General features: G+C 49.6%; 2 protein-coding genes across 2 annotated transcripts; one reads left to right on the plus strand and one right to left on the minus strand.

The window, feature by feature from the left end:
• The first annotated feature begins 5,829 nt into the window (after positions 1 to 5,829).
• LOC112609313 (chymosin-like) lies at positions 5,830 to 13,165 on the plus strand. Its single transcript, XM_025361877.1, is given in 7 exon segments — positions 5,830 to 5,891; positions 7,790 to 7,940; positions 8,880 to 9,079; positions 10,533 to 10,646; positions 11,435 to 11,579; positions 12,169 to 12,267; positions 13,028 to 13,165. Coding segments are annotated over 7 exon segments (909 nt in total).
• A 23,583-nt stretch (positions 13,166 to 36,748) lies between these two features.
• KCNA10 (potassium voltage-gated channel subfamily A member 10) lies at positions 36,749 to 38,697 on the minus strand. Its single transcript, XM_025358123.1, has one exon. It carries the CDS (start codon positions 38,311 to 38,313, stop codon positions 36,778 to 36,780), a length of 1,536 nt encoding a protein of 511 aa, XP_025213908.1. The 5' UTR covers positions 38,314 to 38,697; the 3' UTR covers positions 36,749 to 36,777.
• Between the last annotated feature and the right edge of the window lie 32,338 nt (positions 38,698 to 71,035).

The following is a 71,035-nucleotide window of genomic DNA, read 5'->3' on the forward strand; positions in this document are numbered from 1 at the left end:
TGGTTCTGTAACAGCCATTTACAGCCATAAGGAAAAGGCCAAATGAATTGTAGTGGTGTCCATTGAACCAATTCCATATTTTTCTGGACTTCTTGTTCTGTGAGAAAAATAAACTGCTATTTAAACCACCGTAGTCAGATTTTCAATTACTTGCAGCCAAACCTGTTCCTAATTGATCTCATAGGCGATATAAGAAAAGGCTTCACACAGGACATACCATTTTCTAAAATTATTTCTGTATTTATTTACAACAGAGATGGGGTCTCATTATGTTTCCCAGGCTGCTCTTGAACTCCTGGGCTCAAATGATCCTCCTGCCTCAGTCTCTCAAATTGTTGGGATTCCAGGCGTGAGCCACTGAGCCAATGCCCAGCCCATAGGATATATCTTTTGAGCAGAATCTTGAAGAAGTTGGGTAGGCAGAAAATAGAGAGAAGGGCATTAGAGCAGAGGTATAGCATAGGTAAAAGCACAGTGAGGAGAGAAGTTGCATGTCACATTGAAACGAATAAAAGAGTATTAGGTAAGTTTCTCCAAGATGGAGAGGAGGTGGGGAGGGTGTTCCAATCTCAATGAAGCACTGAGCAGAGTGTGGAGACAGGGTCATGCGTGTCATGATTGAGGCATGATGAGTGTTTGTGCCTGTTCCTGTCTGGGAAGCTGCAGAGATGAGGCTGGGAAAGTGGATAGGGCCAGACTCCTGGTGGTTAGGAGCTTGGTCTGCAGGTCTCTGCTGGTAAAAGCTCCTGAGATGGGATTGGCCTGATGAGGTGCTGGTTGACCAACCTATGGGCTTCTCTCTGCTGGGTGCCGCCCTCCCTGCCCAGAGACCTGCATGGTTCCCATTCAGGAACCAGGAATGGGTTTCACTATTGCTATTTCTCAGAACTAATAATATGCTCTTCCATGAGCAGGTGGGGCCCACGCCCCATTCTTTCTCCCAAGAGGACTTGGCAATTCCATGATGCATTGAGCAGAGGTTTCCAGGGCTCAGGCCACTTAATGCAGAACAAATAACTGTGCAGGTATGGAGGCTGGGAGTTATTCTCACCCAAATGTTCTGCTGACCTCAGCACGTGGACAGGCCATTACACCATGCACAGGGGCCATTTCACAAGGAGGAAGAAGAAGGGTGGGGATTTCTACAAATGTGCAGGGCGATGCTTGTTAGGTCTCCACCTCCTGGGGTCTCTTCCACTTGAGCCATTGCTCTCTCTTTGTCCTACAGTATGCCCCAGGGCCCCTTAGTCTCCTTCAGGCTCTGAGGCTTTTCAAGTGTGGACACGATTCAGTCATCTTTTGCTAATTGCAGAATTCTAAAAATTCTAACAAGTTTTTAGAAAAGCCACGGTAAGATTTCATCCCACTGGTTACCTGGTGCTGGAGGGGGATGACTCCCCTTGGTCTAGATTCCTTGAGCCTGGGGACTGACCCACAAAGTGGCTATAACAAATCGGTGCCCAGGGACACCCCGTTTTGTTCGCAGTGGTAGTTATCTGTACAGGTCTGCAGCAACCTCAATTCTTGCCTCCCCAGAAAAAAGAATTCAACTGAGGGGCGAAAGAACAGAAGGAGAGACCGAGGTAAGTTTTAGAGCAGGAGAGAAAGTTTACTAAAAAGCTTTAGTGCAGTAAGGAAAGGAAGGAAAGTACTCTTGGAAGAGGGCCAAACAGGCGACTTGAGACCAAATGCGTGGCTTGACCTCGTGACTTGGGGTTTTATACGTTGGCATACTTCCGGGATCTTGCATTATTTCTCCTGACTCCTGAGAGCTTATTGGGAAGCTGCTGATCACCAGTTCCAGGTGTTTTCTATCAACTAGGAGACTGCCTATTGCTGGTGCTGGCTGTGACCAATTATTACTTTAGAGAGACAGTTAACAACAGCCTGATGGTCACCAAACACTCCTGATGTGTGTATGGAGAGTCTTCTGCCGTACTCATACCCGGCTAGCCACCTACTGTAACACCTTGATCTCCACTTCTGATCTCCACTCAAATATGAGCGCCAATAAAGCCAATTCAAGTCAATTTCTTGAGCATCTTCTATGGATTTGCTATGGACACAGAGACTAAGGATCCCATAATTGGATGGGAGATGGAAGGATCTAATGCGTGACCCCACTGTGAAAAGCGGGGGAAGTCCAATGAGATGATGCCATGTGCTGCAGGGGACCAGGTGACAGGGAGTACAGCCCCTGGGAGTGCATGTGTGACCATCCTGGGCTCAAGTCCTCGGTCAACTACAAAGTGGTGTGACCTTGAGCAAGTTACTTCTAAGTGTCTCATTTTCCTCTTCCAAAGGCTCGAGGCAGAGATACTGAGAGGGTCATGTAAGGATCAAAGATAAGAGTATCAAGTGCTGGGCATGTGTTTGGCTTTCTGTAAATATGACTCACAAATGACTACAGTTGCGTGACTCTGAATGACTCACCTCAGTCTCCGGTCCTATTTCCTCATCTGTAAAATGTGAGAGTTACAAGCTCACGGCGCTAGTCCAAATCTCAGGTGTGTACAGAGCAGCAGGTCTTTTTGTCTTTTGTAAATCCATTGAATTTCCGCAGTGTGCCCCCATCTTCCAAATGCACGGAAAGGGGTGGCGGAGTCTGGCATCCAGGGCCATCGTCCAGGAGAGTTTGTTGCTGAGTCAGGCTGGTGGTGCATCCCTCCCTTCCTCCCCCACTGACCCTCCTGCCTATCCCTGCTTTCCTCCCCAAGGTTGAGAGGAAAATAAATCTTGGTCACTTTTGTCAATGCCCCATTGTTGTGTTTTGATCCAGGTGACTCTCCAGCATGCCAGGTCTTTGTTGTCCCTGCCCCAGCCCCCGTTGCTTCCATGCCCTGTCTGGGCCAACCCAATCTTCTGGAAGCTGCCTTAGTCATACTCCCCCAGACAGGCCACACAGCCGCTCTTCTCTGGGCTTTCCACTTCCCTGGGCTACCACCATGGAGCAGGGCTCAAGGCCCTGCCACTCAAGACCTGCCTGTCTCTCTTGCTTCTTCCTTCTGCATCCTCCAAGGAGCCTTGGGTTCTCACATGGGCTTAGGTTTCAGGCAACAGTGCCCTGAAAACCCTGCAGGTGACTTCTGCTTTCTGCTCTGCACACACCTTTTGTGAGGCAAAGAAAGGCAGAGCAGGCTTTTCCTTTCATGAGATAAAGAGAAAGCAGAAAACAGACTTTCTACATAAGGAAGACTCTCAGAATATTATTCAGCCCACTAAAAATCTATAATATTTATGGTATATTTACTTAGTGTCAGACACTCTGCATTTACTCCTTTAAAAAGCTCCATTTCACAGATGAGCAAACAGAAGTTTAGAATGCTTAACTACGTTTCCAAGTCACCCAGCTAATAAAAAGTGGAGCTGGAATATAAATTTGGGTCTCTTTGACTCTTCTTAATTCTATCACATGACCTTCCCTGCACCCTTAAAGTTGTTGCAGTTCTTGGCCTGCCGGGATAAGCTCTCCTAATGCTTTGTGCTCTCTGGGTCAGGGTTCTTAATAGTGTGCAACTGAATGCTGTTAGACTGATTCCAATCTTGTGAACAAACACAGAGCAACCAGTGCTAAGGGTCTTTGATTCTTGGCTTTGAGAGTCACCTTCCAGTGGAAGAGTTGGCTGAGCCTGATGTCCAGGGTCTTTGTTCAGGAGACTTTGTTGCTGGGTTCAGGTTGGGTCACTGGTGACATGAGGCAGAGTGGTGCAGCCCTTCTTCCTCCTGATCTTGCTAATCCCAGAGAACCCTAGCCCTAGATGCTGCAGACAGGGCCCATGGCACATGGATATTACTATCCTGAGGGGTTTCCAGAGGTGGGGAGGAGTGAGCTTGAAGCAGAGCTGCCTTCACACCTGATATTGTAAACACATTGAGCCTGTGGTGTAGTGTGCAGTGTGTTAGACTAGGAGTCTCAGGACAGTTCCAAGCTCTGTCTTCATTACAGGCCAACCCTTTGACCTCTCTGAGCCGCCATCTCCTTGTATGCAGGACATCATAAGGATGTCACCTGCTACTTCTCCGGCTGCTTCTCAAAAGTAGTGGCAAGGCCATGCACTCATTCATTTGCTTAACCAAACATTCCTTGAGCACCTACTATTCCTTGAGCACATCACATTTGGTGCTTGTGTGGCAGGAAGCACTGCTCAGAGGCAGGGCCATCAGTGTGGGGCATGCAGGCCTTGGCTTGGCAGGGCGGCCTCCTCAGGGAAGAAATCGGGAAGCAAGCTGTGCTATTTAGCGTTGACTTTGATCTCTGCTCCTGGCATCTGGGGAGGGTGGGTGCCACAAGACAGCTGGATGTGTTTGTGGTTACTTCCCAGGGCATGGGGAGCGGCAGTGTCCTGGCCTTCTGGGGACCTGGCCATCAGCTTTGTGAAGGGATGCGGCAGGGCGGGAGGCATTGCCATGGCGGGGATCAGGTCTCGCCGCATTCCTAATTCTGCTACAAAACATCAGTTCTGTTGACTGGCCTACTAAGTCTCCCTCCTGAGGCCCTTGCAAATCAAATGTATGCAACTGCAGAGCCTGTCCCTTTCCACATGCCAGCCTCTTTGGCTGCTCCTGCCTGCCCTTTCTTACGTCCCCACCAGGCCTCCCTCTCCACGTGGACATCTGTCCTGCCAGGCATTGGGCGGCTGGCATCGTGCTCTCCTACTCTCCCATGGACCTGAAGCCCTTGCCTTCCTATTTTGCCGACCTAACCCTTACACGGTCCTGATTTGCCAGCGTTAGCCTCCCCTGGTCCTTGGAACACGATCTTCTCCATCAGCTTCATGGCCACAGCCTTTGTTTTCCTTCTTATCCTGACTCTCTCTCTGGCTACAAGCCTCAGAGAATCTCTGGCCTAGACTCTAGGGGTCTCTACTCAACACACCCCTGCACATGTGCTTCTGAGGGGCTCTGTCTGCACACTCCAATGGGACTCAGAGGCTGAGTTTTGGCCTAAGCTGTTCCCTGCCCTATCACTGCCGTATTTCCCTTCTTCTATGCGGGGGCACTTGTCTGCCTTCCTGGTTCAGCCCTGCCCTGTTCTTCCAATGCCATTGTGATGTGGCATCGATTTACCCCTCCCCTCCTCAGCACCCTTCCACCGTGGAACAGGGCCTGTGTCCCTAGGGGTGCCTGTGCCTCGGGCCTGCCTTCTGTCTTAGACTGTGCTCTGTGGGAGTGGAGGCCACACCTGCTCTGTGCGCTAAACCCCAAGCTCCACTCACGGGGATGACAGAACGAACAATTCCTCTCTGCCACAGATGCCACTCTGGGGGAAGACCGAGTCCCCCTGCCACTGGAAAACTGGGCTGGGGGCAGATTCACGGATAGGGCCGGCTACCAGCTTCCGGTGGAGTCAGATCGCAGGAGGAGAGGCAGATAAGGCTGGAGTGGGATCTGCGGGGAACAGGCCTCTTACAGAGCATAAGGTGGAACATGGAACACATTTCTGGCAACGCCTCCCCTGTGTTGGCTCGAGAAGTCCCGTCTGCAAGTGGGGAGCAGGTCAGAGAGGCCTATGTTGACATTTCTCAGCCTGAAGACCAAGCATGTATATCTTTCAACTTTGAAGTCCCTGGAATACAGATATTCTCAGATAACACTCAGAATACCTAAGACCCATGCTGATAAGGGCCACAAATGGCCTGACTCAGTGTGAGTGGTCCTTATCAGCATGGTTCTTAGGTATCCTAAGCACTCTCTCACTGTATTTGTGGAGTGACCTATAGTCAGGAGCTATCTCTGAAGTCTGGGCTTCCAGCCACAGGACACCTGGCTCCCTCTATGAAGGCTGTGGATCGGGCTCTGGCTGGAGCAGTGGCCAGCCTGCGGGCCAGGATGAGGTGCCTTGTGGTGCTCCTTGCAGTCTTTGCTCTCTCCAAGGTCAATGCCATCACCAGGTGAACATCAGAGCCCAGGGGAGGGCAAGGGCATCTCGTCGTCCTCTCTGGGAGGTCTGTCCTTGGTCTTCCAGCCATTGGTCCCCCAGGGAGTCTTGGGAGAAGTGCTGCAAGTTCAACAGCTCCCTGTCAGTCTTGCCTTTGCATGCTGGGACCTTTGCTTCTGTTCACTCCAGCACTTCACAGTGTGGTGAAAAGAACAGGGAGCCAGATGGGCAACTGGGGGAATAGGGCCTGGCTCTGGAGTGAAACTGCCTGGGGTTTGATCCCCAGCTGCATCACTAACTTAACTCTCTATGCCTCAGTTTCCTCCTCTGTTCATAAAATTTGAATAATGGTAGTGTCCATCTCATAGGGATGTTGTGAGGAGAGTTAATATTTAAAAAAGGCTTCAAACAGTGCACACTGTAAGAGCTATATATGCATTTCTTAAACAAAATAAAGTTCTCTATTATACTAAGTCTTTGTGGGTGAAGATCCCAGGTTCTCCTCCCAAAATAATAACCGACATTGATTGAGCCATTTGCTCCTAGGTGCCAAGCACTCCACTAAGCCACAAATCCTCATGGATTAAGTAGATATTATCATTTGCATTTTATAGAGGAGACACTGTTGTTTAGGAAGGGTTTCTAAGGAGGGTCCCTGAGCTGTCTGAGGCTGCATGACTAGTAATGGAGGAGCTTGGACTCGGCCTCTGGTGGACTTGCACTCTCGCCATGACATCACACAGTAATCTGCAGGTGCTCAGGTTTGAGTCTGGTCAAATCCTGAGCACAGAGAAGCTCCGATCCCGCCCTGACAAATCTGGATCCCTGAAAAGGGGTCAGCGTGCCTTCAACTGGCCAGGAATCTTTGTGGCAGTCCTGAAAATACAGTTCCTCCAGGTCCCAGGGACGCTATCTGCCCCAGCACTTGGGAAGTGAACAGCTGCCATTGTATGGCTCTCAAAGCACATCTCAGCAGTCTCACAGAGGAGGACCACGCGATTCTTAGAGGTACACGGGACTGTGGGAATCACCAAGTTCTACTTCTATCTACAGGAGAGGAAACTAAGGACCAGAGAGGTTAAGCCACAGGGCTAGTCAAAGGCAGGGCCAGGAGAACGGCTAGAAAGGAAGGGGTTAACCTAAGGGAGCTGAAGCTCAGAGGGCTTTGGGGAGCCACCCAAGTTGACACAGATAGGGCAGCGCCAGGTCTAGAACCAGCTTCTGCATTTCCTCTCTTGATCTCTCCACTGTTGATCTGCCTCCATCATCTAAAACTCAAGCTTCCTCAGGAGGCCCCTGTGAGACCAGGCTCTGTGCTGAGAAACACTTTGAGAATTTTCCACTCATCTTAGGGTAAAAGCTATCCAGAGAGTGGAGAAAGGGGCTTGGCAGAGGGCAGGATTATTGTCTTAGCATTTGCCAGCATGTGGGAGACGTCGTTTTTTACTGCAGACAGTGCGCTTCCGGCGGGCAGAGATGGTGCCCTTTCCAATATTGTGTCCCCCATGCCCTGTGTAGTGTCTGGCACAGCAAGAATTTGGTGACTGAATGAGTGATAATGTGCTTAGTGCCTTTCAAACCATGGGTTTCGAAACTCATTAGTGGGTTGCAAAATACCTCTAATGGGTCTCCACCAGCATTAGAAAAAGAGAAAAGCCGTAGAAAATATGAGAGTGCACTGCAGTTAGTAAGGATAGGCAGTGATTTTTGAACTGATGTAAAATACATTTCTTACTTTGAGTTATGATTTTAAAAAATTTGAGAGCCATTGGCCTGGGGTCAGTGGGCCATTGATCGGAAAGCTGGCTGGGAACAGAGGGTAGGGAGTGGTTTATGGAGCCCACTTCTGGGAGGCTGGACAGCCTGCGGGAGATGCACACCCTCCTTACGAATTCTTCCCCATCTCCTCAGGGTTCCTCTGCACAAAGGGAAGTCGCTGAGGAGGACCCTGAAGGAGCACGGGCTCCTGGAGGACTTCCTGAGGAATCACCATTATGTGGTCAGCTGGAAGCACTCCAGCTCTGGGGTGGTGGCCAGCAAGTCTCTGACCAACTACCTGGATGTGAGTGGCTCTGCCAGCTTTTCCACTAACGAAGTGGAAAGCGTCCCTCTGCCTCTGCCTCGTCGTGGCTGTTCCTCTTCAAGAAATCTTGGAGCCTGTGGTAGAGGCAGTCTCCCTGCTCTCAGTCACCGCCACAAGAGGCTGGCAGACCCAGCAAAGGCAGTGCTCCTGTCTGCCAGCTCTGAATGCCACCACCACGAGGGTCTGAGCTCAGGCGGCTTCCTCACACAACATCCCCCAGGGTGCATGAACTGCCTCCCCCTTCCCCCAACCACCATCCCAACCTCGCACCCTCGCACCTGCCTTCCCGGCCCGGGGAAGCCCTGTCTTAGTCTGACTCAGCAGGTGTGGAGACAGCAGGTGCTATTCTGCAGCTGCCCAGGACGCGGCCACCAGCTTGCTCTTCCTCCCACCCAGGACCCAGGCAGGAGCACCCTCGGTGCCTGTTCTTTCCTGGAGTATGTCTTTCCCTCAGCTGTCACTCTTGCCAGTAAACAACCAGCTTTTTTTCTATTCTGTGCTCTCATTTCCTTATCTAGGTCACTTTTGCTGCCCGCCCCCAGCCTCTGCTCTGACAGTGGGGAGAGCTGGCAGGGAGGCGCGTGTGGCAGGGGCCACTTGGGCTGGGACTTGGGGCCTACACCTAGCTTATGCCCCACCTCTCTGTCCAGATTTCTTTTTGCCCTGGCAGGGGTGGCCCATGTCCCACCCGGGCAGGATTTTAGTTTAGGACCCAGGTCTGCTTCTGAAGCTGATTCCAGTAGTGGTTGCAGGGCTTGTGGGAGGATGAGGCCAAGTGTGGCTGGGGGTGGGAGCCAAGGTGAGGGTTGGAGGTCAAGAACCCTCTTCAGTATCCTCCCCCTCCTTCCATTTCTTCCCCCTTGAGGCACCCAGGCCTCTGAGAAGGAAGTTCAGGGCCTCCACATGATTCTCCTGCAGGTCTCTAACATTGTGGACTCCCACCAGACTGTGGGCCTGAGCACCCAGGAAGCTGGTGACATCTTCACCTACTCCGAGTTTGATGGGATCCTGGGGCTGGCCTGTCCCTCTCTTGCCTCTGAGTGGTCAGTGCCCATGTTTGACAACATGATGCAGAGGCACCTGGTGGCCCAAGACCTGTTCTCAGTCTACATGAGCAGGTAGGAGCTGTGCCCAGCTAGGGCCTAAGTTTGATGTCCTTGTAAGGACTGTCAGCTGAGGACAGTGTCCACCCCTCGGGGATGCTTCAACTCAAGGGTAGTCGCCAGCATCCAAGCAAACCTTCTCCTTTCCAGGCACATCCAACCTCTTGTCCAAAGGCCCATGATACACTGATTTATGCAGCCAGAGTTCACTGGACCAAAATTTGACTTTCCTTTCTGGCATTCAAAAAACAAAGCCCAATCCCACCTCTGCACAGGGGCTTTCAAGTTCTTTTTCACAAAGTGGCAGGGCCTCAATAACCATTTGCTGGTGTCATTGAGATGCACAGACTTTTACAGCTGACTCCAAAGGAGTCCAACCTACTCCTTTCACTAGGGAGGAAGCTGAGGCTTGGGGAGGGACCAACACCCTGAGTGGTGGTGGCCGAGCCAGGCCTGGAGCCTGGGGCTCCTGCTCCCAACCCTGTGCCTCCTACTCTACCTCCCTGCATCCTGTGATGATGCAGCTTGGCTCAGACAGAGGGGAGGATGGCAGGGAGGAGAGAAATGGACCCTCCCCAGGCGAAGCTGCTGGATGGCTGAGGCAGGGGAAGGCAGTTGGGAGCTAATTAGTGTATTCACTCATGCATTTATTCACTCAGAAGATACTTACCGGGCCCTTACTATGTGCAGGGGCTCTGCCAGAGATGGGGACACATCAGCAGATAAGACAAACTGGCAGTTAACATTCTAGCAGGAGAGGCAGACACCACACCGTTATACACGTTATCGTAATCAAACAGTTGTGATAAGGGCGCTGCAGGGGAGATTTGGGTGTGTCAGAGGCTGAATAACAGGGGAAGAAGCCCCAGCTGAGGGCAGCCAGGGCAGGCTTTGCTGAGGGAGGAGTGGGCGTTATCTGGGGAGAAAGCGTGCAGCAGAGCCGGGAGCTGGGATGGGCTGGATGAGTTCTAGGAGCCCAGGGCAGTGCTCCGGAAGTGAGTGGGTACAGTGTATGTTTCCCAGCCATGTGTGAGACACAGCCCCAGGAGGAACAGAGGGGATTTGCGTTCGGGTGGCAGTTTCCATCCAAAGTGTAGATTCCGTTGAAGATCCCCTTTCCTACTGGAGGCAGAAAGCCCTGGGTGGCAGCTGACAGGGAGTAGGGGCATAGGGAGACAGCTGGGCACACCCGAGGGTGGCTGGGGCACAGCCTGGCAGTTCCAGGACCTGTGGGGTGGGTTACTTCCTCTGGGGTCGGGCTGGGGGCTGCAGTGCTCAGAAGAAAGGGTGCTGCCGCTGACATCAGAGCAAGCCGGGAGCCAGAGGAGGCTGGAGACCTCATCCGAAGCATGGGTTAGGGGTGGGGCGGAGGAGGGTGGGCTGGGTCTCAGTGGTGTTGGCCCCGGGGTGGGGCTGGGCACCGCTTTTCCGAGCCTCGCTGAAACAGCATGCTGCACCTTGGTTTCAGGAATGACCAGGGGAGCCTGCTCACGCTGGGGGCCATTGACCCGTCCTACTACACAGGCTCCCTGCACTGGATACCCGTGCCTGTGCAAGAATACTGGCAGTTCACTGCGGACAGGTGGCTGAGCGGCCATCCTGTGTGGGCCTCAGCCAGAGGCTGATCCAGGTGTGGGCATGTGAGGGCCTGGGCGTCAGGCCACCACACTCTGAGGACTGCAGCACAGTAGCTCGTAAGACTACCCCTGAGAATCTGAACTAGACACTTCCAAGGTCGGTGACCTTTATCGGTGCCAGTGCCACACATTCACCTGCACTTTATGAACAAGACCAGCTGCCTTTCTGGGGCACCTACCGCCTGCTAGGCACTGTGCTGAATGATTATATGTCTCATTTATTCCTCACTGAGACCCCATGAGGTGGGTGCTACTATTAACCCCACTTTATAATGGACTGACATCGAGTTTGAACCTCAAGACCACCCCTTGAGGAAGTCAAGGAAGGGGTTATTAATGTACCCATTTTGTAGATGGGAAGCCTGAGTACACAAAGGTTGGGTAACTTGCTGGAGACACACAGCAAGTAAATGGCAGATCAAAAACTTGAAACCAGATCTCAGGCAATGAGTATAGTACTCGTTCTACCCCTTAATGTGGGTGAATTTGTTGTTTTATTGAAGTTTCTGCCCCATGAAAAGTGGGATGTCTTCAATTTAGCCACTGAATTGGAAGAAAATGGTTTTAGATCTTTTCTCTGGGCTCAGAAAGTACTGGGGCCTCCAGGAAGGGGCGCCAGGGAAGGGGCTGAGGGCTGGGGGCCTTCCCTTCCTACTTCGGATCCTGGCAGGGGAGGGTAGGAAGGACCTGGGGAGGGAGGGCTGGATGAGGCCGTCCTGCATACCCTCGGCAGTGTCACCATCGATGGTGTGGTGGTGGCCTGTGACGGTGGCTGTCAGGCCATCCTGGACACCGGCATCTTCCTGCTGGTGGGGCCGGGCAGTGACCTCCTCAACATCCAGCAGGCCATTGGAGCCACCGCGGGCCAGTACGATGAGGTGAGGCCAGGCCCCACCGCCCCACAAGGTTCCCTTGAAGTAGAGGCCCCTTCACACAAGCGAGAAGATGCAGAGGTGGTGAGGGAGCCCATTTCCCAGCTGAGGCTGGGGTTTCTCTGGAGGCCTCTGCTGGGGCCTTTGGCTTTGGCTGTATTGCTGTGGGAGCCCCCATGCCTCCTGGAGCGGTTGCCGTCTGACCTCCCGTTCCTCTGGGAGGGGTGCCCTCCCTGACACACTGGCCTGTGCTGTGCCCCTTCTTCCTCCTCCACCCTGAGCCTGTCCCTCTCCCCTCGACAGCCAAGTGCTCCCAGCGTCCCTGTGAGCTCTGGCTGGGCCTAGACACGGAGACACAGAGGCAACCCCCCTGGGTCCCAAGCTTGGGTCTGTCCCTGGGTTCATGACTGCGGTGGCTCTTTTGAGAACCATGTCTCGGGACCGGGCCTCACCCTGAGAGCCTCCCTGTGGTCCTAGGTGTAGGCAGGGCTCCCTCCCTGCCCCATGGATCATGGGATGGCAGGAGGGGTTCTGGGCCTCTTCCAGTCAGCTTCCACCCTCGCCGCTTGTAAGAGGACCTCCCTTGGTTCTTTAGTTTGACATCGACTGCAGGCGCCTGAGCAGCATGTCCACCGTTGTCTTCGAGATCCACGGCAAGAAGTACCCCCTGCCACCCTCCGCCTACACCAGCCAGGTATGAGTCTCAGAGGGGAAGCCCGGGCTCCTCCTGCCCCTTCTTCTTCACCAGCTGCCTCCCCCACCCCCTAGTCGGGCCCTGGTGAGGCAGTGGTGGTGGTGATAAGAAGTGGTATGGAGTCCCCAGAGAATGGAGGGGCATGCGTTTGGACCAACCGGCCCTTCTGAGTGGCCATGTTGTCCTGGGGCCTCATTTGTGGCCACTTCAGCCTCATCCTGGGAAAAATGGGGAACAGCAGGGGCGGTGCGCCAAGGTGTCAGGGAGGGTGGGGTAGGCAGGGCCACAGCTCCCCATGGGAACCGCCTTCTGCTGCTCAAACTTCTAAGTCCTGGGGCCTAGAGCTCTGTGCAGGGTTCACTTAGCCAGCCTGGGCTTTGTGGGACCCGGCCCTTGGCCCCACTGACCACTGACCTCCACCCCCAGGCCTGCTCTGGCTGGTCATCAGGGCAGTAGGTGCTGAGAGCAGGAGGCAGGGGCTGGGGAGGACGAGTGATGGGGAGTGGGGTCCAGTGCAGGGAACAGGACTCAGGATGCCAGGACCCTACCCGGTGATCCTGCATTATGTCATTTTAGTTTTTGAATCTCAATTTCTTCATCTGTTGAGACATGAATCCAATACTTGTTTATCTGGGAAGGTCATTTCAAGGATAAAATGAAGTCACAGAGGAGGAGGAGTTGTGGGTAGGGTATAAACGCCTATCTTTAGGCACAGCAAATGGGATTGGGACCAGCGTCATCTCCGCCTTGCCTTCCCCAGGACCAGGGCTTCTGAACCAATGGTTTCCAGGGTGACTATAGTTCCCAGCAGTGGATCCTGGGGGATGTCTTCATCCGGGAGTATTACAGCATCTTTGACAGGGCCAATAACCGTGTGGGGCTGGCCAAGGCTGTCTGATTGCATCACTGGCCACGGACCTCAATGTGACCAAACACACACACGCACATAGACGAGATGTGCAGGCAGATGGTTCCCAATAAACACCACATTTCTGCAAAGCCTGACTTCCCTTGTTGTCACCAGGGCTGAAACCCTGCGCCATTGTGGGGGTGGATGTGACTGCCAGGTGGTGTGTGGGCACAGCAGAAACTACGTAGTGGGAAGGGTTGGTGGGTGGAGACTACCTCGAGGGCAATGACTATTTCAAGCTCAGGTCAGGGAAGACCAAGGTGTGCCTTACCTACCTGTCCTTCACTCTAGAGCTTTCTGGGTAAAGGGCACAAGAGGGGAGACCCTCGCATGATAAGACTCGTTTGTTCCTGGGGAATGAGAGGTAAAGGGCATGGTGGTGTAGGGATGTATAGAGAACACTTGGCCCCTGGAGAGGAAGTCTCTAGCTGTATTAAGAGAGGGGCCTCAGTGCTGTTGGAAGAAGCCAGATGAACGAGTGAGCAGGGAGCATGGGGAAAGATCTGAGTCCTAGGCTGCCATCCACCCTGGGGGAGAGCCACAGTCCAGACTCCCATCCTCAGGCTCAGGGGCTCAGGCCCTGGCAGTGGTCAGAGCAGTGCCATTGCCGATGGTAAGTTCATGTTAACCTGGCTTTCAGAGGTCGATGTGTCAAAGCCAAATGCCAGTGTTCAGAGTTCCTGTGAGCGCCCAGGCTCACAGAGCCCTGTACATTCTGTTGGGGGAGAGCCACGCAGGAAATCCAAGTATTTCTGGGTCACACAAGGGGATTCAGGTGGCTTTAGGAAGTTTTTATCGGTGATGCTACTTTGAGGCCCGTCAGCTACCTTGGGAGGGAGGTGGGCAGCTCTTGGGTAGATCACAGCGCTTGGAGTCTGTTTGGCAGACTCCCTGGACTGTGCTCTGCTGGGAGCTGCAAGTGTCTGCTCTCCAGCCCTCCTCTCTTTTTCTTTGCACTCCCCGCTTTAGATAGTCTTTTTCCCATCCGGGGGAAGACAATCGAACAGGCCTTTGTTTTCTAAATCATAGCTAGTCCTGTCCCCTCTGCTTCACCTACCCCAAATATAGTGATCGGGCTTTGTCACACCTTTACAGTAGTTCAACCCTCAGAAGGCCTTGGAAAGGGGGTGGGGCTGTCTTGCTATCTAGCCCCCGGCCCTACCTCAGGCTGACCACAGGCCTGCTCTGCAAACAGCTGGAGCAGGTGAGTAACGCCCGTGTCTCCAGGAGCCGGAAGTTGCAAGTTTGGCAGTGACACTTCGCAAAGGAGACTGCCCTTCATGAGCAGTGAGGTGGGGGGCAGGAGCAGAGTGGGCTCTGACTTCTTTCTCCCAGTGGCAGCTGCTAACGGGATCTGGTTGACAAGCCATCTGGGGGCATCTCCTGGGGCCTTTCTTAGTGGTACCCAAGGACGAAAGAAATGAGGGGCCCAGGGCAGTGGAGATGCTGCCTGTGGTGCCTGTCTGGGTTTGCGGCTGTGCAGCCAGCTTGGCCACAGAGGCAGCCTGTGGCCTCCTGCAGGGAAGAGGCTGGGCTGTGGGGGTGAAATGGAGCAGGAAGGCTCAGGCTGCCATCCCTGGGTCAGCCGAGGAGCTGGGCATGGGATGGCGCAGAGGCCACAGGAGAGCATCCCAGGACTTCAAGGACAGAGGGTGGTGCCAGTAATGGGCAGGCCTTGGTGTTTGAATCTCACTGGGCCAGCGAGGTGAGCGAGCTGCCAAGGAGTCAGTCTGGCTTTGGGAAGCTTCTCGAAGCCTCGCTGTTCTTATCTAGGACCAATACTGCCTGTTTGCTAAGAACGAGACAGAATTGGGCCACTTTCATTATTTTTATACTTCTTGTATATTAAAAAAAATGCCAAATAGGCTTACAAAAATGGTTATAGATTTCAATGGTTTACATTTAGCAACTGTATTTTTAACACCCACATCCCAACTGGAGATAATGTAGAAAGTCTAAATATGATGACTTTCACAAATGTGAGGTTTGGACCAAATGGTTCGGTCTTACCCCCTGCCCAGTTGGCCGTGGTGGCGACCCCTGGGAGGGCAGTGAGGGCACAGCCAGGCTGGCATGGGGGGCAGCTCCCCACTGGAGCTAACTCGGTGTTGCAGCACAGCACCCCTGTGGCCTCAGCAATGTTCCTGGCTGCAGAGCACTCTCTGCCTGGAATGTTCTCTACTCTCCACCTCCTCTGACTTTCAATCAACCTTCAAACCTCAACTCAGTCCACATCTCTTCAGGATGCTCCTGGCCAGCCTGGGGGCTTAGTATCATACCACTTATTTCCCTGTTGGTCTTCCTCATGGCCTGTGGGCTCGCTGAGGACAGACATTGTGTACTTCTCATTTTTTTTTCTTTTTCTTTATTTCTTTCTTTTCTTTTCTTTTTTTTTTTTGAGACAGTGTCTGGCTCTGTTGCCCAGGCTAGAGTACAGTGATGCAATCTCCACTCACTGCAACCTCTACCTCCTGGGTTCAAGTAATTATCCTGCCTCAGCCTCCTGAGTAGCTATTATTAACAAGCATGTGCCACCACACCCAGCTAAGTATTTTTAGTAGAGATGGGGTTTCACCATGTTATGCAGGCTGGCCTTGAACTCCTGACCACAAGTGATCCGCTCACCTCAGCCTCCCAGGCATGAGCCTCCATGCCTGGCCTCACCTCTCATTTTGATATCTTAGGTGCCCAATTCATGGAATGTCCCATCAAGTGTTATAGGGTGAATGAAGGAATGAGTCACTCGGTGAGGTCCTCAAGAGTCACACTGCTTTCTGTGTCTCCTCTTTCCTCTTGGATCTTATATCCCCCCTTCCAAGCACACACTCAGGTCCACTCCCCATGTCTTCTCCCTCCTCTGGCTGACCTAGAACACGCCCCATTCCCTTGCTGTCCACCTGGAACTTCTCTGTGCATGTTGGAAGGACAAACTGCCACCAGGGCTTTAAGGTTCTGGGAAGGGGGCCACACTGGGCTCTGTGGTCAGGCCTTCTGGGGGCTGTGCCAGGTGGTGAATGAGGAGGTTTTGGGAAGTGGCCACCAGCACATCCGTGGTTTGCTTGTGAAGAGGGCCTACCTGGAGGCCAGGGAGGAGCTGCAAGGCTAGAGGGGTCCCTTTGCAGGGCGGGGCTGACTTGTTCCTGGATCTCCCGCCAGCCCTATCTGCCGGTAGGGTCCAGGCAGGGAGAGGGCAGCTGAGGAAGCCTTGGTGGCCATTCACGTCCACCCAGCAGGTGTTGCCTGCCGTCTCTCCTTCTGCCACAGCCACATCTAACACCTGCAGGGCTCGCCTCTGGGAGTTTGCGCCCCCTGTTCCCTTTGCCTGCTATGCCTTTCCACCTTCTCTAATCTGTGAAGTGCTCCTTCTCCTTCAAGGCCAGCCTAAATGTCACCTCCTCTAGGGTCCCCCCTCCTCCGCTTTCTCATTGCGTTTATTGTGTCATAGTTGTTCACGGACACATTTGTCCCTCTGACTGAATTGCTGACGAACAGTGCCTGCGTCCTTCCTCCCTGAATCCTCAGCGCCCAGCAGAGTTCCTAGAACGCTGCGGAGGCTCAGTCAGTGCCCGAGGGTGGCTTATGCTTTGCGATGCAGCACAAGTAATGAGTGCTGACAGATGCAGACTCACAAAGACAAGGTGTGGACGTGCGCACAAGCACACACACATGTACACACAAGTACACACATGCACACCCATGCCCTGCCCCTGAGTAGACACAGACCCAGGCCCCAGTTCTAGAGCCCTATTCCCAGCCCCTCTCCTCCCCTGTCACTCAATGCCTTGCCAGTTCTTATGCTAATGAGAGGAAGCGTTTGGGCAGAGAGAAGCTTGGAAAGGAAGTCTTTGAAATGGAAATGTTATGACAAAATGATGGATTGTTTTCCGAGCTGTGCAGTTTGTTTCTTTCTTGCAGCAGAAGGGAGAGTATAACAGAGACAGGAGTGGCAGAGGCTACCCATGTCAGCAAGCCCCAGATGGCAAGGAGTGTGGGTGAAACACCCCGGGAACATGGGGTGAGGGGAAACTGCAGAGCAGGCAGAGGGACACCGCCCAACTACTGTCCAGTAGCCCCGGTCATGGTTGGGGCCCAACTGGCCAGAGCATACAACAGCTGTCTGGAGGAGGTGGGGTCTGTGAAGACCAGGAGGGACATTGGACCCGTCCTTCTGCCAAGGCCGGTGTACTCAACACCCTGCAGGGCTCACCCCTGAGCCTCTATGCATGCTGTTCCTTTGCCTGATATTACTTTTTCTACCTTCTCTAACCTGCAAACTGTTTTCATCCTTCAAGACCAGCTGATGTGTTACCCGCTCTGAGAAGACTCCTACTGTACATGAGACCTGCTTCACCCAAACTCCCTAAAGCATAGGAGTACTCATTGGCTGATCCCTAGTTCCTCGATTTACTTGGGGCTAATTAGAATTGCTGCCTATCTTACTCATTAAAAATATGCATTGCATACTTGCTGTGTGCAAAATGCTGTTCAAGGCACTGCATACATTGGTGAACACAAACAGACCCTCCATCGTCATGGGACTTATGTCCTGGGGGGACACAAACAATGAGATCACAGATGCGTAAGTTACCTGGCTTCTGGGTGGTTATAACCACATGGGAAAAGTGGAGTGCTGAGGGAACACATTTTGCTTTGAAATGAGGTAGGAAGGGTAGGCTCAGTGAGAAGGTGACATTTGAACAAAGACATGAAAGATGGGTCAGCCATGCAGATATGGGGGCAGGGATGGTGTGTCAAGTCTAAACATATTAGCGTTTAATAAAGAGAAGCTACAGGTGGATACATATGGATACATTATTTTTTGCTTATGCCAGTTATCTTTCTAATGAAAAATAAGTTGCATCTAAATCGTTTTGTATCCTTTATAGCACTTAGTGTTTGACATGGAGTAACTGTTCAGTAGCGTATGTTGAATGAATAAACAAACTCCAGATTGTTTCCCTCTAAACCCCTTAGCCGTCGTGAGAGCTGCCCAGGAGTCAGCTCTTGTCCTGGAGCGCCCTCTAGTGACCAAATCTCAGATGTCAGTTTTGTACAGCTTGTTTACATCCTGCAACATTTCTCCTTCCCGCCCCAGGAGAACTTAGGGACAGTGGCCAACCAAGCAACAGAATTAACTAAGAGTCAGACAGGAGCGGTGCCTCACGCCTGTAATACCAGCATTTTGGGAGCCCGAGGCGTGCGGATCACGAGGTCAGGAGATCGAGACCATCCTGGCTAACATGGTGAAACCCCGTCTCTACTAAAAATACAAAAAAAAAAAAAAATTAGCCAGGGGTGGTGGCGGGCACCTGTAGTCCCAGCTACACGGGAGACTGAGCCAGGAAAATGGCATGAACTCGGGAGGCGGAGCTTGTAGTGAGCGGAGATGGTGCCACTGCACTCCAGCTTGAGCGACAGAGCAAGACCCCTTTTCAAAAACAAACAAACAACTAAGAGTCTCCTATGTGCAGGGCACAGTGGCAGCTTCTACACGAAGCATGCAGTCTCAGGATATGTGGCCCCTTCCCTCAAATCTCTCACTCACTGGACATCTCTCTGGTTGACCATTTCCTTCTCAATCTTCGCTCTCCGGTAATCCCCCCTTTCTGATCTTTCTGGATCATCTGTAACACTGGAATTGCATTTTGAGCTAGGGCTGGCTGGGTGAAGATGTGCATGCTGTGTGTGCCTGAGGGGCTTGGGAACGGCACTAGCTTTCCAGGTCAGCAGACTAGCCCATCACTCCGTAGTAGTGGAGGGGTCTTGGAAGCCAGCTAGAATCTGGTCCACTAGGTACTCCGTGGAGTTTCAGAGCTGAGGCTGATGCTGGCTGGATAACATGCAGCTTATCGCCCCATTCTGGCTGGTGGAATTGTGCCTTCTTTTTGACCCCGGCCACCTTCTCTGTGCTGGCGGCCGTGCTATCCTCAAAGCCAAAGCTGAAGCTCCATTCCTCGGCACTGAGCCTCCCCCACCTTTTGTCCTTATCCTCTCCTCTGACCCCATCCGTGAAACTTGAGAGCCCGTTTCTTTCCCAGGGCTCTGTTTAACATTGAGACCAGAATACCTGTGTCCTGGTAGCTTTATTTTTAGGGCCTGTAAGAGGGAGCAAGGAGTCTCTGGAGACAGGCATCCCATGTGTCAGGGAGGGTCCTGGGCCCACAGGTGCCAGCCACACCTCCTGCAGCTTTGGAAGTCCAGTGCCAAATCTCAGCCACACCCCCATATCCGCTCTCTGGGGTGCACATCTCTCATCGAGAACATAGCTCTTATACAATGAGGTGGATGTGGGCAAACTGGCTGTCCAGATGCTAGGCTTAAATCAGTGCCCTGGGACTTCCCAAGTTACGCTGGTGGCCAGTCTTTTAGCCTCAGCTCCTGAGTCAGGAAGGCAGGTGGCCTCAAGCTGAAGGGATGTTTTGGCCTGACTTCCACCACCTGGGCTCATGCCCCTTATAGAGTGGATAATACACAAAGAGTAGAGAATCTCCAAGTGCTTTCCTGAGTCCACACTTTTCCCGGGAGTCCCAGACACAGACCAGTCAGGGAGAGAGTGGACTGGGAATCCGAGCATCTTCAGAAATTATTCTTTGGCTTGAAAGTCTGATGCGTGAACTGATTACGGCTGGTGAAAAAGTGCCCTGTGGACACTCTGATCACTGGGTGGCAGCCTGGCTATGGATTTGGACTGGGTTTCAAAGATTTCATTTGGACCCAAGAGGGAGAAAAATGGCTTTCTGCATCCCACAGAGTGCTTCCTGGCAAAGGGCAGTGGGCACTTGTGCATATGTCTCCCAAGCCACCTTCTCTCCCCTGACCACCGAGATCCGGATCTTCCTTCCTGCCTTAAGCAGCGTCCTAGGAGTGGTGTCTTCTCTTCCTCTCTGTCATCCCCATGCTGCCCTGGTTCCCGTTAGGCCTTACCTTCCCCAGCCCATAAAAGTAGCTCTTTCCCAGAGCTGGAGTTGCCCTGGCCTGTTGGGAACACCCCAGCTTGGAGACTAGTCAGGCCCTAAGAGGTGCAGGTACTAGCTGGGGCCTGATGTGTCTCTCCAACAGGAGCAGACAGACACTGGAAAATCACTGGTCCCACTGGAGATTCCTGAGCTAGGAAGATGAAAGAGGATGATATAGGGGACAGTCTTTTTTTCTCACACAGCTGGCAGCCCTGGCTTGGGGTCAGAGAGACAAATGTGCTGGGCATTTGCCTTGTCAAATGAATTATCTTTCTTTTTCTCTCATCAAATAATTACCGAGCATCCCTATCACTGGGCGCTGAAGCCACGATGGTGAGTCAAACATGCTCTTCATCCTCATAGAGTTTTATGGAGGTAAGAGTTATTGGGAGTGTGGTCTTGGTGGGATTTATTGGGAGGGACCATATTTTGGATTTGGATTTTAAATGTTCTGTCCCACAGTTCCCTCAACTGATTGCAGTGTCCTAAAAAAGCTGGTAATCTTGAAATCACACTCCATCAGTCAGACTGTTACTTACGCCAGCAAGCATCACAAAAATCTTTTGTTAGGCCTCGCGTCCCAGTTTTTAGTCCAGAAGGTGTGATTCCCATTCAGCCGGGGCTTCCAAGCCCCTGACGTAGAGCAGGGATTTGAATGGAAGAAAGAGAAGCAGCTGCCGCCCCATGGCTGGAAAGCCCAAGTGTGCTCTCTGCCTGTTTGTGAAAGCCTCTCTTTCCCCAAGTCAAGGCAGGGCCTGTGACCCACTCCTTTGTCTACCGCCCCAGACAGGCCACCTGGACTTCTCCAGCCTCCTAACAGCCTACAAAAGCTCCCTGGATGATAGGATGTGACCTTTTTCATGTCAATGGGGTTTGCTGGAGGATGCCACAGCTGAAGCCAGAGGCAGTCTAGAGCTGTGATGTGATGGGAACTGGTAGGAAGGGGGATGTTATGGACTGAATTGTGTCCCGCCAAATTCACATGCTAAAGCCCCGACCCCAAAAGCAACTGTGTTTAGAGATGGGACTTTGAAAAAGGTAATTAAGGTTAACTGGGTCATATAGGTGGGCCCTCATCTGATGTGACTGGTGTCCTTACAAGGAGAGGAAGAGATGCCAGCGACGTGCATGCACAGAAGAAAGGTCATGGGAGGACGCAGTGGGAAGGTGGCCTTCTGCCAGCCAGGGAAAGAGGCCTCACCAGAAACCAACTCTGGTGGCACCTTGATCTTGGACTTCCAGCCTCCAGAACTGTCCTTTGAGCCACGTGGCCTCTGGCCTTCTGTCATGGCAGCCTGAGTGGACTGAGACAGGGGAGTCACTGCAGGCTGATGGGAACAGAGGCTTAGCAGGGCTCCCATCTGAAACTGGGCGAGGGAGGTGGGAGACAGTCACTGTCTCTGGGATTTGTTCTTGAAGGTTTTGGCAGCTCTGACCATCTCCTTAGGTTGATTGGTGGGCAGCCTCAATGTCTGCAGCCCTGAGGCCAAGGACTCTCCTATCAGACCTCCTGGCCATTGCAGAGGATGTCAGGTGGTGGTGGTGGTGGGGGCACCTAAAGGCCATGTCTTCTTTCCTTGATGACATAAGACCTGATCCTCCAGGGTGGGCAATGCTCAGAAGCTGTCTCACTGGACAGCAGAGGCTGAACCTCGCAGGCAGGTCATGTTCTCTTGGAGCGTCTCTGGTTCATCACTGCTGCCATCATCATGAGGTCCCTTGAGGGGTGCTGCTATCTTTAACTCTCTAACTCTCTGGTTCTAATGCGAGTGCACAACTCTTACTGTCACTCTTGAGTGCATGGGCTATGGATGACCCAAAGGGGAAAAAACATGTCCCCAGATGATCCCACTTAAGAGCTGTGGTGTTGATCCAGTCCGTCTCCTGGCTAATTTCTTTATGACAGACATCATCTGTATTAGTTTCCTATTGCTGCTGTAACAAATTACCACAAACTTAGTGGTTCAAAACACCACATATTTATTATCTTATGGTTCTGGAGGTTGGAAGTCCAAAATCAGTCTCACTGGACCAGAATGTACAAGGCTGCATTCCTTACAGAGCTCTAGGAGATGATCTGTTTCATTGCCTTTTCCAGTTTCTACAGGCCACCTGCATTCCTTGGCTTGTGGCCCCAACACTCGAACTCTGCTTCTGTGGTCATAGTTCCTGACTCTGTCCTCCCACCATCCTCTTATAAATACCCCTGTGGTTATAGAGGACCTATCCAGATAACCCAGGTTAACCTCCCCATCTCAAGGTTCTGGGGATTAGGATCTGGACATCTTTGGGGGGCAATATTCAGCCTTGTTATTCAGCATTAATGCACTTTGCCATAAAGCTTTTCTCCAGGTAGTTTACCTCTTTGAGATCTAGATCTGAGAGAGGGAGGTTCAGGTAGAGACAGGTGCTCCCCTCCATCTGCCCCGGGATCCTTTCCTTGGATGACTGACACCAAGCATCCATTTCATTCACAGCACCCACTTTCTTCATCCTCAGGGAATGCCCTTTCTCTGTGGCTGCTGTGGGACAAGTTCATTAGAATACCACCCAGTACCCCCATCATCAATACCCCAAACCACAGCAGGCTGATCTCCTCACAAAAGCCAGAGAGCCAAGGTCGGAAGCTAGGCCATCACAACTAGACACTTCTCCTCCCCACAAAATCCCATGCCCTGCCCGCCAAGCCTCACCATTTCCTTTACTGAGAATTGTTTGTACAAAGGGAGAGAGAAGATTTGGCTTTTAGATGTCCAAACCAGGGAGAGGGCAAGAGAAGGAAAGAGTCACCTTCAAAAACTGGAACTGTCCAAGCCGGGGATGGCCCTGGAGTCCAGCACTGACATCTGAGTCCACCCTGAGGGCTTGATTCCACATGGGCAGGGGGTGTCTGGTCATCAAAGCCAGTTGTCTGGGGAGGATGGCACTGCCTTGACACCAAGTTTTGGGCAAATAAGTAAAAATGCTTTGTCTTCACTGTATGGAAGTTTTGTCTGGATATAGTGGTAGTCTGGATGTAGAAATAAGTTTCTAAAAGTTGAGACAGGCTGGGCGCAGTGACTCATGCCTGTAATCCCAGCACTTTGGGAGGCCAAGGTAAGTGGATCACCTGAGGTCAGGAGTTTGAGACCAGCCTGGCCAACATGGCGAAATGCTGTCTCAACTAAAAATATAAAAATTAGCTGGGTGTGGTGTTGGGTGCCTGTAGTTCCAGCTACTCGGGAGGCTGAGGCAGGAGACTCTCTTGAACCACTCCAGCCTGGGTGACAGAGTGAGACTCTGTCTCAAAATAAATAAGTAGATAAATAAATAAAAGTTTAGATAAATTTCAGGATATCAAACTGGGTTCTATTCCAGCCCTGTCACTCATTAGGCCACGTGACCTTGGACTTTCTGGGTCTCAGTTTCCTCAACTTAAATTGGAATCACAAGAAGTTCCCCCAGAGGACTGTCACAAGGAGTGAGATAATGTGCGTGAAAGTGCTTTGTACAAGATATGCTACACAGGAGCAGTATTATTATTAGAGGAATGTAAGCGTGCTGAGAAACATTCAGCACCTAGGAGGCGGGGCCGGGGAGGACAATTGTGCCTCCCAACAGCCTGTACCTTGGTGATAGGAAACTAGGCTGCGTGGTCCAGGGGTTGACCCAGTGTGGGAGACCTTATATTTTCATGTGTGAAAAGGCTCACAGATCTGTTCCAATGTGTCCCTTTCATTTCACCCATGCCCTCTGCTGGTCCGGCTCCACACTGGCAAACTGAGATCACATCCTATAACATGCATTACCTCCTTTGGTTGACAACCTTCCAAAATGGCCTCCAGTAATCTCTGCTTCCTGGTCAGCATGCCCTTGTGTAACCCTCTCCCCTTGAGTGTAGGCTAGATTTTTGTGACTTGCTTGTAACAAATAGAAGACACCAAAGCAATGCGTTTGGTTTGCAAAGACTGTGGATTCTGTCTTGCTTGTACTCTCTCTTGCTTGCTCTAAGGAAGCAAGCTGCCATGTTGTGAGAGGCTCTATGAAGAGGTCCCTGTGGCAAGGACCTGAGGATGACTTTCAGCCAACAGCCAAAGAGGAATTTCGCCCGCCCCCAGTCCAATAGCCCAGGAGAGACCAAATCCTGCCAACAACCATGTGAGTGAGTTTAGAAGCTCCCCCCTCACACTGCAGTGGAGCCTTGAGGTGACAGAAACCCTACCCAACATTTTTTATTTATTTTTTTTTTTTTTTGTGATGGAGTCCTGCTCTGTCACCCAGGCTAGAGTGCAGTGGTGTGATCTCGGCTCACTGCAGGCTCTGCCTCCCAGGTTCACGCCATTCTCTTGCCTCGGTCTCCTGAGTAGCTGGTACTACAGGCGCCTGCCACCACACTTGGCTAATTTTTTTGTATTTTCAGTAGAGACGGGGTGTCACCCTGTTAGCCAGGATGGTCTCGATCTCCTGACCTCACGATCCGCCCGCCTCGGCCTCCCAAAGTGCTGGGATTACAGGCGTGAGCCACCGCGCCCGGCGCTACCCAACATTTTGATTGCAGAGAGGCTGAGAGCTCTAGGAACCAGCTAACCTATGCCTGCATTTATTCCTGATTCACAGAAACTGTGAGATGTACATGTGTGTTGTTTAAAGCTATTAAGTGTAGGAGTAATTTGTTACATGGTGATAGATAACTAATGCACACTGTAAAGTGTCACTTGACATTAAGGAACTGCAGCATCATTACAATCTCAGTTTGCTAAATACAACTGAATATCAGCTCTGCGCCAAGCACATGGTGCCTTGGGGTTCTGAAGTTGTGGTGATGAGCCAGGCAAGACCCCAGCCTCCAAGATCTCACAGGGGGCAGGCAGACACCAAATGGGCGAAGTGAAGAATGGAGGAAGCAGAGCAAGCCTCATGCAGGAAGGGGTGTTTGGGGTGTCTTGAGGGATGAATAGGATTTCAAAAGGCAGAAATAAGATGAAGGGTATTCTATGGGGGAAGAAATGTGGGCAGTGCAAAGCATTTTCAAACATGTGACACTGAGCTGATCACAGATGAGAAAAAGTTGGACAGATTCAGTTCCTCTTTTCTGCATGGGGTTAGCACTAGGCAAAGCTGGGAAGGTGCATCTTTACACAGCTTGCAAGCAATGGTGAAACAGAACTGAATGGTCAGGCTAGTGTGGGACCTGTGGCATATGGAGGTGGGGGGGCCATAGAAAGGAAGGGGGACCCCATAACCTTTACCTACCTGGGTAAAGTTACCTGGGCTCAACCATCCTGGCTCTCCTGAGACAGCACTGCTAGTGGAGGTGGCTGGGGGCAGAGGAGCATGGAGACCTGCAGCCAAAACCCTAGGTTCAAATCCTGGCTCTGCCAAGTTGCTAGTTGTAGCGTCTTGGGAAATTACTTTGACTGCTTTGTGACTCCATTGCCTCATCTGTGAAATGGAGTTAATTATAGATCCTGCCCCACAAGGTGTCATGAGACTAAGTTAGTTCATTTACATTAACTATTTTAGAATAGTGCATGGCATGCAATAAATATGTTACTGGTGTTTTTTCAAGGGGCACAATCTGATCTTCGTGTCATCCCTTTTTCTTTTTCTTCTTCCTTTCCTTCCTTTATTCCACAAATATTTGTTGAGCAGCAGACACCGTAATGGGATTATGCACCGGACACTGTGTCGGGATTATCACATTTAAGGGACACAACCATGACTCTCAAAGAGTTCACAGCCTTCCGGCGGGTTTTTATCCCAGGCTTTAGCCCCCTTTCACAGAGTGTGGGCTGAGCAGATGATCCATGGAAGGATCAGGCTAGCGTCTACCTGTGTTCTACTTTGCACAGCACTTTTTACAGTTTGCTAAGAAATATCGCGTATTATCTTATTTAATTCCCACAGTAATGTTGGGAGCTGGGTATTGTTTATTGTTACTATTAACAAAGGGAGGAGCCGAAGTCTAGAGTGATTAAAACAACTGTCCAAGGCCGTGAAGACTTTGGTGGCAAATTAGACACGAATATTTCCCACGATGTCAACAGTTCTTTTAAACAGGCTGAGGGTGAGACGTATACCTTGCGGAGGATTTGGGTCCATCAGGCAGGGAGGTCTGACGTCCCAAGTGAGTCCTCCTGGGGTGCTGGTGTCTGGCTGGGCTACCCGCTGGTTCTGGACTTGGAATTCAAACCATTTCAGAATTCTGAGGCATCAATAATCCATTTTAAAGTTAAACAAGATGCCACTGTAAGAAGATATTTTGAGTCTCAGACGGTGGCAATCTGACTTCCAGGTTCCAGTGAAGTCCTTTCTCTAGATGGACATGTTTGTCCAATCCTTGTGCATCGTCTCCCTGAATGGCAGAAGGCACCACAGGGCGTGGAGGAAGGGTGGAGGACGGGGAAGAGGGTGTGCATGTCATGTGGTGGGGATTTCGTTCTTGACTTCAGGGATCCTTTTCTGAGAGTGCAAGGTAGGAATCAGGACAGTAAGAAATTCTAAAAGGTGACTCAAGTAGTTGAATAAAAGCAGCTTCATTTTATAAATTACCAGTGGGAGCCATTCCAGAACCTACCCAGGCGCTCTCCTGATTGAAAACCAACCAGGTGGAAGAGGGGAGAGAGGGACGGGAGTAGACCCCAGTGCTGGGGACTTGTGAGGACTGCCCAACACCATCACCCCCACTCCGCTCTGCCCACCCCCCCTTGCCTGCCATGTTTCCTCTCTCTCCTCATTGCAGGGAGACGGGGGAGGTCAGGGAGGCCTCTGCTCCCCACTCTCACCCCGGCACAGTCATAGGACAGCTCTGTGGTGGGGCGCCCTCTATGCCCATGGGCGACGGTGGGTTCCACAGAGGCGTCGCTGCTGCTGAGCCAGGGAACATGATGTCGTGGGGCCCACACAGGCTCCGACAGTGCTGGTGGCTGCTGCTTTTCCTGGCTGCATGACCTCAGGCATATGACAAGTTCTCTGAGCCAGTTTCCTCGTTTGGAGAGGGAGGTCACTAATGCTGTGGGCTAAATTTGCACCCCATGCCCCCTCCAAAAAAGATGCACTGGAGTCCTAACCCCCAGTGCCTCAGAATGTGATCTCATTTGGAGACAGAGTCTTTACAGAGGTAATGAAGTTAAAATGAGGACATTATGGTGGGCCCTAATCCAATATGATTGGTGCTCTTATAAAAAGTAGAAATTTGTCACGGCTGTAATCCCAGCACTTTGGGAGGCCGAGGTGGGTGGGTCATGAGGTCAGGAGATCAAGACCATCTTGGCCAACATGGTGAAACTCCATCTTTACTAAAAATACAAAAAATTAGCCATGTGTGGTGGTGTGTACCTATTGTCCCAGCTACTCATGAGGCTGAGGCAGAAGAATCACTTGAACCTGGGAGGCAGAGGTTGCAGTGAACCAAGATCACGCCACTGTACTCTAGCCTGAGTGACAGAGCAAGACTCCATCTCAAAAAAAAAAAAAAAAAAAAAGAAAGAAAGAAAAGAAAAGAAAGAAAGAAAAAGAAAGAAAGAAAGAAAGAAAGGAAGAAAGAAATTTGGACACAGAAACAGACACATAGAGAGGGAAGATGGTGTGAAGAGATACAGGGAGAAGATGGCCATCTACAAAACAAGGAGCCAACCCTGCTGGCACCTTGATCTTGAACTTTCAGTTTCCAGAATTGGAGACAATACATTTCTACTGTTGAACCCACCCAGTCTGTGTTACTGTGTTTTGGCAGCTCTAGCAAACCAATACAGGAATACAGCATCCAGCCCACAGGAAAGGCTCATATTCCTTGGGGTGGCAGGGAGGGTCCCTTCTCCTGTCCTGCCCCCATTTTCTCAGTTTCTGAGAAGCTGTTCTTGGTCAGGTGCTGCTCAGAGGGAGGCAGCTGTGGTGACAGGGAGAGGCCTCAGGCTCGGGTCTCTGCTCCAGCACTGAGTAGGTGGTGAGCTGGGGCAGGCATTGACCTTTTCAGAATTTCTGTTTTATCAACTCTAACCTGGGACAAATATGAAACCTCCCTGAACAACTTGGAGGGTGGTTGAACAATAGGTGAGGGTGGGAGACATGGGAGATGAGAAGGAGATGGCAGAGCCGCCCCCTGAGTTCAGAAGAGCAGAAGATCCCATCTAAAATTCCCAGCGATGGTAGCCATTCTCTCCCCAGGCATCTGACTGGCACCTCAGTGATGGGAGTGAAATAGCATTTATTATCTGGTGACATTTCGCAGGCAGCTTTTTACCTCCGCTTCCCCTGAGATGTGATAACAAAAGATTCTCTGATCTTCCTTTTACCCATCTCCCCAGCTCCCTGCCACCCCCAGTTCCTTTTCATCCCTGAGTTTGAGGGCAACCGTTCTTCTGTCTCGAGGTTGTGCTGGCCACAGCAAACATAGCTTTCCCGGGGGACACCAGGCCATCTTTCTTCCTCTTACTTCAAAGGGCCTTTGGAACACTCCACCCCATGGGCTGAACAGAATGTATTTCATTTTTTAGGAGGCTGGAATCAGCTGGCGAGCAGGGCAGGGGCACCTTGGGCTCTCCTTCCCTTCCCCATCTCCAGGACCCAGTAAGGAGGGAGGGCACGAAATCTCAGGCTCCTGAGTGGGGCTGGGGAGGCTGGCCTTGTCACTGGTAGGAGGGGCCGCACTCCTTCCTCAGCAGCTGGTGGAGCTGGGCCTGAGCAGAACTTCCCTAAAGGACTGAGAAGGAAGCCTCCACTCTGTGGTTGCTCTCTGGGGAGGGGCCTGCTGAGGTGGGGAGGCCCAGCAGAGTCAGAGTATGATGGGGAGGGGCCTCCCCATTGATTGTCCAGAAGTGCTGCCTTGAAGGTTCAGTTGCTCCACTGGAACCGAGACAGGGCTTTCTGAGAGAACTTCGGAGCTGGGGTTTCATAGAGGAAGGCGTCCTGGGTCTCTTCGCCCTCCTGGAACACTGCCCACCAGGAAGAGCAGCCTGCGGGGAGGAAGGCAGGCAGCTTTCTCCTGAGTTGGAGAGGATCAGCCCTGAGGGCTTCTTCCCCTGTCAGAAACCCATCCCCCTCACTTCTCAGATGGACACTGGGGAGAAGACAGCAACAGACCAGATCTCAGCAGATCACTAAACAAATCAAAGCTCCTAATACAAAATCAGATTCTCCTCCCATCCCCATACATTCCCTGACCTCCCGGCAAGCTGGCAGGCCTCAGTGGGGGTTTGTCACCCCTAGCAGGGCAATGGTCACAAGCCCAGATGCCTTCTGGAGCTGGCAGACCAAGTGTCAAAGACACCAGAGGGAGGGCAAAGAGGTTGGTAACCTGGAGAGCAGCCTCTGCTATTGTGGTCATCCAGGTTGGCCAAATCTTCCGATTTTCCAAAGGAAGTCAGAAATATATTTTCCAAATTTCCTGTGATGAAATATTTCAAGCATACATAGAAGTGGAGAGAATAGTAAAGTGAGCCCCCATAGACCCCACTCTCTGGATTTGATGATTATCAAGATTTTACTGCCCTTGTTTCATCTGTCTTTTTAAAAAATAAGGTTTAAAAAACGAGAACTCTCCAGGCTTTTCAATGTTGGTTCAAAATTTTGGAAAGCACATGTGAGTTTCATCCTTGGGGCGGCTGTGGGCAACGCTGCTCAGGGGAGCTGGGTTTCTACTGTGGGCCAGGAGCATACGGGGGCCCTGGGCCAAGCCTCCCCCATGCCCCATCCCAGCTATGCCCCAGGCTCCAGAGCCCATGCCCATAAAGCCTCCAAGGGCCACTGCAGTCACACTTCTCTTGAAAGGGGAATAGGGATGGGAGACTAGGGGTGGGGCAGAGTGAAATCTTACTAGGCATATTGGTGGCTTAATGTTGTCTCTTTAGGGTGTGGGGAGGGAGAGCTTAGAGGCACTATTTTTTTTTAATTCAAAAGATATTTATTGAGCACCTACTATGAGCTATGACAGGTTCTGGAAATCTAGCAGTGGACAGACAAAAATCCCTCTCTTTGGGAGTTAACATTTTTATAAGAAATTATAGATAATTAGATACAAAAGTGATTGTGTGTGTGTGTGTGTGTTTATATATACCCACAGGTTGAGCATCCCAAATCCAAAAATCTGAAATCCAAAATCTTAAACTTTTTGATTCAGAATATGACACCACAAGAATAAAATTTCATACCTGACCCCATGTGACTGGTCACCATCAAAATGCAGGTGCATGACACACAGTGGATTCAGTGTTCTCAAAGCAAAAAAGACCCTTCAGCTGCAACACATCTTTTGTGCCCCTTTTCAGATGCAAGGATGCCCACAGGGTAATAAAATGGCACTTGCACAGGCCAGACATGCCAATGGCAGGTTGCTCACAATGCCCCACATGAGGCCAAGAGTTACGTGCATTACTCACTGTGTTGTTTTGCTTTTCCTCTACTTTGTGTAAAGATATTGTTGAAAATGTCAAAAAGGCTTGCATGATGCCCTTAGAATAATGCAAATATTCCAAAATCTGAAAAAAAAACAACCCCAAATCAGAAACATTTTGGTCCCAAGCATTTTGGATAAGGCATACCCAACCCGTAAATGTGTGTGTGTATGCGTATGTGTGTATATACACATTCCTGGTGCATGGAGGATGCCTGCCTCCAGGGGCACAAAGGCCGACCAGCAGAGGCAAGCTGAGGACAGTGCACAGAGGTGACAATGTGAGCTCTGAAGATAGAGTTTGGATCTCCAGACTCAGTGGACCCAGTATGGTGACTGGCTCTCCTGCATTTCTCAGTCACGTGAGCCAATAAGGTCCTCTCTTCTGTTTCAGTTTGAGTTGGATTTCTTTGACCTGCAACTGAATGCGTCCTCCCTAATATATTCTTGCACCAGTGTGTACATCCTCAGTGAGTGCCTGAGGGAGTGTGGGGAGGGAACTAACGCAAAGCAGAGTGAGGGCTATGCAAGCCCATCAGACCAGCTGCTGGCCAACCTGTGAGAGCAGCACAAGGCAACCTCGTGTGTGAGCAGCATTTTGGGCGGCCAAGGCTCCAGGCCACATTGCACTGGCAGGTCTGTGCCCACGAGATTGCCTCAGAGGTCCTGCAGAGCCTTCCATCTCAAGTGGCTTAACTCCTCTAAGTGGCCTCTGCATAGTGTGGGCCAGAAAAGGCTTATACAGTGAGGGGTGGCTCAAACCTCAGCCACTCTGCTGCCCCAGAACCTCAGGTAATGATGCTGGCCTGTTTTATGGTATCGGCACCTTTGGTTTGGCTGGGAGTGAAGGTGAATTGAGGGTGGCAATATAAAGGTCAGGTTCTTGACCAAGAAAGTAGGGCATACGACAATTAGGGTACCATCTATGTATAATCATCTCGATTTTGTGCCCCCTCCATTCGGGATTCCTAGGATGACCTCCCCACTGATATGGTTTGGCTGTGTCCCCACCCAAATCTTATCTTGAATTGTAGCTCCCATAATTCCCACGTGTCATGGGAGAGACCCTGTGGGAGGTAACTGAATCATGGGGGCGGGTTTTTCCCATGCTGTTCTCATGATAGTGAGTAAGTCTCACGAGATCTGATGGTTTTATGAAGGGGAGTTCTCCTGCACACACTCTCTTGCCTGCTGCCCCCTAAGACGTGACTTTGCTCCTTATTTGCCTTCCACCATGAATGTGAGTCCTCCCCAGTCATGTGGAACTGTGAGTTCATTAAACCTTTTTCCTTTATAAATTACCCAGTCTCTGGTATTAGCAGTGTGAGAACAGATTAATACACCCACAAGACGCCACAAAGAAATGTTACCTAACTTTTTGAAGCTTCGGTTTTGTCTGCCAATGGAAATAATGCTTTATAGTGGTTGTTAAGATGAAATGAAAAATGTGTAAAGCATTTATAATGTTATAACTGCTTATTAAATATGATGTTATCCTCTTCACTACTTCTGTCTATGCCCCACATTATTAATTCTTTTTTTTTTTGAGAAGGGGTTTCACTCTGTTGTCTAGACTGGAGTGCAGTGGTGCAGTCTTGGCTCATGGCGACTTCCGCTCAAGCAATCCTCCCACCTCAGCTTCCCGAGTAGCTGGAACTAAAGGTGTCCGCCACCATACCCGGCTAATTTTTGTATTTTTTGTAGAGACAGGTTTTCACCATGTTGCCCAGGTTGGTCTCAAACTTCTGAGCTCAAGCAATCTGCCCACCTTGGAAGTGCTGGGATTATAGGTGTGAGCCACTGTGCCCGGCCCACCTATGTTTATTAATTCCATATTTATGCTGTCTTTGAAATCAGCTGCCTTCTGCTTAAGGTCATTCCTTGACTCAGATTGCAAAGGTAAGCTCTATACTTGTTTGGGTAGTGTTAATTGGTCCACAGGAAAGCTTTTAAAGACTCATAGTTCCTTTCATTTTTGCAGTGCTTTACAGCCATAAATTACTTTTAGTAAAACTCCATCACTGAGTCCTCAGCCTGCGAGGCAGAAGTAATTTTGTCCGTGTTTCCAGATTTGGAAGTAAGCTTAAGGAGGTTGAACACAAGTATGAGAATCAGAGAAACAGGAAGTCCAGCAGAGGGTGGGCCCTGAGCAGCCACTCTGGTGGGCTGTGGAGGGCCTGTGATCCCTATTAGCCAGGTTGGGTGAGGGAGGACAACAGTGGGGACTCAGGGCCTGCTCCTTGCTGGGGTGGAGTGGGTGGGGAGAACGTGACCATGTTTGCTGCTAGTTAGGTATTTTTAAATCTCCATTTTCTACTTAAGGAAACTGAAGCTCATTGATGTCCAAGTCATACAATTAATACCAACTTAGCCAGGTGCTTCAACTCCAAGTTTAGAAGGTTTTACCCTTAAGTTTCAAAATGTTTTATGGTTTATACAACTTTTGAAAAGAGAATAATATGGCTGGGTGTGGTGGCTCAAGCCTGTTATCCCAGCACCTTGGGAGGCCGAGGCAGGCGGATCACGAGGTCAGGAGATCAAGACCATCCTGGCTAACGTGGTGAGACCCCGTCTCTACTAAAAATAAAAAAAATTAGCTGGGCGTGGTGGTGGGCGCCTGTAGTCCCAGCTACTCAGGAGAATGGCGTGAACCCAGGAGGCGGAGCTTGCAGTGAGCTGAGATCGCGCCACTGCACTCCAGCCTGGGCGACAGAGTGAGACTCCATCTCAAAAAAAAAAAAAGAGAATGATGAGCAGAGCACAATCATTAGTTCTAAATGGCACAGTTCTTTGCAAAGACAGCTGGTATATTATGATGGAAAAGAAAACACAAGTTTTGAAAACCCTTTGCTAATTGTATCACCCCTTGAAAATGTCTTGTTTCTCTCACGTTTTTTGCTTATTTTTACTGTAAAAGTTAAAAAGGGTCCTTTTCTTCTATCCAGCATCTTTATTCAGGGGCTATAAAGTGCCTGCCACACAGTAGGAGCTCAGTACATCTTAATTCACTGAATGAAGGCCTCAGGCCTTGCTCTGCTCCTTCTAAAAGCAGGGTTGTCCCAGCCTGGCTGCTGACAAGTCCTTTCTCCACATGTGTCGTGGGAACATCTTCCTCTCTGTGCTCCACACTGCCCCTCGCAGCCCCGCTCTGCCTTCCCCGCCTCTCTCCTTTTTGTTTGTCAGTGAGTCATCTGGGTGCTCCTCTACAGACAACAGATCTCACTGCAGACAGGAGGCTGGGCAGATGTATGGTGGGAGGGGCTCCCATAGCTCTTCTCCTGCCCTGGGTGGTTAAGAAAGAATCCGATGATCCAGTGTCGGTGCACAGATACTGTGACATCTGCCTCACTGGGAATGGAGGGCTTGCCTCTGCAGCTGCAGTCACTGGCACCAGCCTGAAGGCAGGGCCTGCTTCCTGGGTATCAGACTCTCATGATCGGGCCTTCTAAGGCTGTAAGGGTAACTAGATTAGCCAAAGAAAAAGTGGCTCCTCTCTGCCCTGCTCTGCCTATACTCTTTCTGGCAGGGCCTCAGGAAGAGAAAGCCTAGGGCTGCAGTCCCTGGGACTCCATTTGGCCTCTGGGGTCACTGGCCCAGCCTATCCTGGGGTCTGATTATTCCACTGTGTTTGCAACATGCAATGGTGTAGGGCCAGCATGTGGCCCTGCTGCTGAACACAGAGTCAGTGGGAGGGAGAAGGCAGAGGCCTCTGGAGAAGCAGCCTCCCTGGTCCCAGGAGAGCACCAAGCCTGTCTGCATGACCACAGCCACAGCTTGCTTGCCCCAGTGGAGACCGCTCTGGTTAGGAAGCATGAAGAGGCACATTTTGGCATCAAAGAGATCTAGGTTCGAATCCCTTCTCTGTTGCTTCCTGGCTGTGTGCCCTTAGATCTCTCTAAACCAGTTCCTCACATGGCAAAGTGGGGGTGTTGATATTTACCTGAGAGGGCTGATGTGAGGGGCACAGTGTCCCCACATAGTCCTCGTAGGGAAGATGTTTTGGTGTAAAGGATTGTGATGGCATGCCTGCCAGAGGCTTGAATGTGGGCATGTGGGCTCCCGTGTTAAGGTGCCCCCTCAGGTCCTTGAGGTCTTGGGCAAGTAGGTTTTGTAAGGATATTGTACAGATAAACATTTGCATCACCCTAAATCAAAATGTTATCATCATTCTGGCACCCAAGTTTGTGTGGCTCTGTAAACCGACCAGTGAGGACAATCTGCTCACCAGGCCACCATCCTGGAACCAGAGCCTGGCATAAGGCCTCAGAGGACTCCATAGTTATGAGGCCTGGAGCTCCATGGGGCATCTGGTCAGCCCTACTCACTTGGGTGAGAGGGGTGGGTGGGGAACTGGAGAGTGCCCTGAAAGGACACTGAAGGGGAGAAATGGGAAGGGAACTTAGAAAATTGTGGGGAAGACCCTCTGAAGTCTGGAATCCTCAGGCTCATGGGCTGGGACAGGAGCCTGTTTACCTGGGTCTCAGGGCAATAATGCCTTGTGTGAAGCCCAGGCTGGATCTTTGCATGACTGGTGCTTAATCAAAGCTTGGGGTTAAAGGGCAAGAAGGTATTTGAGATTATTAGGATAGAAAGGAGATGTAAAGATTACCGAATTCAACTTTTTAGGAGATAAAGACAAAAGAAAAAAGAAGCGGCTTTCTCCCACATCAGCCAGCTTACTATGAAGTGGAAGTTGTGTGGAGGCATCTGTGGTTGCAGTGCTGTGTCTTGCAGGATTGTGTGGAGCTGGGTGGCTGTCTGTGTGATGACTAATTTTATGTGTCAACTTGACTGGGCCACAGGGTGCCCAGATATTTGTCAAACATTATTCTGGGTGTGTTTGTGGGGGTGTTTCTGAATGAGATTAACCTTTAAATCAGTAGACTAAGTAAAGCAGACAGCCCTCCCTAACGTGTGTGGGCCCCATCCAATCAGTTGAAGGCCTGCATAGAACAAAAAGGCTGATTCCTTACCCCAAGCACTGGGCCATTCCTTCTTACTGACTACCTTTGAGCTGGGACATTGTTTTCTTCTTGCCTTCTCACTTGAAATGAAACATCGGCTCTTCCTGGGGCTTGAGCCTGCTGGCCTTCCTACCAGAACTGTACCGTGGTGCTCCTGAATCTCCAGCTTGCTGACTCACCCTGCGGACATGGGACTTTTCAGCCTTCATAATTGCAGGAGCCAGTTCCCTACAAGAAATCTCTCTCTCTCTCTGTGTATATATGTACACATATAAATACACACACACACACACACAGCCACACACACACACCCCCTATTGGTTCCATTTCTCTGGAGAACCCTGACAGACACAGCCAGGACTGTGTGTTGGGAGTTTTGTGGAGTGGAGCTGCAGTGGTCTGTGACCCAGAGGCATTGTTCTGGTGTTGAAATGTCTTTGAGTGGCCACGTGTTGGGTGCTGGGACTGAGGACAGCACAAGGCCTTCTTATTTGACCGGGTAGATGGGGGAGGGACAGAGTGGAGGTTTCTTTCCCTGTCCTTTGGGGAATCCCAATTCTACTCCCTTGTTCTGAGAGTTTGGTGGACTCTGTCACTGTTTCTGGGTGACCTTAGGTAAGTTGCTCTCCCCTGGTTTGTTCACCTATAACGTGGGAATAATAATCAAATTGAATAATAATCAAATCTGCTTTACTGATTATTCTAAGATACAGTGAGATAATGTAGGTGAAAGTGTTTTGGAAAATTTATGCAGTGCTACACAAGTACAAGGTATGATTATTATTGTAATTAAATAAGTCTGAGCTCTTCCTCTTTGCTTACAGCAACCCTTGGTTTTTTCATATGCTTCCTCGTAGGAAGACCAAAACCAGTGCTTTTTAATCTTTAATGTGCAAATGAATCACTTGGGATGTTGTTAAACTGCAGATTCTGATTCAGTAAGTCCGAGTAGGCCTAGATTCTGCATTTTCATGCTCCCAGGTGATACCAATATTTCTGGTCTGGGGACCTGAACTATCTCTTCATAGGAAAAGAGACCCAAATCTTTCTATAACGTATTGAAAATAAACAATTTAGAAAATACAGTAGAAGTATGGGCTTATTAAAATAGCTTGTAGTCAGAGATACTTATTGATCACAAAAGATACATTTTGGTCTTTGGAAAGATGAAGTGAGAGAAGGGAGTGGGAAAGAGGAAGGAATGAAGGGAGGAAGGGAAGGCAGAAGGAAGGGAGAGAAAGAAGAGGGGAAAAAGTGAGGGAGAGAGAAGAGAGAAGAGAGACAGGATGGACCCAAGAAGCCCTGGACTGATCACTTCCTGGACTTCTCTGTGGAACAGCCACCATTGGTCTTACTAAGAGAGTCTGTGCTGCCCATTCTTGAGCCTACACCGTTGAGGATTCTTTCAATTTCACTTGGGATGTTCTGCTTTTCCTCATTCTCAGTCTCCCGATGGTAGAAGTAATTGAAGTTGGAGACAATGACAGGCACAGGGAGGGCAATGGTGAGGACCCCTGCAATGGCGCACAGAGTGCCCACAATCTTCCCCCCTGGGGTGGTCGGGCACATGTCCCCATAACCTACAGTTGTCATGGTGACTACTGCCCACCAGAAGCCATCAGGAATGCTAGAGAAATGGGACTCTGGCTCATCCACCTCAGCAAAGTAGACTGCGCTGGAGAAGAGGATGACTCCAATGAAGAGGAAGAAGATGAGCAACCCCAACTCCCGCATGGACGCCTTCAGTGTTTGCCCAAGGATCTGCAGCCCCTTGGAGTGGCGGGAGAGCTTGAAGATGCGGAAGACCCTCACCAGGCGGATGATCCTCAGGATGGCCAGGGACATGCTCTGTTGGGCACTCGGCTCTGTCTCCTGGGCAAGCTCTGTGATGACAGTTGCAAAGTAGGGGATAATGGAAATAATGTCAATGATGTTCATGATGTTCCTGAAGAAGTCAGTCTTGCTGGGGCAGACCACAAACCGGAGCACCAGCTCAAAGGTGAACCACATGATGCAGGTAGACTCCACCATGAAGAAAGGGTCAGTGAACATGGTCTGGGAGAGGACTGTCTTGCTCATGTTGAGATTGGGTTCTCTGACCACCTTCAGCTCCCTATCCTCCCGGAACTCTGGCAGTGTCTCCAGGCAGAAGATGGTGATGGAGATGACCACAACCAACACTGAGACCACGGCCACACTACGGGCAGCACTGGAGCTCTCAGGGTATTCAAAGAGGAGCCAGAACTGACGGTGGATGTCATTGGTGGGTAGCAGTGTTTCAGGGTCTTTGATGAAGCCTTCATCCTCCCGGAACTGGTCCATGGCCTCACTACCCAGCTCATAGAAAGAGATTTCATCAGCAAAGATATCAATAGGAACATTGGCTGGGCGCCGAATTTTCCCACCAGATTGGTAATAATATAGGATTCCATCAAAACTGGGCCGGTTCCGATCAAAGAAATACTCATTTCTCATGGAGTCAAAGAACTGCATCCTTTTCTCCCGGTCTCCCAGGAGAGTCTCTGGGAATTGACTGAGGGTTCTGAGCTGGGTCTCAAATCTCAGCCCAGCAATGTTAATGATCACCCGCTGGTTTCCTTCATTCAGTACCACTGGCTCAGGCCCTGGGGGGTCAGCATAGTCTCCCGGAAGCTTGGAGAAGGCCGTCTCATGGTTGGTGCTGTCGCTGATGAGGATCTTCCAGTTGGAGAAGGAGCTGCCCCCAGGCCGGCCTTTTGGGCTGGTTGAGTCGAAGTCTGTGGCATAGCCTGGCTCTTCTTGGATTTCATCTGAGTTATCAAAATTGACCAGCGCAACCTCCATTTCTTTCCAGCCACACACATCCATTCTAGGGGAGCCAGGGAAGAAGCATGAAGATCCTCAGCCTTTGCTGCCTCCTGTGAGCTATGGAGAAGAAGAAGTTCATTATACAGGATCCAGGGCAGAATACAACTGGCCCTTGTTTATTGAGGTAAGGCATACCAGTGGGCTAATCAATGACTTATTTGTAGCTTGGGAAGGAACATCATGGTTATTTTGGCAACATGCTTCCCTTGAAATCATTTTGAACCTCTGAGTTTGCATAAACTAATAACTAGGAGAAATTGCCAAAAAAAAGGATCCTGGCAAAGAGGGAGAGATTCTCCCCAGCAAAGGATGGTCTTCATATGTGAAGGCAGAGGGGCCATGCTAAAAGAGGAAGTTAACATTCTTTAATAATAAAAAGTATGATCTTGTATTTGCATGAAGCCTTCTGTCTACCCAAACACGTCTCCATGCCCAATCTCATTCGTAATGCCTCTCTTCCTCTCACAGCAACAGCCAGTCCTTCACACATCCTTTTGGTCATGTCTGCAAGTCTTCAAAATATATCTGGAATTCAACCATTTTATGTCACCTTCACCCCTGCTCCTGGACCCAGTGGTGAAGGATGGAACCAGACCTGTGGACCCAGTGGGGATTCGTTTGGAAAGGAAAAACAAGAGGCTGGGCTGGCCAATCGACAGTGTCCTCTAAACGACCCCTCGCCTGGAAATACCTCCTAGAGTTGTTTTGAAGGTACCTCAAATGAGATAGCATGTGTAGAATGCTTGGTGGAAAGAAAGATCACTATATTATAGCTATTGTTGTTTTTCATCAACTTTCCCACATAACAAGCACTTTAGAAACTACCGGCAATTGGAAGTTTTTTAGCCTGGGCCCAAGGTGTCCATAGGGAGTAATTTCATTCTGAGAAATCATTTTAGGTGGGAAGGAAGTAAATAATTGTGTGTGTGTGTGTGTGTGTGTGTGTGCGCGCGCGCACACTGGAGCTGGGGTTAGGAAATCATGCCCAGTGGGCTTGGACATCTATACACATAGACTAATATTTCTTTCCTCAGGTTCATTCTAGCTTCAATTTCAACCGAAGCCAGGCAGGCTCGGGGTGGGAATGGGAGAGAAGTAAGAGACTTAGCTTCAGGCAAAATCTGTAGTGGTCGTAGCCTTGGAGAGGTTTGCTTTACAGGGACAAGGCTAACCTGCAGTGTAGTGTTGTAGTCTTCTCAAAGTGATTCCACATTCACTTACCTCATTAGATGACAATAATCATGGGAGGTTAGATGTTATCTCTGTTTTGCAGATGGGGAAAGCAAATCACAGGGACAAAGTGACTTCTCAAGGTCACATAACTAGTGCTACGGAGTCCTGACCTAAACCTGGCCACAGCCTTCTGGCCCAGGGCATTTCCCGACAGACCATGGAGTCCCTATATGGGAGCCGAGCCTTGTGGGGAGCTGTAGGCCAGGGCCACAGAATTGTCAGGGGCCCAGAGCTCTTTCCACCCCATGACCCCTTTTCTCAGTTCAGGTGCCATGTGTCGAGTGATGAGCTGAAGTCTGGTTGGTCAGCACTGGTGGAGTACCCATTCTACCTCTCAGGAGTGTATGGCTATTGCAAACAGCCTCATTTCATGGAGCTACTGCTTCCTCAGCTGTGGAATGAGGAAGGATGTGCCCACTGCCAAGCATGCCAGATGCCAGCCTGCTGTGCAAGGCTCAGCGAGCAATAGGATGGCTGGGAGGCAGGATGGAATCTGAGAATAGAATCAGTCCACCCAAGCTCAAATCCTGGTCTGTACATGGTAAGCCCTGGAGAAATGTAGCTATCCCTTCACAGTGATTCGCATGATGATTTGGGGGCCTTTCCTGAACTGCTTGGCAGCTGGATGGCTGTCAGTGGGGGACTCCAGCTCTGTGCTCATCTGTGTCTTTGGAGCACCATTTTCTCCCATGGGGTCTTGGATCGCAGGTGGTGCTCCCTGCTGATTATCTTCCAGGTGTGAATCAGTCCCGCTTTCTTAGCGGAACGAGTACCTTCAGTGAGCTTTGGGCAAGGTTTGGGAACCACTTCCATGGTTCTAGCCAAGGCTAGAGTTACCCTTATCAGGAAATTCTCTGGAGGTCAGCGGCAACAAGCTTGTGGGATTAGGGAGAGCTTCTCTGGCCAAATAATTAACTTCCTTTTCTGGGAGCCAGGCCATTTCCCTTCTCCCCGCCTCCTAGGTGCCTCTTTGTCATCTCCACCCCCAGGTCGAGTGACAGATAGGAGGGTGTTTGATGAGGGTCTGATGGTGTGGAGGTGGCAGACAGTGCCAAGGTCAAACAGCATATTCCGTGGTCTATAGAAATGTGCTGTGCAGGCGGCTCCACCTGCCCCATTAGTAGTAAACGTTAATCATTGAAACAAAGAGAAAGGAGAACTGTCTTGAGGATAAGGACCTGGTATGAGGCTCTGCCCCACCACTTAGGAGTGTATATTTTATAGCAAATAATTGGGTTTTATGACTCAACTTTCTAATCTATAAAGTGGGTAAAAATAATAGTAATTTCCATCTCAAAGATTATACTGAGAATGAAATAAGGTAATAACAGTGAAAGCACTTTGTAAATTGTAAACGTAAATTGTAAAATTACAAAAATCACCCTTTACACTTTCCTCCCATCTGCTCCACACATAGACCCAATATAACATGCTCGTAGAAAGTATGTTTCACGTGAAGAACTGCAGAAGGAATTCACAGCTCACTATTCTCCCCTTCTGCTCGGCCCAGTCCCGACTCCATGTCTTCATCCTTGTTTTGCTCCTGCTTCTCATATGCTTTCTACTCCCCTGCCCTCCCCCGACTATCTATTCCTCCCTGCCAATCTGGGGACTGTTCAGATCCTACCTTGTCCCAGGAGCCTGCCCTGGCCAGTGTCTGGGAGAGCCCTCTGTCTCCCTGTGCTGCTAGTCTGCTTGTGTAGATGCTCACTTTTGTCCTCAGTTTGGAGCACCAGCTTCCATGGGGTCAGCCTTCACTCTTCAGCTCTCTTGCAAGTTTTCAGGGTACATGATTGTGTTTTGCAGAGCTTTTCCTATCAGCCTGCTTGGTCTTGGAGGACATGATTCCCCTCTGATCCCACCTGCATCACCCCAGTGTCCAGCTCAAAGTTGCAGGTGGGAGGGTGGCTGATGAGGGGCAGGGTGGTGTTGGAGGTCGTGGGGCAGTGCCAATTTCAAACAGTGTATCCTGTGGATGTAGAGTGATTATTTGCTAAGCACTTGCTTGTTAAGTAGGTGAATGAATGAAGGAATGAAGAGTTGTAAGCTCATGAAGGCGGGGACCATGTCTGTCTTACGCACCACTTGGCTAGCCCACCTATGCATGCAATTCATCTCTGGTAAGTGAGTGAATGAATGAGTGATGAATGAATGAGGGGTGGTGGTTGGTGCATGGGCTCAGGGCCAGGACACCTGCATTGCCTCTACAGTTCTGTGATTACTGACTGCTTGCATTACCTCATCCAGACTCCATTTTTTCATCTGTAATAAGAAAATATGCAGAGTCAAAGGAGCTAGATAAAAAGGATACGCATATAGAATAATTCTATTTATATGAAATTCTAGAAAATGCAAACTAATCTAGAATGACAGGAAGCAGATCAGCAACTGCCTGGGGATGAGGATGGAGAGGGTGAGGGCAGAGTTACAAAGGGGCTCAAGACTGTAGGGGTGAAGTTTATGCTTCTTATTTTGATTTTGTGATGGTTTCACAAGTCTATTCACTAGTCAAAACTTATCAAGTAGCACACTCTAAGTTTAATGTGCGTCATTGTATTTCAACAAATCTGTAAAAAGGAAAAAAAAAGGCAATCACACAAACAAAAGAAATAAAAGTGCATGGTTTGCCAGTGATTCCTCAAGATTTTAGCAAGGACCAAAGGAGATGGTATGAGGATGCTCTGTAAACCGCATGGGTCGTGTGGAAAAAGGGGCTTACTCTTGCATAGTGCTCACCACGGTGCGCAGCACCGTGTCTGCTCATGTTGCAAGAGCTCAGCAAACTGTTTCGAAAAAGTGAATGTACCCTGAAGCCCAGGGCCAATCTTGGTGCCCAGAGACCACCCAGCAGTGCTACATCCCTGCAGATCAGGCTGTGGGTACTTTATCCTCTCTCAGAAATGTGCACAATGTCAAGGAAGCCCCCTGGCCATGGCAGGCTGGCTCTCTCAGCTAGGTGCTTGGCATTTTGTCTGTTTAGGGGTGTGAGAGAAGCCTCTATTTGCACTGGAAAATATCTGCTTCTGTGGAAGGGTTTCACTCTTTCGATAGGCTTTTGTACTATAATTACTATTTCATAACAGTCAAGATCAGAGTTGTTTCTGCCCCTTGGACTCACAGCCTGGGCTGCCCCCCTCTGCCCCACACTCTGGAAGGAGACGGATGCCTTGGTTGGGGTGAGTCACTTGGCGAGGCTGGAACTGCAGAGCTGTGGGTATTTGGGGGCTGGCTCCCATTGCAATGGGCAGGGGCCTGGAGTCTGCTCTGCGTGACCCCCTTTGAGTCTTAGATCTTTTGATCTGCCCAGTGATCCAGGGCCTCGATGGAATTGCCATCACTCCAGGCTGAGCTCTCACCCATAGCTGAAGTGATCATCACTTTCAAGAGTCGTCCATAACGTCCAATTTGACATGTAATCTCTGTGCTTGCCTGGCACAGTGCTGAGACAGTACACTGGGTTGAAACAGATCTCTTTTCCCTGCTGAACATACTTGTACTTTCCTCCCTTCTGGCCACCACGTGGGCAGGTCCTGCCACCTGCATACTTTACTTCTAACCTCACCTGAAGGTGACGCTTTCTCTAAGGACTCCAGGTGAAGGCACTCTTGCCCTTCTGAGCACCCCCTGGAATATGTCTGCATTTCCTTCTCGGCATTTTATTTGATTAATGTTTTATCTCCTAGAACTTTGTCATCTTTGGGTCCCTCGGCATCTGGCACGTGGGAACAGGCTGACCCCCTCACTATCCCGGAGACCCCTATGCTTTCCTATCTTCTGACCTCTGCTCATCGCCCTTCCCCAACAGCCAGACGGACTTGAGTTTGAATCCCATCTTTTTACCCACCAGGTATGTGACCTTAGGCACATCACCACCTCTGTGAACCTGCTTTCTTCCCCTCTAACTGGGTCTAATCACATCTTTCTTCTGGCTTCTTGGGGGGGAAAGAATGAGATAGTGTACAGCACTTTGGCTGGCATGCAGTAGGATGGGAACTGATCTTTTTTGGGAAGCTTCCCTGCCCACGTGACGCAGACCTCAGCCATCCCAGCTGCCCCTTCTATGCCCTGTAGCTCTTCATGTTGGCAGCCAGACTGAGGATGAGGCTTTGTGGTTCAGGTAACCTCTTCCCTGACTGGACCAGGCACTTCCTGCAGGCAGGGCATGGGGAGGGGCTCAGCCCTGTGCTTCTCCCAGAACAGACGTGTAGACATCTGTGGCTAATGCCAGGGCTGTGGACCTGGCTTTTCAAGGTCACAGAGCTATACCAAGCAGGCAGTGTCTAGAACCCATCCCATGGCCTTTCCCCATGGGTCAACTTTGGTTGCCTAGCAACTCCAACACCTCCTACACATTCAGGTGAGGCAGCAGCTGTTCCTTAGTCAGAGAATGGTTGAAATAAGTAATCATGCAAAGACAACTGTGTGTACTGCATCTCAGGGCCCCAAGGCCCCGGTGACAGGGAGCTCAGATGTCGCAGGGCTGGAAACAGGTAGGAGGATGAGGGGTTCAGCAGCTGGGCCTGGCTCTCCGGTCCTTGAGCAAGTGAGTGAAGGACTGAAGGAAGATGGGGTTGAAACACAAACCGTGGCACCGCTTGTGACTGGACAGAAGAGGGCGCTGCTGTCTTACTGGAAGCAATCCCTGGGCCACTCCGAGGACCCTTTACTTCCCTCTTCGATGCCGCTTTTCTTTCACCTTAGGGTCAGCCAGGTCTCAGGTCTTGCAGATTCTCCCCAGTGACTGGCTCTCAAACCCGCCCCTTTCTGGTCTCTGCCCCTCTTAGAGCCAAGCCCCACCTCTTCGGTTCATGCTGAACCACAGCCTGGCTGGAAGAGTGTGGATTCTGTTCTTCTCTGTCTCACGTGGTCGGGATTATGTTGCCTCACTCTCCAAGAGCCTCAGTTTCCCCAACCAGGGAAAGGTAAGATGGGGTCCTAGGCAAGACTCACTGGCTCTGCTGCTCACTGTAGCCCCTGTGGTCCCTCGAGTGCCCAGCTCCTCCAGCCTTTCTGAGTGGAAAGCAGAGGTGGCGATGTCAGCTTTAGGGACATGGAAAGGGTAGAGCTGGAAACCGAGAGCAGCGCCCATCAAGAGACCTGAATTCAGTGGGGAGGTCAGCAGGCTGGGTGTGGGGGCTGCCCCTCATCCGGCCTGAGGCAGGCTCTCCATCCTGGTCAGGAGTACAGGCTCTGGGGGCAGACAGGAGGGCCAGCTCCCAATCCTGGCTTGGCCACTTACTGTCTGTGTGACAGAGAACAAGTTACTTATGCTCCCTTCACTTAGGGTTCTTCATCTTTACAGTGGCCTTGCTAGCACCTCCCTGGAAAGGGTGTGGTGAGAAAATGATGTCACATAGAAAGCACACAGCATGCAGTAGGCACTCAGCAAATGCTGGCAGCTGCTATTAGTTGGGCCTGGTCAGGGACCATGGGGTGGGGATGGCCATTCCTCCTTTCCCTGTCCTGCCATCAGTAAAATGGGTGAGTTTCACCCTTACTAGTAGAGCAGCCAGGCCCTTTCAGAGGCTGTCCATGCTGATGCTGAGCCTGCTGGGACAGGCATGATGGTCAGTAAGGGGAAGGCCTCGGGGAGCGATGTTCCTGGGCCATCCGAGGCTGGGTAGAACTTGTATGGCCCATGCTCTAAGCCCCTCTGTCTGTGATGAAGCTGCTTCCTCCTGTTCTGCCGTGAGGGGTGAGGTGGTCACTTGGTTACCTACACTCCTGCTGACCACACGGTTCCACACAGGATGTGAGCCTCACGATGTGCCCTAAGAAATGTGGAGATTATTACCCCCATTTAGCAAGTAAGACAACTGAAGTCCAGAAAGCTGTATGATTGGCCCATAGTCCTTCAGTCACTATGTTATGAAGCTGTGTCTCAAACCCAAGTTTCTATCACAGTTCCACAATAGCAGATCTACTACCACATGTGGCCAAATGTCATTCAGCCAGGGGCAGTGTCCACACACTTACACAGAGACATGGACACACACATACAGCACAGACAAACAGACACACAAATATCCACAGCAGATACACTCAAGCACACACCAGCATGGCTATGTGTGTCTTCTCACACAGCCACGGACATATCCATGCTGCACATAGAATTACCAAGATACCTGAAGACGGAGATAGACATGTACTGGTGTAAATATGCAGGCACACATGAGAGGGTTCCCATGCACAAGTTTGCAGTCCCCAAAACCACCCACGTTGCACAGATGTTTCTGTTCCGGGTGTGCCCTGACACCCCCTTCTCCCATCTAGTCTCTCTGCCTCTCAGAACAGGAGAATGTTCTGTTACTTGCAGCAATTGAAAGAAGACAAGGAGGGCTGGAGGGGGCGCAGAAAGCTGGTCACGTGACTCTCTTCCTTGTCAGAGTGTCGATGGGCACAGCGTGGGCAGTCTGTCTCTCTCCCTATGCGGACTGCTCAAGGACAAAGCTAGCTTCCTAAAGGGATGAAATGATGCGGGCAAGAGTTCTTTCATTTAAAACCCGAGCAACAGCAGCGATGCTGAAAAGAACGATCACGGAATAATTCATTCCTGCGGGAATATAAGAGCTTACGATTTAACAGCTATGAACCATGGAGACTGGAACAGCTGTCTCCCAGCACTGGGTGAAATACTTTTGCTCTGGAAGCCAACTGGGAGGCAGGACTCCTGGGGTCTTTTTCCTGGACCTCTTGATTTTGTTCACCGTCAAGTCCCCATATTGCCTTCTTGTTTGCTCTGGAGAGAAGCGAGCATCTGCCTCTGATGGTAATGAGTGCAGTTTCTGGATACCAGGAGAGATCACAAAGAAGTAATGGGTCTGGAAACCTGAGGAACTTCCTGCAGGTTCTGCCTGTGCATGGTGGTAGCTGAGGAGCTGGTTTCATCAGTACCTGCACCTTCAGCAATGCAGCTTCTGCTCGAGTCTGTCATGGGTATTTACCCTTTGGACTTTGGGAAGTGGAAAGCTCATTGCAGTTTTGGGCTGGCCCTCTGCAGAGTTCTGGGTGTCAGCCTTACTAAGCAGGTCCCTGGGGAGGTGTGGAGCTAGGAGGGACACTGCAGAGAGCTGGGGCTGAGCCGAGCGCTCTCCGTACACTCACCATGCCCTGTCCTCTACTAGGTCCCAGTTTCAACCTCTCACCCGGTATCCAGCTGCTGCTCCCTGAGGGAACTTAGACAGAGCCCTACCAAGCTTCCTTCTTGACCAGCTCAGCTGAGCTGTGGGGTGTGAGATGGGGAAGGGCAGATTAGCAGTAGTGTGCTGGGGTTTTTGTTCCTGTGCAACGTCTCCTTCCCATCCCCCGAAATATGGGTCTGTTTTTACCCATTCCCAGAATATAAGAAGGAATGGTTTTAGATGAAATTGTAAGGTAGGGGACATTTCTATTTAACCCTCCACTCTTGCCACCTGGCTCTCAGCCACCAATTTTCATGAAGCCAGTTTATCGGCTGGAGAGCATGGGATGTGGAGTCTGTGGACATGAATTCAGGTTTGCCTCTGCGTCTCACCAGCTGTGTAGCTTTAGGGGAGTCACATTAGTTTGCTAAATCTTAGTTCCTTCATCTTTAAAACAGTCATGCAAACATCTGCCCTGCAGACTATCCCCTGATACTCTGTATGGAAGGTTCCTAACAACATCTGTATTGAATGAATAGGTCTGAAGCCCATGTGAGATAACAGATGTCAGAATGCTCGTGAAAACACAGGGGATAGATTCACCATCCCTGAGCCAGGTTTGCCCACCTGATGAGGAGCCTTTCTGAACTAAGGTGCTTCTCTGATTTTCTCAATAACATGCTGCAATTCACCATTGATGAATTTACCTAAAGTTGCCTCATCCCTTCCCCACATCCTCCTTTCATCCTCCCAGGAGGCAGTTTATTTAGTACGGTGTTTACAAGCATTGACTCTGGAGCCAGCAGGGTTTGCAATCTCAGCTCTGTAACCAACTAGTCCTGTGGCCTTGTGCAAGACACTTAATCTCTGTGCCTCAGTTTCTTCATTTGTAACATGAGAATACCTATATCATAGGGCTGTCAAGATAATTAAAGGGGTGAATGTAAAACACAACAGCATCAGACACATGACGAGCATGATGTCAAAGCTGGTTACAGTGTGTGCAGGAGCCCAGGCCTGGCTGCCCTGGGGAACAGCTGCCTTGCCTTGGCCAGGCTGTGAAAGCATAACTGGAGCCTTCCTTTGGCGCCCCTGTGATTGTCTGAGCTCACAGTGTCTTCTCCTGCCCCCAGAGTGTGCCCTGGTCTGGTTCTCTGCTCAGGTAAAGGCCTCTTTCTCTCAGACCTTTACACCCATTAGTTTCCAAAGCCTGTGGGATCTGCCTCCATGAGGTCCCATCTCTGCCCCACCTCTCCCCTTTCTCCGTCCCATTGCCAGCCATTGTTCAGATGTCACTCCTTGCCTGGATTGCTGCCATGGCCTCCTCAGTTCTTTCTGGCCTCCCAATGTGGTTACCAGGGTGCTCCTCCGCACAGCCAGGGTGGATCAAGTCACCCCTGCACAAGGCCTCCAGTGAATCCCTCCACACCCAGCCTGGCATACATCCTGTGTGTGCCTCTATCTCCCATGTTGTGGTGGGACCCTGGCCTCATCTACTCGCTGCAGCCAACTCTAGCGTCTGTGGACACATGTAGCATCCACCAGGGAACTGGAGGGGGGAGTGCTCTTGGCCCCTGCTCCACCTGGCTGTCGCCCACCATACCTTCTTCCTTGCCTTTCTTTCCCTGAACAGGCAGCCCAGGGCCAGGCAAGCAAACCCTGTGGGTAAGTGTTGACACTGACCAACAAAATGCCAAATGCCAGCCTCTCCTTTATTGTGAGCACCCCAATCCTGAGTTATTTTCTTGGGGTTACCTCCCTTAAGAACTACACTATAGCTACGTTCCAGCATTAATTAAGCTGCATGACCTTAAGCGTGCTACTTAACTTCTTTGTGTCTCAATTCCTCATCCATAAAGTGGAGGAAATAATAATGTGTACAGAGAGATTTGAGGGAAGGATTCATATCCTTGTATCACCCCAGTACCTAATATGTTGCCTTGCACATAGAAGAACCTCTGAAAATATTTGTTGAATAATTAATTGATTGGTGCACAAAGGCATGAGCTACAGAACAAAGCACCCGTGGTGGAATTGCAGGCATTTGCCTATGGTGGGTGGAGCGGGCAGTGAGGCTGCCTATGTGCCTGACGAAATACCACGGAGGTCATTCTCTATTCTCCTGGCTAAAGTTCTTCTGCTGCTGGCTTCTAGGCCTGTTCTTCTATTGACTCTTACGTGGGGCTTTGAGCGGAGGACTGATAGTGGGGCTCTGGGGCCTCCTTAAACCCCAAGAAGGCTCCAGAATTTCTGGAGCAGAAAGGGGCATGGTGCTTGGGGTTGTGGGGGCAGCTCTGCTTTCTTCTTGTGGAAAGACAAGGTCCAGACATAGGTGGGGAACTGAAACTGGTGTTCTTGGAGGGCTGAGGGCTAAATGAGCCAGGAACGTAGACCATAAGAATAATGTGTCTCCCTGAGAGCCTGCTGGGAGATGAACCGATCTGGCTAGCGTGTGCTTGTTGCCATGCATGCAACTGAATTTCCCCGGAATGCTCCAGGAACTCCAGGAGAAAGACACTTGGGGCCCTTAGATATGATAGTTAAGAACCAGGTGCAGAGATTGAAGTGTGGGGCAAAAGAATAAAATGTGTCCAAGAACTCACCAGCAGGAGCAGTAGAAGAGAAGGTGTGTCTTCTTCGGCCTGAGTGAGCCTTGGGTGCGCCGGCTGGGTCAGCTCTCCATGGGGGATCTGCTGTTCTCGAGGTGAAGAGGAAGATTGGCAAGAAGGAGCCTGCCCAACTGGTGCCTGGGATTCAGAAATCCTATCCTTCTGTGAAACAGGATCTCCCTGGCTATCTCTGTCTCTGGAGGAAGCTGGAGAGAGGATCCAGTCATGGTCAGTGGGCAGGGTACAGGGTGGCAGGGCTTCAGGGCCAAACTGGGCAAAGTGAACTCAGGAAAGTACAACCCTCCAATGTCAGGGCTGAAGATGCACAGATCAGATACTGATGCACTCAGGGTTTGAGTTAGCTACTGACTCAGGGTGTTTCCTAAAGCCAGTGATAACATGCAGGCAGCAGAGGGTGGTGGTGGTGGGCTTGTGTCTCCCAATCGTTACCCCCACTCATAGGATACCTTGCGTGACTGGCTGATCAAGTCAGGCATTGCTTTCCTAGTCTCCTCAGTGACTGGCCCCTGCCTGGCACTGAAGAGTTTAGGATGGGCCTCTGCCCACCTGCTGCGGGAAGGGTCAGGGTAGGGGATAAAGAAGGGTGCTTGGTTCAGTCCCATGGGACCTGAGGGCTGGAACCTTGGCCTGACTGAGCTGATATACAGAGCTTTCTCAAACTCTAGCCAGACCCCTGCCAGTTCCCTGGGAGGGCTGTGGCCTGGAGGAGAGACAATGATGGGAAGGGCCCCCTCCTCAGGGAGAGGACCCCTCCCCACCTTACTTCCTTTATAAAACTTTCTAGTCCTGTGTCCCAGATCCTTGGGGGTGGAGAGGAAGGACACTGCCCCAGCTCTCTGACCTTACCATCCTGAGGGGGTGTATTTGGGTAATAATATGACGGCGAGGCAGAGAGGTGGGATAAGACTGTATGAGAGCTAGAAGACCTGGCATTGAGTTTATAGCATTTAATTGCTGGTGACCTTGAGCACTTTCCTTAGTCTCTCTGTGGCAATACAGCACAATGGTTCAGCACATAGGCTCTGGAGGTGATTGCCTGGGTCCAAATTCAGGCTTAGCTACTAGCTGTGTGACCTTGGACAAATTACCTAACCTCTCTGAGCCTCCATTTTCTTATCTATAAATGGGAATGAGAATAATAGTATACCCCTCAAAGTGTTTTTGTGAGGTTTAACTGAATTAATACATATAAAACACTTAGAACAATGCCTGGCCTGGCGAAATCACTCAGTAAACATAGCTGTCATATTTTTGAGTCAATGACTTCTACATGTTCTCTGTCTACCTTCATAGTCAAGAGACCATTATTAGATAATGGACTTAAAGTGCTTTGTAAACTATAAAGTGCTGAGGAGATTTAGGAATAAATATTGCTATTAAAAAATAGGCAAAACTGTATTTGGGGAGCACAGGCTGCACCTTCAGGGCCTCCCCATGTGTTAAGAGCTCCCTGCTCCTCACTGGGTAGCTCTGGGCTCTTTCTCTGGTACTGTTCTATTATCAGGCCCCATCCCTTCCCCTTATTTCCTTTGTAAAACTATCCAGTCTGGCATCCCAGGGCCCTGCAGCTGCTGGGTGAGGATCAGCTGATCCCATGGAAATTGTGGGTTTTTTTTCGGGAACCTGGAGATGCCTTTTGTGCAGAAGGAGCTCTAATGGCAGGTGTTTGGGGCCATGTTGGGATGAGAAACCTTTGGCTGTTCCTCATGGAGGAACCTTTTGCTGTTCCCAGCTTATTTTCCTATGTACAGGGCAGCCTGTTGCCTTGTTCCTTTTGCTGTGGGCCTCCATCTTAGAGAAGGGGTGCTACCCCAGAAAGCCTGGTGGCCACCCCACCAATTCCTTGAGTTGAGATCTGAGTTCTGGCTCAGGAATTGTTTGTGGCCCACCATGATTGCTCAGGTCCCATCACAGTGCAGCTCCCCAGGCCAGGCAACAGGGCGGCACAAAGGCCTTTCCTATCAATAGCTGATGAGTCCATTAGTAAATGGTGCACTGTCTTCCCATGAGCAACGCCCTCCCTGCTCCCTTGGCCTTTCTCTTTTTTTTTTTTTTTTCCCCTCCTGTGACTCCTGTTTGCTGTTGCTTCCCCCTCAGGGTTACCTGGTTGGTCCTGTCCTATGAGGGGTGGATAAAAGACTAGACACCAGTGGGTGAGGGAGCCAGAACATCTGGCACACTGCCACCGCCCAGAGGCAGAAGGCTGTGCCCAGGGACTGTGCCTGTCTTCCTTGCCCCAGGGAGGCCCCTCTCAGCAGGGACACGTATGTGCCAGGGGAGAGAGAGTTCTGGCACTGATCTAGGTTACCTCTTCTCTTGGGACCAATATTGGGGTTCTCTGAGGAGTGAGCATCTGAAAGGGCTGCCAGCAGGAGAAGAAAGGAGGAAGAGGCAGTGGGTTGAGGAGCACTCTGCTCACAGTTCTGCTGAGGTAGTTACTATGGATCTGATTAATCATCCTAAAGCTGCGAGTGCTCTTCAGACATCTCAGTGGATGTGATCAAGCCAGGAGGAAAGGTTTCTCCTGGGCCAAATGAGTCAAACAGGACAATATCGACTTATTTACTAGGTTCAGCAACATTTGTTGTGCCCCTGTGCGCCTGGCACTGTGCTGGGTGCTGGGATACAGAGTGGAACCCATTGGCATAACTGAGGCTGTGCCCTGGACATAACTTTGCGATTGTTACTCCTACCTGATTTGTAGGAGTAACTTTACTTAGATATAATTGACATAGAATAAACTGTACATATTAAAAGTGTACAATTTGATAAGTTTTGACCCATGAAGCCACCACATCAATCAAGACAGTGAACATCCCTATCACCCTGAAAAGCTTCCTTAAGTCCTTTTATAATGCCTGCCACTTCTCCCTCATTCCAATTCCCAGTCACTACAGATCTGCTTTATACAGACTGGATAAAATTGTCTAGGATTTTGTATGAGTGGAATCATACAGCATGTATTTTTTTTTTGTCTGGTACCTTTCATTCAGAAGCAATATTTTATGATTCGTTAATGTTGTTGCATGTGTCAATAGCTCATTTCTTTTTATTGTTGTGTAGTATTCCACTGAATGGATATAACACAAGTTGTTTATCCTTTCATTTGCTGATGTACTTTTGGGTTGGTTACAGTTTTTGGCTGTTACAAATAAAGCTGCTGTGAACATTCATGCCTTAGTCTTTGTGTGGGCTTATGCTTTCATTTCCTTTGAGCAAATACGTAGGAGTGGAATGACTCCTACCAGTTTGATAGAGTTAAATGTCCAGCATCTGCAAAGAATCTCGGATTGGCCCAATCTTCCAGAATCCCTCCAGGATGCTCTTGGGTTCTTGGGAAGTTTTTTGTTTTGTTTTGTCGAGGAGAAAACAGGTGGACATGCACAGGTACCTTAGAGACAAACAGAAATTGGTGGGGGTGCTTTGTAAATAACCATAGCTAAAAATTGTTTGCCTTTGAGCCAGTGGTATATCATCGTTTGCAAGATAACTATCAAGGTGTATCAGCTAGTCATTAGCCTTGACCTCCAGGCTGCCATCTTGGAGCATAGCTGTGGCTAGAGAAAAGGCCTTGTCTAGCTTCCTGGGAACTAAGGGGTTTGTTTGGGCCTGGGAGAGATGTGAACACCTGGCCCACACCTGGCTCCAGATGCCAGGGCAGCTGAGCTGCCGCTGGTGGGCACTGTAGTGTCAGTTCCAGCTGTGAATAAACACAGGGAGCAAACAGTCCTCACCACTCTAACCGAGGCTCCTGACAGACTTTGTACATCATTCCATTTGGTGCCTGGGTACCCTTCCTTTCCCCCAGCTCCGAGTCCTGGTACAGGAGTGGCTCACCTCGGGTACTCAGGGTACCTCCTTTTCATCCGGGTAGTTGAGCTCAACCTGGGGCTCAGCTGCTCTTATCTTGGAGGCTCTGAGAAGTAGCCTCCAGAGACCTGAATCCAAGAGAAATGAGGAGGAGGGGCCCATGGGCTTCTCAGCACCTCCAGTGACTTATTAATTGGTTAATTTTCCTATTAATCAACAACCAGTTTTTGGGCAAAGAAACTGCTAGGTGCTTGGGTTATAGGGGGAACAAATGCAGATGCCTTTGAGGTACTTATGGTCCAGAAGGCAGCCCAACAAGAAGGCAACGAACAACGGCACGTTCACCATGAGGAGATTTGTGCTATGACACATGCAGACAAGCTCCAGGGACCGCAGGGTAGGGGGACCTAACCGCATCCTGCTGTGTGCAGGAGGATGGCTAGGGTGCTCTCAGAGAGGACTGTGCTCCCTCACCAAAGATGGCAGGCACCGGTGGGGATCACAGCTTAATATCACAGTGCCATAAGGCTGGGTGAGAAGGCTTTCTGTGGTTAGAAAAAATCCCCACTTTTCTCCTTTCTTTTCCTCTTCCTGACGTTGCTTCTCTTCTCTACTCTTATTGCCACAGGAACCTGCCATTCTTGTCAGAAGTGTTGACTGAGAAGAAAATGCCAATGCATTTGAGCTGTGTGTGCGAAAGTCATGACAGGGAAAAGGGGCAGGAAACAGAGCCCAAAATTGGTTACCAAAATTCACTGAATAACAATATTCATAGCAGCTAACATTTTTTTGAGCATATAAAATATGCCAGGTACAGAGCCTAGTGCTTTACTTACATGACCTCATTTAATCTCCCCAACAATAGGAGTTGGTATTATGATGATCCCAGTTTTGCAGATGGGGAAACTGAGTCACCAGGGAAGTTTGTTTGCTCAAGGTCAGGGAGCTCCTGAGATGGCAGTGCCAAAATGTGAATCTAAACTGTGTTAAAAGTGTGTACCATGTGCAGGGCAGCAGTGAGTATAGTGGGTTGGGGGCTAACTCTGCCTAAGGGTCAGTGAGAGCTTCCCCAGGATGTGGCATTTGAGCTGAAGGACAAGTACTTGAGGCTAAGGAAAAGGGTGGAGGCGATGAAGGCATTCGAGGAGAGGAAGTTTTTTTTTTTTTTTTTTCAAAGTCAACATTCTAGGCTTAAGAGAGGAGGATTTTTGAGTGCAATGGCATGTAGGCCAGAGGAGCGAGTCTCTTATGACTGGAGTGTGAGGTTTTCAGCAAGAGAGGTTAGGTAGCGTCTATACAGGCCACAACAGGGTGAAGATTGATAGTGTGGTCTGTTCACTGACTGGGGTGCCCGCTGCTAGCTTCCTCATCTGGCTCAGCCTGAGGCTGGGTGACCAAGGATGAAAAAGGAGCTGAGGTTTGAGACCCAGGGCATTTACAATCCAAGGCAGGGGAAGTTCTTATCATCATCATCATCACCATCATCATTATTCTTCTTTATTCAAAGGAAATTTTGCATGAAAATCTGAAATAAAACTAACAAAAGAGATGCTGCTCTGCTTGAATTAGGGGTGGGGTGGGGGCCTGAACCCTGACTGCTAGGTCCCTTTATTCCCTACTCCTTCGACCTCCCTAGCTCCCCACAACAGTCTGGAACCTAGTGGCTATAGTTATTAGTTTCCAATGCTGCCTAATAGAGGTCCAGTTGCTCTGACTCCACCTGGATATCTCTTCTGGCCCCCTTCTCTCCAGCATGCAGGCCAAGTGACACAGCCCAATTTGGTCCCTGCTCGAGAAACTGATCTCCTTGCTCTCTACTCTGACCTCTGGGTTTTTTACCAACATCAGCTCTGGAGCAGGGCCAAAGGCCCAGGGCCTCTACCTGACCAATTGGACACTAAGTCATGAAAAACGAACTCCCCTATCAGATCCCGGGGCCTCTCATGCTTCGGTCTAGGCTTGCCCTTCTGACCCAAGCTCCTGTCCTCCAGTTTCTGGGGCAAAAGGAGGAACAGGGCTGTGTACACCTCAGGGACCCTTCGATCACCCCAACAGTGCACGCTGGGACCAGACTTGGAAGGGAGAGAGAGACGCCACCCAAAAGCAGGGGGAGAGTGAGTCAAAAGGGGCAGGTGAACAAGGAGCTGTTTTCTGCAAGGTCAGGAAACAAACTGCCATCAGGCCTGAATGCTCAGGGTCACAGATTCATTTTCACTGCCCCAGGCCAGCGTGGACCCACTCCATGTTGTCTCCCGGCACCTGAAGACATTAGTGGTGCAAGCAGGTTCTCCTTATATGAGCACATGATTGCTAGTGTATACTCCAGCACTGTGCTCAGTGTTGAAGACAGAGATGTAGTTGGGAGAGAGGGGAACAAAAAGCAAAAAGACATGTAGATCCAGGACTGTCAGATGGAAACATCAAGAGCCACTTCATAGAATGCTGAGAGGACTGGATGAATATTGCATGTATATGCACCTAACTCTAAGCCTACTGCCTGGCAGGCTTTCAATAAACAGAGCTGTGAAATAAACAGGAAACTAATAGAAGTATTTGCTATGGGATCACAGAGGAAGGTGCACTTCAATTGGGGTGGAGGATGGAGCTAAGCAAAGGGAAGAGGGGAAGATCTTACCTCTCGGGAGCAGCTGGAGCTGAGTCATATAGAATAAACGGAATCTCCCAAAGCAGAGAAGAGATTTGTTTGTAGAGTGGAAGAAGAATATGGAGAAGAGCCTTCCAGGCACATGCAAAAGAAGGCAGGGATGTGCGTGTTAGCCAGGTTTATCTGGCAAACTCCAAGCTTGAAGGATCTGGCCTACACGACATCAGGATCCCTTCAACACAACATTGTATAATGAAGAGTTGCTTTAGACTCAGACAGACCAAGGTTCTGTGTCCCTGGTGCATTTCTTAACCTTTCTGAGTCTCAATTCCTCAACTTGAAAGGGGAGTTTGCTGTCTACTTTGCTAGACTGTTGTGATGCAAGAGTGAAATGAACCCATGCAGTCAGGAAATGGCCCATGGCACTTTGCTCCTGCCTCTTCTATGAGGAACAGAATCTGAGACTTGGAATTCTGGAAAGGAGGTGTCGGGAGTAGTTGACTCCAGTCCCCTCTCAATGCGGAAGTCCCTGTACAGCAGTGCTTCCAGTTGATTCTCCAGCCTCTGTGCACCATTTCAGGCTTGTGCAAAGGTTGCTGGACCATTATAACCTTGACATCAGTCATTTATGGCATCCCACTCTCACTACGTCCTAGGGGAGAGGTAAAAGGGGGTAGAGAGCAATTAGGAATAGTGACCACTGGCCCATGAATGCAGAGTCTTAGTAGGGCCTCAGAAGCTGCTGATCCTACTCCTGACTTGTACAGGTGCAGAGGACTGTGATTTGCCCAAGGTCACCCAAGTGAGTTACTGGCAGGTCTTCTGATTTCCCTTGGCAGGGTTGTTATACAGCAGCCTTTGGCTTAGCTGACTCTAGCCTAGTGACATCACAGGGGAATTGGCCAATCCCTGCAGGCTCTACTCCTGGGATGTAGGGCTTTGTCCTTGGAGAGTCCTCCACTGTGTGTCACTCCTATCATCATTACTAACCTGGAATTCTGGAGATGTGGGATGGACTAGGCTGAACTGAGTGCTGTGACTGAGGCCTTATCCCTGTATGACCAGGGAGACTGGGGCAGAAGGGGTAGACTGGAACAGGCTGGTGGGACTAAACCCACTGATGGGGTTGGGATAGGCTGGCAGTAGTTTTAGGAAGGGTATCACACTGAGGAACCTGAAAGGTGTGCAGCTTCAGCTAAGAAGGCAGTGCTGGAGGCTGGGCACAGGTAGCGAGGTATTCCCACAGGGCAGAGCCCAGAGACCCGATGGAGTCTCAGCATAATGGAGCCAGCAGGCATCAACACTGGGGTATGTCTCATACTAGATCCTGAGGGGCAAGCACTGGCAAGAGCAAAGCACAGCCCTAAGCCTCCTGCAGGAGGAACCAGCCACTGGCTGGCTTTCCAGATGTGGGCTCAGGCCCTGGGAACCAGGGAATGGTTAGTTGTGCCTGGCTGAGGTGCTACTAGGGTCAGGCAGTCCAGCTATGGGGAAAGGAAGCTACAGATTCTGGGAATCATGCAGACCATAGGCAGGCTGAGACGGAAGGGGCAGGGCCTCCTGATCCCAGCCCCTCTGTCTCAGATTGACTCATTCAGTCCAGCAGGGCCCTATTGGGCAGAGATCACAGTTCACAGCAGAATTAGATGAGAGGTGAGACCTTGGAGTACTGGAGTGCATCCTGGACCAGTTATACTACTCAACTCGCTGGGTAACCTCTGGTAATTCTTTTAGCCTCTCTGAGCCTTGATTTTCCATCTGTAAACTGGGGGATCATACCCTGCTATGCCCTCCACACAGGTGGAGGTTTGTGGGTTAAAAAGAAAGGTATGCAGCTTCACAATGAAGTGATGAGCTGCCTCCCATCTCATTATGAGTCGTCCATCTGTGAGTCCCCTGGAGCAAGGACTCTGGCTTCCCCTGTGTCTCCCACAGTGTCTAGGATGGGGCTGTGTCCCACTGTGCGGACCGACTGAGAGGTCCACAGCTGAGGCCAGCCTGCAGGGCCCTGGCAGCCGGCAAGGTTGCTGACGAGGGAACAGCCTGGTGATGGATGACGCTGCCAGCCTTTGCCCATCTGGCAGCCTGAGCAATTTGCATAAAAACAAAGACAGCTCCAGCGGCATGAAATATTGATGCCCTGAGACTTTCCAGAGTGGCGTCTCGGTCTCACTCAGCAAGGGCCCGGCTCCTGGCCCCGTGGTAATGGCGCCTCCTGCCTGTTGAGTTTCTTTCCAAAGGGCTGCAGGGAGGGAGAGTTGTCCTGGCCGAGAGGGCCACCTGGGAGTCCTTGTCGACATATATTAGTCTTGGGTTTCAGGTGATACTGACTTTAATCAAACTGGGTTGGAAAAAAACACGTTGGATCAGGTTCTGAATGGCTCAGTTTCTAGTCTGATGAAGGCAGATGGGAGCTTAGTCCTCTCAGCAGGCCCAGGCCTCCCTCTCCGACCCTCACAGAGAAACCCACTGACCACATGGTAACCTGTCAAGAGTGACAGTATGGGGAGGGGGAGACCCATCCCTGAGGAAGCTGTAAGATGGGGAGGGGTGTAATCATGGGGGTGTATTCGCATCAGCATCCTGAAGGAGTCTACTAATGAAAAATCCCCACACAGTCCAGCAGTCATGCAGGGCAAACCCTTGCCTCCATCATTTGCAGATCCCTCTTCTAACAATGGAGCAGTGAGCAAGGTTGGAGGCAGCCCCCTCCCTCCCTCCCGCCCCTGAGTCCTAGGGTGGAAAGCGGAGGGTGTTTTAGGTATAGGCAGATTTTGGGTCTTTGTCCTCAGGGCAGGGCCAGGACTCTATTTCTGTTTGGCTTCTCCCAGGAGGTGGGGGTGGTCACATAAAATCTGAGCTCCCTTCTCAGCTCTGTCGCTGCAGGCGTTCCCTTCTGGCCCAGACCCTTCCATCTCCATCTGCCAGAAGAGTGTGAACGTTCAGCTCCAGCCAGATTCCTACCGCCAGAGCAGGCCAGTCCTAATAGGTCTCTCCGTGTGAGCTCCTCCAGGATGCCGGCCAAGGCTTAGTCATCTTTGTATCCTCAGCTCCTGGTGCGCAGGAGCCACCTGAACAATGTTGGATGAAATTAACAGAATTTTGGAGTGTGGGGTGGGTCAGGGCCCCAGGCTGACCAATAGGAGGAAGGGAACATCCACAGGCCAGTGGCAAAGACTGTCAGCTCCCGTTGGACAGGTTTAGTAGGGGGAGCGGGGTTTCTCCTCTAAATCTGAAAGCTCCCTGCAGTGGTTGGTTGATGAGCCTTAGTAATCTTCCTCTCTGGTCAGGGGTCCACCTTTCCATCAGAGCTGCATCAGGCCAGTATTTTGGGTCTTTTGTTTTTTATTTTCCTCCTATCTAAAAAGAAACACACAGTTACAATAGAAAAATTGCAAAAAAAAACCAAAACAAACAAACAAACAAAAAAACCAGAAGAGTATTTAAAAAAACAACCACAGTGTTCTCAACAACTTGAGTCATTTCTTAACATTTATTTTAAATATGGCTGACTTGGCTGGGTTGGGGGTTGGACAAGTCCCCACTCCCCATTCTGTGAGCAAGTGATGCCAACCCTACACCCACCTGCCCACCCCTTGACCCACAAAGCAAACCCCTTGATCCAGTATTTCCCGTCCCAAAGATGGCCCTAGGTAGACACTGGTTCAATATGAGAACTGCTTGCCTGTTCTGGGTGGGCCCTGCAAGGTCTTTGTGAATAGGCAGAAGAACCCAGATCCATCTGGGTCACTCTCTTTACTTTGTTAGCTAACCCGGCACTGGCAGTGCCCCACTTGAGCAGGGCCAGGACACTGATTCCTTACTCAAACTGGAGTCTAGGGGAGGGGAGAGGGGAGAGGGGAGAAGAACGATGGCTACATAGAAGGTCATCCTGCCCTGTAGGAAAGACTGTTAATTTAGGGTCTTTTCTGAGGCCCAAGATTTAGTACTCAATTTCAATCTTTTCTCCATACAGCAGCCCATGGGGTTATTCCAGTATCCAAATCAGATCTGTCACTCCCCTCCTCAAAATTCTTCAATGACTCACCATCTGCTATAGGGCAAAACCGAAATTTCCTTCATGGTATATGTGACTTGTTGTCCCTAAGTATTGGTTCTCCTTTCTTTCTTATTAGCATAATTTTTGGGCCTGTAATCCCAGTACTTTGGGAGGCTGAGGCAAGAGGATTGCCTGAACCCAGGAGTTTGAGACCAGCCTCGGCAACAAAGTGAGATTCCTTCTCTACAAAAATCCACAAAAACATAGCTGGGCAGAGTGGTGCATGCCTGTAGTCCCAGATACCCAGGAGACTTGAACCCAGGAGTTTGAGGCTGCAGTGAGCTATGATTGCGCTGCTGCACCCAAATCCAGCCTTTGTGACAGCGATGCCCTGTCTCTGGGAAAAAAAAAAAAATCTAACAGGACAAAGCAACGCAAAAAACCCCATAACTTTTGGTTAGGCATAAAGTTGCAAGAAGAAAGACCATATTTCTCAACCTTCCTTGTAGCATAGATCAGCTGACTCCCAGCAGACTTTCAGATAGAGGAGAAAACCTGGCCAACATCAGCTGCCCTACAGGTGCATGAAAAATAAATGATTGTGGTTTCAACCACTGACTTTGGGGGTGGTCTGTAACGTTACAATATCTAACTGATATAATATCTGTCCTCTAATTCCCAAACTTGGCAAGAAGGTAATAGTCAAGCTACATGATTAATATACGATGGATCAGAGCAGAGACACAAAGGTAAAAGAAAGGGAATGTGAACAAGACCAAAAACACTCAATGGTAAATGAATAGAGGGTTTACACATACATAAAGACTGTACCAGTCAGAAGAGAAATTCATTGGAAATTGAAGCAGAAGAAAGGAGAATTAGTCAGGTAAAATCAGCTGAGCCTATCACTCCTGTCTGGGTGGAGCTCATCTGGCAAATGTTAGGAGGAGCCCGTCTGTTGATGAGTAAGCCCTAACATGAGCATGGCAGCTAGAAAAGCCCAATAGCGTTAAGCAATCAAATACTTTATTTAACTCATCTTGGTCAATTCTTCAATGTTTCTATGATGTGGCTCCCATGGAGAGATTGTGATCAGCTTGAATAAGTTTCCAATCCATTTGACAGTTATATTTCTCTTTGTGATTTAATTGACATTCTGGTCTTATTTATTGGTCTTCATCGCAGCTTTGTTAGTGTGCATCAGTATTCCTAAATCTGATCAAATTTGATTCGCGATCCTGATAGAGTTTGAGTTTATTAGTCTGCAAGGATGAGAGCTAAAACCTTGTTGGCAACGAGCTCATCAGAATAAAAGCTGCTTTCTGATGTCCAGCCAGCTGGCCTCATGTAGCCTCTGAATTAATATCCACCTTTTTCTGCATTTCTATAGTTAACGTTGTTATCCAGGCATATGCAAGCCTTGGGTGAGATCAGGTGAGTGACTGCTCATGGTTAGTAAAAAAAATTGGAGAGGGGAGGCACTAAGCTTTACCCACATATTCAAAGACATGCTATCTAATGGTACCTTTCCAGTCTTCTATATCTCACTTAGAAAGACAATCTTAGGATGTTGTTTCAAAAAGCGTCTTTCAAGACCATCTACTCCAACCTTCTTACCTTATAGATATGGACACTCAGGCTTAGAGAGTTTGTGTAAGTTGTCCAAACTCACATAGCCCCTGAATCCTCCATACAGGAGAGCCACAGATTCATTCTCACTGTGGAATGGCCAATGGCCTCAGTACATCCTCAGGGCAAGTGCCATGCCTGTACTTAGCACCAAGAGCCTGGTGCTGTGTATGCCCATTGGGGTCTCAGCATGTGCTGCTGGCTGATATTTGGGGTTGGGGAATGGTCTTTAAACCCTGTTCCTCTGTCCTGGGTTTGGCTGGTTGGGGCTTCCCTTCTGCCATCCATTCTCTCAAGCTGTGATCTTGGCAGGAGAAATCCACTTATTTGTGCTTCATTACCTGTACTCTCTTTCCAACTGGTCACACTCCCAGAATGTGATAAGAAAAGCTTTCCTGACGGGGGAGCCATGGAGATTCCTTTGTATTTTCTACCTCTCTCCCTTCTCCAAAATATGTTCACTCTTTGCACCTAATGTTGAATGAGTCCTGACAGCTCTGGGAAGCTTTAGGGGCAACGGAATGATCTCGATGTGATTCCAGGTGTCAGTATGGTACAGAGAAAGAGTGCAAGGCTGGGAGCTAGAAGGCCTGAGTTCTAGTGCCCTGGCTCTGGGATGTTAAATAGCCCATTTGATTTCTTTGGGACCCAGATTCTTTATCTGCAAAATGAAAATGTTGAGCTATTCATTTGCCCCTAGCACTAATACTCTGTGGTTTCATTTTGAATTTACAAAAATTTATTGACGGCTGGGTGTGGTGGCTCACACCTGTAATCCTAGCATTTTGGGAGGCTGAAGAGGGTAGATAACCTAAGGTCAGAAGTTTGAGACCAGTCTGGCCAAAATGGTGAAACCTCGTCATTACTGAAAATTCAAAAATTAGCCAAGCATGGTGGTGGGCACCTGTAATCCCAGCTATTTGGGAGGCTGAGGCAAGAGAATCGCTAGAACCCTGGGGGCAGAGTCTGCAGTGAGCTGAGATTGCACCACTGCACTCCAGCCTGGGTGATAGAGCGAGACTCTGTCTCAAAACAAAAAAACAAAAACAAAACAAAAAAACAAAAACAAAACAAAAAAACAAAAACAAAACAAAAACTTCTTGACTGCAGAGTTGAGAAACTGGACATCACTTTCTGATTAACTGAGCTCTGTCCTTGGTGCTGAGATGTTGGGTGTTGCCTCATTGTCCACTGGTTAGCTTCAGGAAAGAAGAATCAGTGTCACAGAATGGGATGCCATTGAATTTTTGGACAATTTGTAGGACTTAGGTCCAAAAGTAATGCTCTAATAATCAGTCTATTGACTTAGGGTTGAAGATATTTCATAAACCTATTGTTAAAAATTTTGAGCTATAACTCCAGGCCAGCAGGATGATTTGGCAAAATGTCTTTCATGAATAGTCTGTGTTTTGATGGCATGACCATATATATTCTGGATTTATGGGTACCGTTCCAATTTCAAATATGCTATCACATGTTTCCATAAATCACTGTAATGTCCATTGTATCATCTATACTGTGTCATTTATATTACATCCCCAGGGTGTGTCTTGGTTTTGGAAGTAGTTTAAAAATCTTTTTTCCAACCATGTGTCTAGGTTTTGGTTGTGAGAATATGGCTTTGGTATAGGTGTAGTCTGTTTGATATGCCTTGTGTTGAGATTATAAAGCCTCTGGATGAAGCTGTACAATTTTCCAGGACTCTTCCTTTCTCATTAAAACAAAAACGTTCCTGACTAGAGGGCATGCCTAGGTTATGATATGAACTCCCAATATTTCGGACAAGAAAGCAAGAGTATTTCTGCATGGGACATGCCTTCTCAACATCACAGAAGATTTAAAATGGATAAAACATAAGATAAGTGAGATTTGTTTGTCTCCACAGCACTGAGGGCCCAGGTGATCATTCCCCCAACCCCAACACACTTACTTGGCCCGTCTCGTTGTCGACACAATACCACTGTGTTGACACAATAGTGGTGACAGAATGGGGGTTGTCACACAGTTAATGAATCAATCTTCTGATGCTGGCAGGAGACCAGTGATGGCCCAAGAGCAACCTGTGGCTCTATTTCAGTGTTCCTCAAAGCCATGTGGAAAAGGGTCCCCACCTTAGCATTCCTCTGTACTCATCAATGGCTTTGGTTCAAACTTTTGGGATCGAGCTTCCTCACTCTCCATGTTGGAGAATCCAATTCAAGTTGATCCCAGATATTTAATTCAGAAAGTGTTTGTTGAGCATCTATTATGTGCCTATCATTGTGCCTTGATCATGAGGTATGTAGGAACTGAGGGCTTACTGGCAGTAAGGGCTTCAGTGGGCAGGAGTGGCCATAAAGAAGGTGGTGGAGCATGGCTGGGAGAGAACAGGAGGATGATTGCCTGGAAACTCCAACAAAGGAGGCAGTTGTAAAGATTATGAGTATGTGCTTTAGAGCCAGCCAGTCCCAGGATCAAGGCCCAACTTAGCTGCTTAATAGCTAGGTGATCTTGGGCAGGTCAGTTGATCCCTCCTAGGCCAAAATACACTCACAAGGTTGTTGTTGGAACACTCTTATTAAGTTGGAACTGTCTTCCAGCAGAGCTTATGCAGAGTTTAGTTCAGTGGCCATGAGTGCTCAATAAAAGGTGGCTCTCTGATATATATACAACATGTGACTTGTTCAAGAACAAGAATCAAGTAATTTAAGATCCATGCTATCTGTCATCTCCCTCCTGTATTCTTGGACTAGGAGGTTGTTGAATTTGGTCTTGCAGTTTCTGCTCCCCCTCCAGGATGTGTTAGTGATCTTGTCACATCTTGTCATCTTCCAGGTGATCGCACATGGATTTTTGGGACATTTGATCTATATCTTGACTGGTGCAGACAGATTTGTTGGCTTTGTACCTGGAGGGTTACCTCAACAAAGGGCTGTTTTAACATGTACCCCATCACCATCTTCAGGGATGTCTTCCATCCTCTGCAAATCTAAATACAACCCCTAACACCTTTGGCAAACATTCACAATTCCCTCTATGCCTTCAGGGGACAAGTCAAAGGGACCAGCTAGTTATGAAACACAGTTCCCAAAAGACCTCTTTGATTATTTCTTGCCCTAATCAAATATGACTTTTTATTCTTCCATCAAACAAGGCACCCTAATTATATGATTATAGCTGATCTTTTAAAATGAAGACAGCAGTTTGAAAAATGCTTGTCTTCTCATTGTCTCCTGTTATTCTGTCATTCAGCTGGATGGAAGGAGGCGGCTGCAGGGGGTGGAAGTGGTGTGACTTTCCCCCTTATTCCTCTTTTCCCTTTTATACATGGGTAATATGTCTTCCTGTTTCTATTTTTCCCTGCAAAGATCCTTCCTCCTTCTTGCCCCAGCTTTCATCACTACATAACTGAGTTTGTGTTTCTTTGGTTCTGATCTTCTGGTTTAAAGACAAAATTTGTCTGGGACAATTTCTGATTTTCAGATCCTTTGACCACCCTGTTTTAGCTTTAGACAGCATCCCTCTGACCTGAGGACCAGTGCTGCATTGATGCAGCCAGTGACAATAGCAACAACAACAAGAACAGACAATAACAGCTACAGGCATCTAGATCATGCTGACTGTGCTGGCTAATCCTTCTCAGTCTCCTTTGCTGGGTGCTCCTAGCTTCCCTGAATTTAATGTAGGAGTGAGCCAGAGCACAGCCCTTGACCTCTTTTCTATCCATGTTTGCTCCCTTGGTTATCTCATTCAGCTTTAAATATCTTCTACGTGCTCACAACTTCAAAACTATCTCAGCGCAGGCTTCTCTCCTGAACTCCAGGCTTGTGTATCTCACAGCTGACCTCGTGTCTCCACTTAGATGTCTAACAGGCATCTTAAATCTCACATTTCCACAACAAATCTTCTTCTTCTCTCTCTCTCTCTCTCTCTCTTTTTTTTTTAGACGGAGTCTTGCTCTGTCACCCATGCTGGAATGCAGTGGCACAATCTACACTCACTGCAACCTCTGCCTCCTGGTTTCAAGTGATTCTCGTGCCTCAGCCTCCCAAGTAGCTGGGATTACAGGCGTGCTCCACCATGGCCAGCTAACTTTTGTATTTTTAGTAGAAATGGGGTTTCACCCTGTTGACTAGGCCGATCTCGAACCCTTGACCTCAAATGATCTGCCTTTTTCAGCCTCCCAAAGTGCTGGGATTACAGGTGTGAGAGCCACCATGGCTGGCCTCCATAACAAATCTTCTGATACCCCCTATCAAACCCACTTCTCTTGGTTATCTCCTCAATGTCAGTAAACGGCAACTCTATTTTTTCAGTTGCCCAGACCAAAATTTTTGGTGCGCTCCTTGACTCCTCTTTCTCGCACTTTCTACATCTGATCTGTAGCAAGTCACATTGGTTGACCTGTAAAATATAGCCAGAATGTGTCCTCATCCTGACGTTTCTACTGTTCCACCTTAGTTCAAACCATTACAATCGTTCACTTGAATTATTCCCGTAACTTCTTAACTGGTCTCCCTGCAATTTGCTCTCAATTCCCCTGAAGTAAATTCTCCAAACAAGAGCCAAAGTGATCCTGTAAAAACAGAACTCATGTCTTCTCTGCTCAAAACCCTCCAATGGCTCCCACATCACTCAGAGTGCAGGTCAAGGTTCTTTCAATGATGCCGAGCATTATGTCTCCCAGCCCCATTACTTCTTTCCAGCACTCTCCCCCTTGCTCACTCTGTTCCATAATGGCCTCCTTGCTGTTCCTTAGACATGGCTGCATCCTTTCACCTCAAGGCCTCTGCACTTGCTGTTCCCTGTTTGGAATGCTTGTCCTCCAGATGTCTGCCTAGCCCACTTCTGTCAGGGCCATCCTTGGCTACTTACTCAAAATTGCAGCCCCCGTTCTAGATTGTCTCTCTCCTACTACTCTATTGATCCCTTAGCACTTATCACTACCGCGTTTGTCTTGTAATTGTTTATACCACGAAGGTAGGCATTTTCCCCTGTTTTGTCTGCTAGACTCCTAGTGCTTGGCACAGAGTAGGCATTTGATAAATATTTGTTTACTGAACCACTCTAAGATTACTACATCTATTAACTTTTAAAATTCCCACAACAGCCTTATGAGCCCTGTTTAGTACATGAAGAAACTGAGGCACAAATAGGTTAAATAAATGACCCAACCTCACGCAACTAGTAATGACATAGCTGGAATTTAATTCCAGGCAGTCTGGGTCTGAGCCCGTGTGCTCCAGCACTAGGCTTCACTGTCAGGGTGTGGGGTGTGGTTTTCTGTCCCTGTGTTTGGGAGCTGTCATGTGGTCAAGGGACTCAGCGGGAGTTGGTCGCTCTTGTGGCCAGCTTGAGCGGACGCGGGCTGAGCAGCCTGAGGTCTAGGAAAGAGATTTCTTACAGAGCCAGCCAGGCAGCAACTGTTCATATGGTTTTATAACAGCAATTGATAGGAGGCTCCTGTAGTACTCACAACTCTGATCGGGGGCAATATGAAGAGGTATCACTGGATAGCAGCTGATTACTGCAGTTTACAATGTGCCAGACGCTTGACTAAGTGCCTTCCACGTATCACTTTCTTCCGTCCTCTCAACAAGCCTGTGTGCTAGATCCTGCTCTTTCCCCCATTTTATGAGAGGCTCAGAGAGATTGAGTACCCTGCCTCAAGCCACACAGATGGTGAACCGAGAGGTTGTCCTCCAATGATAACATCTGTGGCATCTATGTCCTACTACCTGCTTCCCAGCATTATTACATGTGATCTTCACCATAGCCATGCAAGTGACATGCTGCCGGCCTTGATTTATAACCCCAGAAGCTATGGGACTTTGGCCCAGCCAGGCTACACTCTTGGGTCATTTCCTCCAGTGGGCACCTCTCGGGGCTTCTGGATAGTCTCTTGCCCTTGGCCTTTCACTATTTGCCCCAGTCCCTCTGCAAACCTTTCTTATCTCCCTCAAACATCTGCTGACCTAATGTTTAAGCCAAAATGATACTTAACTGGACCCTCCTCTAATGTAAAGATTTACTCAAGGAGGACAAACATAAAAAGTACTTGCTTTTATTTGCTCACAGTTTCCTTTGAGAAATAGGAAATGTCCCATGTCCCCTCACCCGTGAACCTCCATTCCCCAGGGACCAAGGTGGAAAGAATGGGAGAGCAGCAGGGAGGTCGGGACCTCTGGCCTGCCTGTCCTGACTTCTGATCCAGAGCCTTCCACCAACAAGGACAGCCCTTAGCTTCTCAGGGCCAGGTTCTGGTGAGCCATGGAGGTCTCTTGCAGTGTTGGAAGGAGAGTGTATTGACCTGGAGACCTGACCACCTTCCCACTTCTGCCCCTCAGGTCGCAGTTGAAGGTGGTCCTGGTTGACCTGCATTATTTGGATCACGGACCTGGGCATGCTGGGGTCAGCAAAGAAGAGTCCATTGGGCTGTGGCAGCTTTGTGGGAAATAGTGGGTGTGGTGGCTTGGAAGAAGGATAGAGAGAGGGAGCGGGAGGTGACCTAGAGCACAAGGAATCAGCAGGGGAGAGAAGGGCAGCTCTGAGTAAATGGGCTTCTGGTTTTCTCTCCTGAGCAGCGCAGGCTCCTGGCCTTTTCAGGCCTTCTTTGCCCACCTGTGGTGAGTGGAAGGAACTGCAACTGTGCTTTCTCTTCACTGGTCATGTTGAAGCCCGCACCTGAGTGGACTGGGCCTAAGGTTGCCAAACAAAACAGAGGATGCCCAGTTACAACTGAAGTGCAGGTAAGCAATGAATGATTTTTTAGTAGAAGTACAAAAAAGTCACTCATTGCCTATCTGAAATTCAAATGTAACTGGACATTTTGTATTTTTATTTATGAGATTGGTAACATTACCTGGGGTCTGACAGTAGCCCACATGGGTCTGCTTCTCATGGACAGCCTTGGCAAGAGCCTTCAGCACAAGCTGCCCTCAGTAGGTATTCACAGGGCATGGAAAGGAGCTATCTTTGCAGTGGGCCTCTAAGACCTTTCTGAGCCCTGGAATGCTTTATCCACCTGGCAGGCTGTAGCCTGAAATTTCATGATAAGTCTTTAGTCAGTTAATAAGAAGTAGCGGGGAGCTGACTGGATGGAAGGCAGATTCATCTGAATAGGAATCTGACAGCAATTGATCAGATGTTTGGGGAAGGGCATAACCTCCTCAGACCTGGGAAGTGAATATAATAGGATGCACTACATAGGCTTACTGTAAAGACCAAAAGATACAGTGTATGTGAAAGCTACTTGGCATATAGAAAGTTCTCAGTAAATACTAACTGACATCATTTTTAGGGCAAAGCACAGAAAGCCATGGAGAACCCAGAGGGTCCTGGGCAGATAAGGACTTCATCAAGAGAGAGGAAGATGGAACAGAAGGGGAAGGCATCCTGGGAAGTGACCCTACCTCTCCCCACAGTCCTTACATTGCTGCTGCTGTTCTGGGCCCCCTTGAAGAGCTTAGCTCTTACCCTGCCTCCTGTTGTCTGGAAGCCAGGCCCTCAAGGTAGGAGGTGGGGAGCAGGAGCAGGTGGCTAGGGAGATGGAGGGACACGAGAACTGGGCAGGAGAGGTAGAGAGCTTGGGAATATCAGGGCTTGGCCATGATAGAAGTTGGGGCTGGGAGGAAGGAGGCATGAAAGATGCAGGCAAGCATGGCTACTGTGAAAATGGAAAGGAGCATTATCTTTTAATGCATGTGAATATCAGTATAGGATGAGGATTCTATTATGCTCAGTATGAGAAAATACCATCTCCTTCGATGCCAGTTATAAATAAAGGAGATGTAGCAAAGTAAGAAGGTATAAACTATAAGAAGGGGCGTAGCTGTATAAATACAAGAAAAATACAACCATTTGTGCCTATTATCATAAATCCAAGAGATGGTAATAAAGTTCATTGCATATGCATTTTGCCTGACTCTAGAGTTTAAGGTGGCTATGACATTATACCCTGTCCAGGCAGCCTTAGCCTTCTGAGTGTCAAAAGCATTCTCCCATGTGGTCATTGGTAGCTAATGGCACAGTGTTGGTGCTGAGCATTTGCTTTTTAATAGAAGGTGGTGGCCTACATACAAATGGCCATGAGGGAGTTAGTCCTCACCCTTTCCTCAAAGGGACTCTTGCACACAATTTCAGGGCCTGGGGCAAGAGAACATGGTGGCCTATGAACCATATGTCTAAATATTTAAAAGTCAAGCTAACAAACTGTTACATAAAATACGTTCACTTCCTATCTTGACACAGGTACCTTTGTAACAACCTGGGAGGTCATGTTCAAATTCAGGACCATGGATTCCTCCATGTGTTGTCACAGTTTGGTAGAAGGCTCTGTCCATGTCCTGCGTCTGCGACCCCTCTTGCCAACTGCCTTCTTTTCCCACTCCTGGCTCTGTCTAGCACCTTGAGGGGCTGAGTGAGTTTTCTATTGCTGCCATAGTAAATTACCACAGACTTAGCAATTTAAAACAACACAGATTTATTCTCTTATATTTCTGGAGGTCAGGAGTCTGGCTTGGGTTTCATCGGGCTAAACTCATGGTGCGGGCAGGGCAGCACTCCTGCGGCTCTAGGTGGGAACCCATTCCCTTTCCTATTCCAGCCTCCAGAGGCTGCCAGCATTCCTCTGCTCATGGCCCTTCCCTCCATCTTCAAAACCAGCAACGCTGTACCTTCGCACTCCTTCCAACTCTTCTGCCTTTCCTCTATCACTTGGAAGGACTTTCCTAATTATATTGGACCCACCTGGATAATCCAGGCTAATCTTCCCATCTCAAGATCTGCGATTTAATTGCATCTGGAAAGTCCTCTTTGCCGTGTAGGTACCATACTCACAGGTTCAGAGGATCAGGATGTGGACATCTTTGGACGTGGCATTATTCTGCCTCTCACTGGGTCCTTGTACACGGTGTGGATATTGCCCTCTCCCCTGCAAACAGCTGCTCTATGGGCCTAGGGATCAGGGCTTGAGTGGCAACACCTATCCTTGAAATGATGAATTAGCCCCACATGGATTAACTGAAGCCCTGGCCCAGGGTGAGGGAAGAAGGACCACCTGAAGGTGATGGGAGGCAGTGTTCCTTTCTTTCTCTAGCAAACAGATGTTCAAAGTCATTTTCCATGTCCCTGAACTCACCTGTCAAGCAGACCGCAGGATAGAAGGCAGATAGGAGACTACAAAGTTGTGTCTGGCCATCACCATCCTGGCCCCACCTGCCTGATGTGGCTGACAGGTGAGCCTGAGATGTGCTCTCCTTGGCAGGGGATCTGGAGGAGGGGAAGAAACAACATCAATTTCTACCATATGCTTTTTATTTTCTAAGAAATTAAGCACAATTTCTGCTTCCCAGTGAATTTCTTTAACAAGGATATTTTAAAGCCTTGAAAACCTTTTTCGTCCTAGTTTAATTGTATAAAGACTTTCTGTGTGGAAGGGAAAGCTGAGAGAGAGAAGAGACAGAAGAGAGAGAGAGAAGGGAGAGATGGGAAGAGTAAGGTGGGAGAGTGGAAGCAAGGAGAAAAGATGGGGAAGAGGGAGTGGGAGGGAGGAGGAGGGAGAAAGGAGAGAGAATACATTTAGGAAATTACAGAGCACCTCTTTTCTTGAATGAATTTTCTCTCCCAATTTCCTTCTCTCCCAGTTGGCTGCCACCCCCAGCTCACCTTGCAGTGATTAATCACCTGAGGTCTCAGGGGAAGGAGCCCATGGCAT

This window comes from Theropithecus gelada, chromosome 1 (genome assembly GCF_003255815.1).
Source record: "Theropithecus gelada isolate Dixy chromosome 1, Tgel_1.0, whole genome shotgun sequence".
NCBI lineage: Eukaryota > Metazoa > Chordata > Mammalia > Primates > Cercopithecidae > Theropithecus > Theropithecus gelada.

Bases quoted from the DNA above. Each gene is read 5' to 3' on its own strand.
- KCNA10 (XM_025358123.1), bottom strand. From the start codon at position 38,313: ATGGATGTGTGTGGCTGGAAAGAAATGGAGGTTGCGCTGGTCAATTTT.